The sequence below is a fragment of the Cupressus sempervirens genome, chromosome 3 (assembly GCF_028749045.1).
Source record: "Cupressus sempervirens isolate cs-2001-9-10 chromosome 3, ASM2874904v1, whole genome shotgun sequence".
Taxonomy (NCBI): Eukaryota; Viridiplantae; Streptophyta; class Pinopsida; order Cupressales; family Cupressaceae; genus Cupressus; species Cupressus sempervirens.
The window spans coordinates 323,009,432-323,081,520 of NC_143120.1; positions in this window are offsets into that span (position 1 = coordinate 323,009,432).

Sequence of the window (72,089 nt, forward strand, 5' to 3'; positions counted from 1 at the left end):
GTTGTTATAATCTTCTTATTCAAAGATTGATAACTGGCTTTCTTATAATTTAAAAGAATATGATCCTTTGATTTTGTTTGGAGAAGTTGAATTAATGATAAGGAAGAGTTATTCAATTAGTAACATTGATCTTAGCAAAATAAAGCGAATGATTTTATTAAGTGTCGATTGATTTAATGAGTAAATATTTATCCTTCAATTATTCTTAGAATGTGATTTTAAATAATGGAAGGATAATGTTATTGAGGGAACAAACGGGTTGACTTGTAGGTCAAATGATTAATCTTATATACTTGAAGTATACTTGCAAATAGAAACTGAAACCTCCATACTCAATTCAACTATGCAATTTTAGCAAACTCAAACATGTGCTTGCATTGTGTTTTCTCTATGCTTCTTGTTTTGGGTTTTTGGATTGACTAGTGTTGACCAGTTATAGGATGTCTACCAGAGGCTTAGGAGTTATGATTATGATGTCATGATGATGTCTTGAATTCGATCTTTATAACCCAACCATGGTAATGTGATGGCATGCTCTATGAGATGTTTGTATTTACTGATTGTTATTGCTTATCAGTCTTCTTGAGTGAACCTGAGTTATATGTATTTGAGACACTTAACTTAACCATTTTTGAGTCATTGATCAGTTATCCTTGGATTACTTTCCAGTCACCATGATGGGACTGAAATGTTGATTTATTTCTTGATGATGTCATTTTGTGACATGTTTTGACTCAACCATTTTGGAGTCTTCGATCAGTATGATTTTGAGATATATTTTGATTATTGAGAACCAATGGATAATTTTGATTATTAGTGATACCTTTAGTTTCCAATAGAGAACTGTTGTGGTCATGATTATCTATGGATGCTTTTCATGTGCTCATGGAGATTTAATGCTCTTATTATGGATTATTCTTTTGGATTTTTTTAGTCACTTGTATAGGACTATGGTGATTTTGATATTTATGATTCCATGAGCTTAGGGTAGGTTATCTACTTGTAGTGTCGAAAGTGGCTTGCAATGGGGACCGAGGCCCTAAGTGGCTACCAGGGTAACTCATTGTAAGTTGTTTTAATAAGTGAAAATATTTACACTAAATGAGGATTAAATGAACCTAATAAGATAATTGTAGGTTCTCGCCCATGCCTCAAGTGCTAATACAGACTAGGATGGGAGTAGAGAGAATGCTTGGTTTCGACCTTGCATTCCGTATTATGCCTCATCAGTATGAGAGGATACTAGTGGCCGCACAGGGATCACTAGGGGGCCGAGGTCTATTGAGAGACTACCAAGGTAACTCTAGCATGATCTGTGTGATGACACTTTTTCGCTTGCATAGTAGGTTTCCTAGATGTCTTTGTGTGCCTCTGGGATTAGATGTCGATTTGTGATTGGAACTTTTGAGTTAGTAAACTTTTAGGATTCCTAGACTTAGAGAGTATTTATGCTATGTGATTCTGATAACCTGTTTGGGACTTGATATTATCTCCTCAGCACAGTGGGAGTGGACCATTTAGGTTCTACGCAGTCGGGTGGTAGTGCTTTTTCACTCTTAGCATTTGAGATCCGTCTGAGACATCGTGGCTACTGCATTCTTTGTTGGCATCTATCTTCATGGATTATGATGGTGGAAATGTATCCTCACATTGATGATTTGCATATGTTAGATGATGTTATCTTATGCTTTACTTTGCATGTTAGATTACTTTCGGCATATGATGTAGTATGATTTAAGAGTGACATTTCTACTATGTTAATATCGATGATCTCTTCGGTGACTTGGGATGTTATGCACGAAGGGATGGCTAGGATCCACGATGGTCCAATGATGCTATTTATGGTTGGGAGGAACCGTGCACTTAGTTAATTATGTTTGATGATTTATGGTTATGATGATGTATCATTTATATTTTGTGGTTTCATTTATGTTATTGCATCATGGATTAGAGTTAGTATGATGATGTAGTTTATTTACACGAATATATATTCTTTTAAGCCTTTCATACCTTGTGGCATGTGTAGTGGATGATTGAGCATTTGGAAATGTAATTTATGAACATTGGACTTTCATTATTATTTTATGTGGATGTAGTATTAGATGGAAACATAATTAGTTATGTTAGATGTGATTCAACGTTAAGGGATCCTTGAAGAATGTAACCTGTTATGTATGTATGTTTATGTCTACTTTTAGTTGAATGTTTGTTATTGCTTTTACTACTATGTTATGAATGGTTTTACTTTCATGTTTTACAAAAAAAAATGCTACCAAACTTAGTGAAATTTTAGGATAATTCTTTGGATCCTTTGGTGGGGCGTTACAATTGACCAACACTGATGATCTTCAAAAGGTAAAATGAAATTGATTTTGAAAATAAGTCTGATGTTTATCTATGACCTTTCCATCTACAAATTCAATTAATCAAATCATTGCCTTATCCATTGGGATTTAAAGTCCATTCAATTCCTAGATCTGATTGATTGCATTACAATCAATATTATCAATAGCCTTCACTGAAATCTCATACTTAGCAATATCCTTCCTATTACCATGGAAACCCTATCAACATCGGTAAAGCATTTACTTAATTCATTGAATTAACAACAATAATGAATTGACATACAATTTGATTTAAATGCATTCAATTGAACAAGCTTTTGCTTCTTCAACTTCAAAATAACCAGATAATAAAATGGAGATAAGATTCAAAAAGAACATAAGTGGGGATAGTCCATCTTTGTATTATTTTCCTTTGAAAATTGTATACAATTGTACAGAACTCAAAATGACTCAAGACATAAAAACTAAATCATCTTAGCTTGACGTATTCTCATAAAATTTGCAAAGAAAACATATCACAAAGTATTCACATCAAGACATTGGACTGAATAGACTTTAAAGATAGACTTAATAGTAGCTAAAAGTGGTACAACTATTTGGACCCTTTCTCTAGCCCTGGAATCTCACTTATATAGTGTGAGATGCAACAAGCTTCAAGCATAGAGAACTGACAGCTATCCTTTTGACAAAAGATATTTACATTTGTAGTTGTCACAAAAAGACAAAAATGTGTGTAACAGAAAAATTTATATCAAAATATTCTTTATGTGGGCCAATTTATTTGTTATACTTCCAAAACTAAAAATTCCATGATTTATTCTTTGGTTAGTCTTACTCCTCGGAGTATGTGGCTATCAAGTTGGCCAATGATGTGTCTTGTTTTGGTACTTGGAAGTTAACCACAACTTGGGGGTTTTCATTGTCTTCATCATGAATTGTTAAGGTAACAGTTACTTCTGTGTCCTCCTCTACTCCATCATCTTCTACCACTTGTTTCAAAGACACAAACTCATCTTTCCACATGTTGAAAATAGTGCCATCATGCTAATCAAAATTTGAGATTTCCTGTTGCACTTTAATTACAAAATTTCCAACTTTTTCTATTTCAACAAAATTTAAGGGCACTATGAAAAAGGTCAAATTTCTCTACTATATACTTGGAAAAAACAAATTGTTATTCTCTTTTGAATAAAAATTTGTTTCTCATCAAAGTCCTTCAAATTACTAAGTATATCAAAAATCTTCTCTATTTGATGGCAAGGTAATTGGATGACAGAAATACACATAACAGTAATATCATCATTTCATTCACTCCATTTTTGCACAATTGGCTTCAATTTGTCTTCATCCCTCTTTATTTCATCCCATATGTCTTAAATTCTTGCCAACTGGTCATAAAATGTTGACCACTCAATTCTATCTACCAAGTACAAAATTGTTTGCATAAGCTTCTCTTCATATTGATTATTCGATTCAATCTGCAATTCGTATAACTTGGTTTTTTCTTCTTCAAAATCTTCAGCAATATAGAACTCAGGCCTCTATGGGGTATCTGGTAACTCAATAATGGGGGCAGATTTAAATAGCTCAACTGGGGGTGAGGATAGGAAATTCTTGGCCTACTGGATTCTCCTGCTTTCCTCTTTCCAAGTTGTTTGTCCATCTGATATATTTGATTTTCCAATAATTGCATCTATTTTCCTCTCTCCTCATATGCGTTAAGTATTTCTTCAAACTTGGTATTGAGTTCTAAGAATCTACTTTGTTCTTTTCTTGCCACCACATCCCCAAACTCTAACATTTCTTTAGCCATTCTTGTAACCTATTGACTACCCACTTCATCAACCCTGTATATTGTAAGAGAACCAGTGTGTTCTACACTTGAACTTTCTTGCATTCTAGTTTTATTTCTTTTTTCAATTGACCATATGACCAGGACTTGATGATCATTACTAAATTTAATACCCCTATATGCTTGTAATATCTCTTCCTCTATTTTATACTGCACATCTTTTTCTTTTCTAATAGAATAAAAAATCGTAGCATTATCTATGTCCCACTCAAGCAAAACCAAGACTCCTGACTCCCTAACTAATTGTCTTCTAGCCTTAGGTGTTAACTAGGAAAAATCCTCCAAAAATTTAGCCTTCACCTCTTCCTCAATGTCAGAGTCTAGTTTATTTGGCTGCTCTACCTTTATTTTCTTACATTTTTCCTCAAAATTTCCTATATTTTATCTCCACAAAAATTGTGCAAAAGCCCTGGATTTAACAAAATTCTCATCATCTATGAACTTCTGAGAGGCTTGAGGATTAATAAGATCTGTCTCTTTACCTTTGTAATCAGCAATAGTGAGGTCAAAGGAGGGCATAGGAGGCTCCTGAGGCACTCCTCTTTCCATATCAATAATAGTAACAATTATATACCCTTCCCCACCCATTTTTCTTAATTGTTCTCTTAAAGATGTTTCATCTTCTATATGGAGTGGGGTTTGAGTTGGTGAATACTCTTCCACACAAGAAGAGGATCCCTGTTCTTGTTTCTATCTTTTGGGTGCACTGGTGGCAAGTGGACTCTCTGGTTTTGGCCTTCTATGAGGGGGAACATGTTGTATATTTTGAACCACAATATATCTTGCCCTCCTCTATAATGTGTATTGACCTGAAGCAACTATCATTTGGCTATTTATCCTTTTCTCCACCTCTGTTGCTTTATCAGGATATGCTTTAAAATAGGTAGCCTTATTTTCATTCATAATTTGCATCATTACAACAAAATTATTCATTAATACATTCATTCTCACCCCCCAATACTTCTCATCTTTCAAGGGATTATAATCAGGGTCAAAAGCATTAATGAATTCTAAGAATTTACTGAAAACTATCCATTTTTCTTTTCTAACTTCCTGTTCCTGTAATGAAAATATATTTCTAATAACATCTTCAGGGAAGTATACATGTTGTGTAATAACCTTAGCTTTTTCCCTCTCCCTTATAAGGTCATAGAATCCTTCTACATCAATATACCTCGCATGGGATTCTACCATGTGATATCCATTCAAAAATAAACTAAAATTTCTCCATCCTTTTCTTACAAAGACAAAATCATGAGCTATAGTGACAACAGGAAAGAAAGTGTCTTTACCTTTGCTGATCATATCCCTTTCTTCAATGGTTCCAATATGCCAGAGCAATTTTGTAATTCCTATCTTCAAAGGTACATGGAAAGGTAAAACACGAGGTTTTCTTAAAAAACCATAAGCTCTAATCACAGTAGAGACATCATATGGGATTATATCCCCCCCAATTATGACTGACCAAAAGTCCCTTAGCATGGTCCTTAGGTCTAATTAATTCTAGCAAAGGTTGTGGAATTCTTAGACAATCCCCTCTCAGGAGAAATCTGAGCCTTGATGCAAAATATTTGTCAAATCTGACATAGCTAGCATCCCTGGCTTCGCAAGTCATATCAGCACTCCATAGCTAGACTAGTAGCTTCTCACCATCCTTTTCTAGTTCCATCTCCACTGCCTTAGAGAAAAAGGTAAATCCCTTATAGAGACATATGTGCATCAATGAGGAGTACCAACAAAAAGGTCTATTCACCTTACCTTGAGATATTTTGATAAGACCATTATGAATCTCTTCTGAAAGGAAGGTAGCAAAATCAAGAATGCTACTTATTCCAAACTGCAATGTTTGAGCTATAATAAGAACAATAGAACCTTAGATGTATTCCTCCTCATCCATCCCAAATATCTTGCAAAGAGTGAAACATAAAGCTTGGTCTCTAGGATTATAGTATTTTTCTTCAATGGCTCTAGGGTGCTTGGTGTAACCAAGGGTAGCGACCCAATCTTAGCAATATGCTATTGTAATGGCCCTACCCTTAGATATACTCTATGCACATCATATCTTTCTTGAAGATCATCCATATCAATAGTCTCATGAACTGCATGGTTAGGGTTGAGCTTAAAAACTTGACTGATCAATTTAGGAAAAACCCTAAAAAGATTGTCTCCAGCATAATTCTTCACAAATCTAGTGATATGGTCATTTTTTTGGCTATATCATATAATAGATCACTATCAAAGAAAACCCCAGGGACCACCAATTTACCAATATCAAATTCCCAAGCATTACTCAGAGGGGAGTCTAGGTTGCGCTCAACAAACCATTTTTTAAACAATTCTAACCCTCCTACAAAAACCTGGGCATATCTCAACCAATTCACTGTAATATCCTCCCCTGATTTGAACTTTGACTTGTAGAAATTTAACTTAAGGAATATTGTCAAACACTTTGTATGCAAACTCATAAAGCTGATTTCCTCAATAAATTGCTTTCCAATGAGTAGATTTATGAACAACTATGAAGTGACATTAAAATGCATAATACACATCATAACATTTTCACAAACACTTGGCACACATTCAACAGTATATGAAAAATCTGGAAACTCTTTCAATCTGCTGATAAAAGGGTGATTTTTAAATGTAGATGTGCACTTACAGCTGCCTTAAAGGCTGCAACAACTATTCAGACTTGTATTCAACAATTATTATGCAAAGTATCAAAATTTGACAGAAGAAACCTGGAATTAGTTGCCATAGTATTTTGCAGATGTAGTCGGCAGCCCTCCAAACTTCTAATCAGCCAAAAAAACAAGTAAACTTGATACCAACACTATTCATGCCGTACTATAGCAAAATACTATTCATGCCGACTGTAGCAAAATACTGTTCATGCGGCACTATAGCAATAACTAACTTCAGATCTGCACCTCAAACCCTTGTAAATTTCTTTATGCGAACGCCCCAAATGAAACCCAGTGTGTTTCCTGAAGTGAAAACACCCTTGATCCTCCTGACTGTGTCTTCCAACAGCGAAGAGAATTCTAGCAAAGAGGGATTCCGTCCTCCAAGCCCAATAATCAGATATCCAGCAACATAACATTAATCTTCATCCAAGCATACAAAAAAAAGCTCTTCCATTTCTTTTACAGTGTTCTCACAAGAGCTCAATCCTTCGTTTTCTCAATGTGGGATAAAACATAACTCCCTTTATGTACCTTATGTCTCCAATGTGTTATAAAAATAAAGGGAACTCTTTTAATTTAAATATTTCCCACAAACTATAGTCTATGCATTAATAAAGTTAAATATTTAAATTTAACTTTATAAAATGCCTTTATCAATGCATAACAAATCTTATCAATGATAAATAAGTTTTCTTGTTGATTTTAAACAATTACCATTGACATACCACTGTGACTGAATGTCCGGCCATGTCCAAGATGACTTACTATAAATAGTAAGTATGCCCAAAGTTGCCCCAGAACCCCTCAGAAAGACCTGCAACTGAAACTGTCTAGGCCAAATGGCCTTTAAGCCCCTTTAATGTCCTAGTTAGCCTACGGGACTGTGGGGAAATAGGCTAATGACAACATCATGCTATGAATGCTAGAAAGGGGACATTACAGTCCGCCCTTCCCAAAATTGCTTGTCCTCAAGCAATTTCAGCTCTGGATGCTGCAATATCTGCTCATTTTCCCAAGTAGCATCCTCGACAGGTAGGTTCCTCCACTTCACTAGATACTCCCTGATAGTCCTCCTGCGAAGCATCCTCTCCCTGGAGTCAAGTATGGCCTCAGGAACCAAGATAAGCTTTCCCTCATCATCAAGAGGTGGAAATACTACTGAAGGCACCAGATTGTGACCCAATGCCTTCTTAAGGCGTGACACATGGAACACATTATGTACTTTACTGTCTCCAGGCAACTCCAACTCATAAGCTACTTCGCCCACTCTCCTGATTACTTTGAACGGTCCATAGTAGCATGGTTTCAATTTCTCTGCTCCACTCTTCTTGAGAGAGGACTGTCTATATGGCTGTAACATGAGGTACACCATATCTCCCACCTCAAAAGACCTCTCAACCCTGTGCTGATCAGCATATTGCTTCTGCTGATTTTGTGCTTTTTGCAAATTTTCCTTCAAGGATCGCATAATGTCCTGGCACTCCTGCAAAGTATCCTTGGCCTTAGGCACCCTGCTGTCCCCAAATAACAAATCCAAAAAATTACGAGCATCATACTCGTACAGTGCCATAAAAGGGGACATTTGAATAGACATATGGAAAGAGGTATTATAGCAATACTCCCCTAGATGTAGCCACTTCACCCAAGACTTCTGCTCTCCTGCAATGTAGTTTCGAAGGTACCCCTCAACCCATTTGTTCACTATCTAGGTCTGCCCATCAGTTTGGGGGTGGTAGCTGGTACTCGGAGTGAGCTCTGTTCCACATAACCTGAACAACTCCTGCCAAAAGTGGCTCATAAATCTGTTGTCTCCATCACTGACTATGCTCCATGGTATCCCATGTAGTCTGAATACCTCTCAAAAAAATAGTTCTGCTGTTTGTGCTACTGAATATGTAGACAAAATTGCAAAGAAATGTGCAAATTTTGTCAATCTGTCTACCACAACAAAGATACAATCCCGACCCTGTGCCTTGGGGAGGCCTGTGATAAAATCCATGGAAATGCTATCCCACTTCTTCTTTGGTATGGGTAGGGGCTGTAGTAAACCACCTGAAAAAGAATGTTCCTGTTTGTTCTGCTGACACACAAGGCATTCCCTCACAAACTGAAGCACCTCTGATTTGAGTCCTTTCCAAGTGAAGCGCTCTCTCACCTGCCGATATGTCTTAAAGAATCCGAGATGTCCTGCCATTGGTGAATCATGAAATGCCCTCAAAATCTTCTGCTTCATAGCAGACCCGGGTACTAAATAAATCCTTTCCTTGTAGATGATCAGATCATTTACAACAGTGTATCAACTATCTTGAATAGCTCTCTCAATAATGCTAGATGCCCAACTATCCTTAGCATATTCTGCCAAGATCATCTCTCTCCAATCATCCATGACTATCCCAACAGCAAGCAAATGAGGCCTTCTAAATAAAGCATCTGCAACAATATTTTTCTTCCCTTTGACATAGGCTATGTTGAAATCATAGGCCTGTAATTTACTCACCCATTTCTGTTGCCTGTCATTAAGGTCCTTCTGTCCAAGGAAAATTTTCAAGCTATTATGATCTATTTTTACTGTGAACTAGCTTCCCACTAAGTACTGCCTGAACTTAGCTAGCTCGTGCATGATTGCTAGCATCTCTTTGTCATAGATGCTGTAGGTTATCTCCACACCTCATAATTTTCTACTCTCATATGCGATGGGATGTTTGTCTTGCATGAGAATAGCTCCTATGTCCTCTCCTGAGGCATCACACTGCAACTCAAAGGGCCTGGTGAAATCTGGAATGGCTAAAACAGGACATGTACTCATCAGCTCCTTAAACCTGTCAAAACAATCCTAAGCCCTCTCTGACCACTTGAAACTATCTTTCCATGTAAAATCTGTAAGTGGTGCTACTATCTGTGAAAATCCCTTCAAAAATTTTCGGTAGAACCCACAAAGCCTGAGAAATCCCTTGAGTTGTGAAGTGTTCTTCGGTGGTGGCCAATCCAGAATGGCCCTGATCTTGTCTGGATCAACCCGAACACTTCCTACACTAATAATATGCCCTAGATAGAGCAACTCTGTCATCCCAAACTCACATTTACTCATCTTGGCATATAATGACTCCCTCTCTAGAATACTGAACACTGTATCAATATGCTTCAAATGTTCCTCCCAAGTATGGCTGTATATCAGTATATCATCAAAAAATATCAACACAAACTTCCTCAACTGATCTCTGAACACTCTATTCATACAGGACTGGAAAGTGGCAGGGGCATTTGTCAACCCAAAGGGCATGACTAAGAACTCAAAATGTCCATAGTGGCATCTAAAAGCTGTCTTCTCCACATCCACCTCTCTAACCCGTATCTGATGGTAGCCGGATCTCAAATCAATCTTGGAGAAGTAGCATGCACCATGCAATTCATCAATAAGCTCATCGATGCGTGGGATAGGGTATCGGTTCTTGATTGTCTTCTTGTTTAGCTCCCTATAATCAATGCACATCCTCATTGTACCATCCTTCTTCTTCACCAATACTACTGAAGAAGCGAAAGGACTTTTGCTTGGCTTTATGTGCCCCATGTCAATCAACTCCTTAATTGCCTTTTCTATTTCATCCTTACATCTCTTCGGATGGCGGTAAGGTGTGATGATAACTGGCTTAGCCCCTTCCTCTAATTCAATAACATGCTCGATTCCCCTATCCGGGGGTCTCCCTAGAGGTATCTCACCAAACACCTTAGTATGTTTGGTTATTATTTTTTCTACATCAGGTGGATACTCTTGTTTATGCTACTCTGTCATCTCAGGCATTACTCTAAACTCTGATGCCCACTGCACTTGATCATGTCTAAAGAAACTCTACATCCGCTTGAGTGACACCACTCGAAGTCTCCCATCTGACAAACCTTTGAGCACTATCTTCTTACCATTTTCCTTAAACCTCATTTCCATTTTCTCAAGGTTAAATGTAAACTCTACTAGAGACTTCATCCAGTTCATCCCAAGCACCATATCCTGATCACCAATGTTGACCACAAAGAAATCTCCTGTCATGTCATAATCTCCCAAATGAAGCTGCAAGTTGGAGATTTTCTTGGTACATTCAATTTTGAAGCCATCGGCAACCATCACCTTAAATCCCCTATGCTCCTCTGTATGTAGCCCTCTGCGTGTCACAAACTTCTCATCAATGAAGTTATGTGTCGCCCTTGTATCAATGAGTGCTACAACTCTCTGTCCATCCAAGGTTCCCCTAACTCTGAAAGTGACGGCCTCCTGTATACTTGACAACTGAGCTATCATGCTATCACCGCGTGCTTCCTCCTGTGAAGAACTATCATCATCTCCATCTGATTCGGACGACTACTCTGAATCTCCATCTACTGACTCTTCGGCTGAAAAGTACTCCATCTTCTTAGCTTTTTCTTTCAATGGACACTTATGTGACAAATCCCAAGGCTCCCTGCAATGAAAACAAAGCTTCTTCTTCCTGAGATCATTAAGTGTCTCATTGTCCAACCTCTTACTTTCCTCCTTAGCTGGCTGAACCTCTTTATGAAAAGGTTTCCTGTCCTTATCTTTCCTTGAAGGGAAACTCTTTGCCTGGAATTTATTTTTTGAAGATGAAGAGGAATCCATGTCATGAGCTTTCTTAATGGCTTCCTACAAAGTGGGAGGGTTGAGAGCTTTAATCCACCCTCTCAACGGATGAGCTAACCCATCCATAAATAGAACTACTATCCTTCATTCAAATACATCTGTTACTAACACTGCAAGTTTCTGAAACTCTGAAATGTATGTTTCCAATGATCCCTACTGTTTAAGTTGAGCTAACTCCTTGAAATGGAGTTCTGGATCCTTCCTATCAAAACTTTCAATCAGCCTCTCTGTAAACTCCACATATGAGGTAATGTGTGCATGTCCCATAGTGACCATACCATGATGCCACCACTCATGTGCTAACCCATCCAGATGAATTGCTGCGTACTTAATAGCTTCTTCCTCAGGCATAGGGTTCAATCGAAAGTATGTGTCAAGCTTTTGAACCCAAGCTCTTGCTGTAGACTTTCCTGAGCCATCATAATATGGTAACTCAAGTCTCCCTACTTTCTTCCGTAGCTCATAGCTCTGGTTCCTATCATGTCCACGTGGCATATGTTTCATCCACACATCCATATACTCCCTAAAGGTAATTGTAGCAATAAAATCTAGCCCTCTGGTTTCCCAATCTCTCCTCAACTGGTCCTGTATATCAGTAATCTGGGGCTCTGGTACGAGCTACTCTGGAGCTCTAGGAGGAAATGTAGGAATCATGGGCCTTGAACTCACTGTCCTAGCTCGCTGGGGTGCATGACCGAAATTGTTCCCAACTTGTTCATCTCCATTATGTGTCCCATCCTGATCATTTCCATTCTAATTGTTACCATTCTGATTATTTCCTCCACCCATGTTAGCATTCAACCCCATTTGACGAGCCATCATCTGTATCATAAGATCCAATCTCTGATTCTGTTCCTGTGCCCTTTGTTCTGCTACTCGCTGACCCTGTACCAAGGTCTCTAATAACTGTAAGAATCTTTCCTCTCCAGGCTCTAGACTGGCATTCCCGCCTCCACCTAATCTTGTATTCTTGTCATCTCAGTCACCCATATTGCTATCTTGATCAAAGAATACCTCCGTTGTGTCTGTATGACTGGATTCTATACCCCCCTGTACGGATGAACTAGACTATTTGCTTTGCAGGTCTAAACTCCTACTTTGTCTTGCTCTAGTATTGCAAAAATTATAAGGCCCCTGTCGCATGCTCAAACATAAATGCTCTGATTTTAGTGTTTTAACATTTCATCAAACACTTTCCCCTCTATCTGCCAGTTCCAAATTTCCTATAAGACCTCCACAGGATGGCAGGACTTATAGCTCTGATACCACTGTAATATCCTCCCCTGATTTGAACTTTGACTTGTAGAAATTTAACTTAAGGAATATTGTCAAACACTTTGTATGCAAACTCATAAAGCTGATTTCCTCAATAAATTGCTTTCCAATGAGTAGATTTACGAACAACTATGAAGTGACATTAAAATGCATAATACACATCATAACATTTTCACAAACACTTGGCACACATTCAACAGTATATGAAAAATCTATAAACTCTTTCAATCTGCTGATAAAAGGGTGATTTTTAAATGTAGATGTGCACTTACAGCTGCCTTAAAGGCTGCAACAACTATTCAGACTTGTATTCAACAATTATTATGCAAAGTATCAAAATTTGACAGAAGAAACCTGGAATTAGTTGCCGTAGTATTTTGCAGATGTAGTCGGCAGCCCTCCAAACTTCTAATTAGCCAGAAAAACAAGTAAACTTGATACCAACACTGTTCACGCCGTACTGTAGCAAAATACTGTTCATGCCGACTGTAGCAAAATACTGTTCATGCGGCACTATAGCAATAACTAACTTCAGATCTGCACCTCAAACCCTTGTAAATTTCTTTATGCGAACGCCCCAAATGAAACCCAGTGTGTTTCCTGAAGTGAAAACACCCTTGATCCTCCTGACTGTGTCTTCCAACAGCGAAAAAAATGCTAGCAAAGAGGGATTCCATCCTCCAAGCCCGATAATCAGATATCCAGCAACATAACATTAATCTTCATCCAAGCATACAAAAAAAAGCTCTTCCATTTCTTTTATAGTGTTCTCACAAGAGCTCAATCCTTCGTTTTCTCAATGTGGGATAAAACATAACTCCCTTTATGTACCTTATGTCTCCAATGTGTTATAAAAATAAAGGGAACTCTTTTAATTTAAATATTTCCCACAAACTATAGTCTATGCATTAATAAAGTTAAATATTTAAATTTAACTTTATAAAATGGCTTTATCAATGCATAACAAATCTTATCAATGATAAATAAGTTTTCCTGTCGATTTTAAACAATTACCATCGACATACCACTATGACTGAATGTCCGGCCATGTCCAAGATGACTTACTATAAATAGTAAGTATGCCCAAAGTTGCCCCAGAACCCCTCAGAAAGACCTGCAACTGAAACTGTCTAGGCCAAATGGCCTCTAAGCCCCTTTAATGTCCTAGTTAGCCTACAGGACTGTGGGGAAATAGGCTAATGACAACATCATGCTATGAATGCTAGAAAGGGGACATTACATTCACTTTATCATAAAAACCCTCACCCACAACCAACTTAGGGTTTTTTGCAATAAACTCTCTGCCTGTTGTTATTTCATGTATAGACGATGGAAATTGTTCAAGGAAATTATCGTGAATAGACCTTTTAAGATAATCAGTGTGACCAGAGAATTCCTTTTGTGTAGGCATTTTTTGAAAAAATTAACTTCACACAATACTAATTCCTTGATTTTTAAAAGTTATAGACTACTTACTTGTTGAATTATCCTTCCTTTTCTCTATAAATTGTGTTGTAATTTGCTAAAGATTTTGCAAAAATTTGTGTCCTAGCTCTAAAAATCCTTGTGCTCTAAGAATTCTTTTCCATTATGTGCTTCAATAATGGTAAATTTACAAATTATACCAGGGCATTAAGATCGCACAAAGGAGTTATGAGCAATATTAATTTCCTTTAGCCATTAACTTTATGTCATGCTTTGAGTTTGAATTTGATTCATTAATCTCACAGCATCAAACAACTTCGTTTTAAAAGGAAAAACTATTTTAAAGCTTTGAATATCCTGGCCATGTGTCAAGCAGGCACTTGCCCACTTTTTTTTAAAGCTCGAGCATCTTGATAATGCGGGTAAGTGCCAATCGTCAATCTTCTTTAGATATATGGTCATGAAGATTCAAGCATATTGCAAATAAAAATTTTAATACTGAGATCCAATTGGCATTCCATTTCAACACCTTTTCCCAACCTAGCACAAGTCAACACATGTCAATCACAATTGGTCCCACCTTGCCACATGTTAGATTGGTGCTTCCCTACATTACTTAAAAGTCATGCAACTTCATATTGTGGGTAAGCACCAATCGTCGATCTTGTGTAGATCAACAATCACCAAAAGTTGCACCTTTGTAGCACCCAATCAGCTAAATTAACCAATAGAATATATCATTTCAAACCAACATTTTCTGACAATTGCCATGACAGAGACTTCATTATTACCTTTGAAAAGGGTGGATCCATGATGTCATTATCTACTACATGTCCTGTAGGTGTTTTCCTGCTTTGTTTAATTATTGATCACTTTCTCAAAGCGGTAAAGCGCTAATCGTTGATCTGCCATAGATCGACAATGGAAGAACCTTTACCTTTTGAACAATGTGGAACACCGATCATGACATCAACATGGACACGTGTTGTTGAGGTTCTTTCTTTCATTATTTAAAGATCTTCCAACTTCATCAAGCAGGTAAGCACAAACCTTTGTGTAGACACCTAAAAACCTTTAGAAAATAAAGTATTTTTATTTTCTGAAAAATTCCTGATGACATCATCATTAATTAATTAATTAATTAATTTTTATGCCATTAAATCCCTTTATCTTAATTAAAAATATTTAATTAAGGAATCCCTCCCAAAAATGTTTAAATCTTATTTAAACATTATTTCCTTATTTATTAATTATTTAATTAATAAATTGACCAAAAAAACCTTTAGAAAATAAAGTATTTTTATTTTCTGAAAAATTCTTGATGACATCATCATTAATTAATTAATTAATTAATTATTTTTTATGCCATTAAATCCCTTTATCTTAATTAAAAATATTTAATTAAGGAATCCCTCCCAAAAATGTTTAAATCTTATTTAAACATTATTTCCTTATTTATTAATTATTTAATTAATAAATTGACCAAAAAAACCTTTAGAAAATAAAGTATTTTTATTTTCTGAAAAATTCCCGACGACATCATCATTAATTAATTAATTAATTAATTAATTAATTTTTATGCCATTAAATCCCTTTATCTTAATTAAAAATATTTAATTAAGGAATCCCTCCCAAAAATGTTTAAATCTTATTTAAACATTATTTCCTTATTTATTAATTATTTAATTAATAAATTGACCAAAAAACCCAAAAATAAATAAAAAAAATTTATTTTTTGCCCAAAACTTGGCCAATTTCCTTAAGACCACTAACCTCTTCCAAAATCTTCTAATCCTTCTTTAATTTTAATTAAAGGCTAATCCCATCATTTCCTACCCCTAATCCTAACTCAAAATATTTAATCAAGATTAAATATTAATCCTCATGTTTATTAAAAATATTTTAATAAATATCTCCTCAAACCAAACCCTTGAAATAAATAAAACTTTATTTATTTCATAAAATCTTATCCTAAGAAGTTCTAGACTCTTCTAGAAAGTCTTCATCCTCATCCAAAGCCTAGACTCTTCTAGAAGATGTCTTTAACCCTAATCCTAATCCCCTCCTAACCTTGTCACATTCCCTAAACATGGGTTAAGACTTGCTAACTCAAGCCAAAGTTAACAAATATCTCCTCCTTCACCCACCCTCATTAATTGCAATCCACTTGCCATCCACTTGCCTAGTCCTAAGCCATCTCTAACCCTTCCTCTAATCATTTTTTCAACCCTAAGCAAGCTTAAAACCCCCCTAAACCCTCAAATTTGAATTTCATGGTATCTCTCACAAATATCTTCAACCACAAAACTTTATAAAACCCACAAAGTCATAAATGTTCTTACAAAGCACTTATGAAGGGTCTTTATGAAGATTTTATCTCTTGAGCCTCTTTTGTTGACTCATCCTTGCCCTTTCCTCCATCCTCTCACCTTGTGACATGTGTCACTCCCTGATTGGTTGTAAGGAAGCACAATCCATGTGCTCTCTTCTCATGCAATCTGAGCTCTCCATGAGCTTTTTCCCATCCTTGCATCTTAGCCTTCAATCCCTCAAGCCTCTTGCCTATAAATTGGATCCTTCCCCTTTGCAAAATAACACAATCCATGAAGTAAAGTTATAATGCTATTTTGAGAGCCAAATCCATACTAAAGCCATCTATCCACACCAAAAATCCACAATCATCCATTGAAGCCTTTGGAAGCATATCGAGCATACATCCTATCCATTTAGATAAAGCTACTCAACAAGAGAGCTTCTTATTGAGAGAGTCCATTAATGGCTCATATTCTCAATTAAGAGCTCATCTTAGTCTATCTTGAAGTTTATGAATTTTGTTTAGTTTGTAGAAGCTTTATTTAAATTTGGTTTCTATTAGCATACTAACATTGCTCATATACATTTTGGCACGCCTGGTGGGACCCCGCATGGGTCATCTTCATTAGCTTTTTTAGTCAAGTTTTGTATGTCATTTGCTGATTTTGGCTAATTTTTCTTGTTTTTGTGATTGGTAGGATTGTATAAATTGGTTTTGTAGGTCCACATGAGCATGAAGAAGACAAAGGAACTCATAGTATATCTCATAGTGTTTGCAAATTTTTCAAGCTTATAGGTGGACAAAAAACTTGGAATTCTTCTTCCTCTTCTTGTCTATATTTTTCTTATTCCATCTACTTCTTCTTCTTCTTCTTGTGGGAAATCTTGGCCATTTTTTTTTAAGGAAGCAAAATCATACACACTTCTTTTTAGTGCTTAAAATGAACCCCCAAATCATACTTAAATCCACTAAAAAATTAAAAATTTGCAAAAAAGAAAAAATCTTTTAACAAGTGAAACTAAACCAATCTAATCATTTGCATCCTTGCAACATCAAGGTTTTAGATGCATTCATGCAAAGTTAGGAACACTTCATTTTTGGAAATTTAAAAAGAACTTCAAGTTTCCATTTCAAAAGGTTCAAAATCAACACTAAGTGCACACAAAAATCTAAATCAAACTCAAAGCATCAATCAAGGATAAAATGAACCTCATTTGCAAATATTTTAAAGTTCTTTTAAAAATCTCATGAAAACTAAGAGTCCTAAATGGTTGCCAAAAATTGTCTTAAAAGCTTTGTTATTTGTTCCAAACAAATGTCTTGTTGCAAAATCTTGAATGTTTCTTAGGTTTTTCATGCATCAAAACAATCTAGGAATATCATTTTTGGGCTTAAAATATGCAAACTAGAACACAAAATCTTGAATGAAAACCAAAGTCCAAAGAGTCATTTTCACTTTTGAGTCCAAAACAATCTTGAATGATCTAAGGTTAAAACAAAGCACTTCAAAGTTCTTAAAACAACACACAAAATCTCAATCTTGAATGCTCAAAGGAAAAAACTTGAATGTTTAATCACTTGTCTTTGAATGCATGTTGCTAAAATCACTCTTGAGTGCCATGGATTAAAATCAAGTTTTTTTTTTTTATGAATACATGATTAAAACAACAAATCCAATCTTGAATGTCATAGATCAAATAATCATCTTTTGGGGCATAAAAAGAATCCACATTTTTGAAATCTTCTAAGTTATAAAAACTAATAAAGATGCTTTGAGTAAGTTTGTAGTTGGACTCACCCTCTTTAATCACCCATCAATTTAACCATTGGTTGCAATCTCAACGCCATCTATGGGGATGGGTCTACCTAAGAGGGTGTTAAGTGCTCCACGCAAATCAAACTCCACTCACTTGGGTCTTTAGTGGTTTTTCTAAGTTAGAAAATTCCTTGAATGCACATTAATCTCGCTCACACTTCATTTGGGCATAAAAATTGGACAAATCTTGACGTGGAGGGCCTCCGGGCGCGATCTTGGAAATCAAGTTTCACACATCTTTGTTTTGGGCTTAAAAAAAAAAACTCACACTCAATCTTGAATGCCTAAAAATCAATGAACATTGCATGGTTTGGATGCATTTTCAATGACACTCACATTTCTTATGTTAACGATCTTTTGACTTTCATTATGCTGACGATGCTGTCAAATTGGAATGAACATTGTATGCCATAATCACAAGTGTCTTCAATCATAGCTTACAAAATCTAAATCATCAATTGGAATAAACGCGTTTCTTTTAAAGCTCAAGATCATGTATGTGGTCTTGTTTTACACTTTTTAGGAGGTCTGGTTGTGGATTTCATCACCCCTTGGGACGACCTCAACTCTAGTGTTCCGACAGAGTATAAAAATTGGGAAGTGAATCCAAAGACACCTCTCTTGGAATCAAGATTTTGTCACTTGGGCTAAGCCTCAAGGAACTTTATACCCTTGAGAAGTGAAAGAGGAGAAGTGGGTTACCACTCCTCTCGGCTGTGTGACATCTTTTTGGTTTCATCTACGGATTTGGGCCTCGCGTACCTTGCATATATCGAGGACTCCCTAGCTATAAAAAATTTCATCCTTGTAGAAAGCTTCCTAGGATGTTGGTGTGTTTAACGTGCTTGCTCCAAAATTTTGTTTGCTTGTTTGTTCATAGCTTTTGAATGAATGTTTGCCAACTTTGGTCAAAATCCCAAAAAAGCAAAAATCTCCCAGCTCAAGGCATACTTAGCGTAGTCACTGCCTCATCAGAAAATCATCCAAGCTCCCCCTCTGCAACCGAATCTATCTAGTTCCTTGCTTTAGAACAATCCCAAATCTAAAGTCTCTCCAAATCATCCCCCCTAGCCAGCTAGCAACCCAATCCAAAATCACACCCAAGCCTTTAGAGAGTTGTTGTCATTCTGCTAGAATTTGCTATCTAATCAATCCGACCAATCCACCAGCCTCACCAAGGTTATCCCTTTGACAGAGCTTTGTCTAGGGTAATCTAGCTTTGTCACCTGTTATCCCTCATCACCTTGAGCTAAAGGTTGGGATCCATAAGTGGTCAATCTCATGTCATTCCCATAGGATCATTAGTCTATCCTTAAGTTGACACAATCTCCACCAATCCAGCGCATAGGAAAGCAAAACTCTCACTTTTTGACAGCATGCCCTTGAAGTCTTCCATCCACAGGAAAGCCAAAAATCTCCAGCCAATCCTCCTTAGGTCTGTCATACAGCTTTGACTCTCCCTAGGAAATCCTTCATCAGCCAATCCAAAATTTGAGCTTAATCCAAATCCAACCATGAGCTTCTGTGTTCATCCATATGCAAGACCCCATCCCCATCTGACTCATCATCAAAACATGAAATCCCAAACCTATCATGATGTGTTCGGTCGTATTGTCCTTGCTCCTGCCACCTCCTATTCCAATGATGACAAAAATCTTGTTGACTATGACGGGTATATTAAAAGCCTTAGAGGCCTTCCACCAACCATCCCCCAAAATCCAAGAGTTATTCCAAACTATCTAGTCATGCCATCTGATATCCCAGCTTCTCCTCCATCACCCAATCAACCAAGCTTCCAATCTTCCACCCTCATCACGCCAGCTATTCCTATCAATCCACCACCTCCCCCTCCGACACATGAGTCTCCAAGGAATCTCCTAGAGGAAATACAAGAAAAGTCACATCCAATAGTTGATAAGCCATGTCATCTAATCCAACCATGTGAAGTAGTCAGTAATGAAGCTTCCCCATCTATAATATCACCTCCATCTCCCATAGCTACCATCCCCATACCATCCATCAAATTGCTTAAAATCCTTCCACTTTTCGCAAGCATCAAAATCCCACCACCTATCAAATCCCTCCAAATCCTATCCACATCACCTCCAAGAATTTCCCAAATCTCTCGTAATGACCCTTATGCATCCATCTTCTACTCACCCATCTCCACTACTGAATCTCCCATCTATCCATCCGCTGCCTTTGAAGAATCCATCCCTTCACCTCCTATCACACCATCCACTCCAAACCAATCCTATCAAGATCCTGCCCAAAAGCATGTTGACATCCCCCAAAGCATAAATGAAGATATCATCGTACCATGTCTTCCATCCATAGTGTAGTCACCATCTCCTCCATCTCCAAAACCTTGAGCCATATCTCCTCCACTACAAGATATCTTGTCATCCCACCAGCTACATCAAGATCCTATCCTTCCATCTCCCCCACTCCATGCTTCCATCTTACCACCTATCCAAGCTATTCCACCATCTATAATCTACCCTCTTGGTTCACTTACATTCATCCACGGTGGCCCTCCCTTAGCAAAAGAATTAAGAACAGTATCTCCCCATTGCAATACACCTAATAAATCACTTCTACCATTTTTTGCAAGCAAAAAGTTTCCTCAGCTTGTTTAAATGCTCAATCGATGGCATTATCAAGGTCAAGGTTTAGGACCACAAGAGCAAGGAGTCAGAGAGCCTATTATTGCACAAAAAAATCTAGGATTTCATGGTCTTGGATATGTATCCAAAGGCTCACCATCTAAAGGTGTTGGTACACCACACCCCCAAACAAAGCCTATCTCCAAGCCCACCATGCCAGCCTCCCATCACTCCTTCAAGAAATCTTATGTCATCCCCCCTCCACTATCTTTGCAACCCAAAACAACCTACCATATCCCCCCTTCATCCGCTGAATCCATTTTGGGTCCCTATGTCCCAAAATCTACCATCCTCCATCCTCTTATTAGCCATCATAAAAATCCTATTCCATCCATTTCTATGCAAGATCAACAAAGGCACATATCAGGGCACATCATCCATCATCATCCCCCTACATGCTCTTTCATATCCTCTCCATCTCACAAAGCTTCTCCTAACCATCTTCCCAAAGCTTACCACAGCAATGTGAATGCCAACTTCAAAATGCATAAAGCTAAAAATCCACATCTTAGGAAATCATATGTCTATTCTAAAAGACATACTCCAAAAAGGCAAAATCCAATCAAAGAATGCAAAACAATGCAAAAGCCTATGAAAAGAAAATCCAAAACCATGTGGATCCCCAAGAAAAAGTTGAAACCCAATGCATAATGGCATCCACCATTGCTAATCCCCCATCTAGTGACTCATGTCCCCATCTCCTAACTCCATCTTGGGTGCCTATATCCCCAAGCACGCTTCCACAAATCCTCCATCACGCCCGCATCTACCATCTATCCCCCATATGCTCTTTTCACACCCGTTCCAACATGTGCCAATGTTGCTCTTGCAAGCATCCCCATCTCATGCTCCTTTCCAGCATTTTCATCCCTCCATCTCCTACCATCAATCCCATCTAATCTGATCTATTGCATAAATCACACATCCGGTGTACCAACATCTAGCAACAAAATTGAACATTCCAACAGCCAGTGAAAAATCCCAAAATAGCCAAAATAGCTGAAGAAAGCCAAAATCATTCCAGCTAAGTCCAAAGTCAAAAAGTCAAAAAAAAAAAGTAAAGAAAAATAAAGTGTCCACTGGTGAAAACTTGGCAATTCAAGCGCCTTGGACAAGTATCATGATGAAAACTTGGCAAACAAGCGTCATGCGTAATCCCGCCATCCCTAGCTTAGCCTATCACCCTCATGCTTTTGGTCATCTCTTGACATCCAACTCCATCTTCCAATCTATCCACCTATCCTACACCCTCCATCTTCCATCTCACACCATCCACTTATCTTATGCAGCTTCAGCCAATCATCTCAGCTATCATCCATCTCCCTAGCCCCTTCAGCTTTTTCCATCCTAGCTCCAATCCTATCACATCCATCATAAGACCTCCTTCCGCATGTTATCTTCTGATTGGGGGCACTATATTCCTTGGAGATCTTGTCTTGTCCATCCTCCCTTGTCACTGGTATCTAGCTCTAGGCTATCCTCATGCAAACCCAATGTCATCTCTTTATATCCATCATAATCCTAGCTATCTACCATCCTATCCAGCCATCTCATCCTGCTCCTCTAGCTATCCTTGGTCACAAAATCTCTCATCATCATTGGATGCATCCTGCCAAATCCATATCTTTTGCTATCACCCCATCCTTAGCTTTCGCATCTTGCACAACATCGAACCATCCTGCTATCCTATCATCCTGAGCTTTAGCCCACTTGTAAATATCTTGGTCTATCAGCTTGTACATCCTCTTTAGCTTAGTACCATTGTATCTATCCAGCTTTTGTGTCAGTTCCTCCTTGATCAACATCTTGCACACACCGCACAGCTTGGTTAGCTATTCCAATGCATCCTTTAGCTAGATCTCCTGTCACCAAAGTGTTATCCTTCTTAGTTCAACTTGCCAAACGCACCACTCATCCTGATCCACCAACTTAGGTGCTCTCCGATAGGTCCTTGCAGGATATAGCTTTCCTCATGTCTGATCTTGGTCCGTTAGTACCTCGTCCTACCCATCTCGTTGGCAAACGACTCTCTTTTGGATTTTCACTTTCTTTTGATTTGGAATCTTCCCTTTTGGGTCTTGAAGTATCTTTTCCAAACAATCTTTTTGTTCCCTCCTCAAAGTTACCATGATCTTCCATATCATGGTATACTGCAAATGGGGCAATCTGGGCGTAAGGTCTTGATCAAGTCTTTTGTTTGTTTTTCTATTCTGCTTGTGGGTTACCCAGTGTCAGTTCTACTCTGATTCTTTCGAGATTCATGTGTGATGCTGGGGCAATCCTTGCGTGTTTGTTTTGAGTCAGTCCGTCAGTCCTCTGGAGAGTTGGTGAAAAGGCCTTGATGTTCTTGGTAACCTTGGAAATTAACCAATAGTCCTATAGCAAATCTAGTGCTCAACTACATGGTGGTACTTCTCTTTGAAGTATCCCCCCGCTCAAAAAGCTTCAATGGTTTTCCTTCATCTCCATTATCCCCCATCCATATCCAACATCCATCTCTCCTACCCCAGCTTATGCATCAGTATCTCTTTGAATCACTCCTCACCTTTAGCTTTAGGGATCCACAATCCTAGTCTTAAGGATCCACTAATCCAAATCAATCCACCAAGCCTCATCTTTCGAGATCTACAATCCTAGTCCTAGGGATCTCCGAAACCCATCTTTTGCCAATATGACTCTTTGAAATCCTGTTGCATCAGCTTTTTTAATCCCCTCATCCATCTCCCCATCCTGGATTCCTTTTATAGCGCTCCACTCCTTCATCCTCTGCAATCCCTGAGATCTTAAGCTTGCTTCCTCTTGTGCCTCTGATTCTCCCTTTATCATTCTCCCGTAGTGAGAGTTTGAGCTAACCAAACCTCTTCTCTTAAGCAAATCTAAGTCTTCTTGCTCATCTCAAATTCTTGTACTTTTCAAGAAGTTGTTGAGCCTCGCTTTCTCTCCCCACCGCCTTCTTGAGGGGGCATCTCACAGTCCATTCTCTCCTCTTCTGCTCTAGCCTTGGGCATCTTATTTTCTTATCTTTGATGCCCTGCCACTTGCGGCATCACATCAAAGAGGGGCAAAATGTAGACACCTAAAAACCTTTAAAAAATAAAGTATTTTTATTTTCTGAAAAATTCCTGATGACATCATCATTAATTAATTAATTTTTATGCCATTAAATCCCTTTATCTTAATTAAAAATATTTAATTAAGGAATCCCTCCCAAAAATGTTTAAATCTTATTTAAACATTATTTCCTTATTTATTAATTATTTAATTAATAAATTGACCAAAAAAACCTTTAGAAAATAAAGTATTTTTATTTTCTGAAAAATTCCTGATGACATCACCATTTATTAATTAATTAATTAATTATTTTTTATGCCATTAAATCCCTTTATCTTAATTAAAAATATTTAATTAAGGAATCCCTCCCAAAAATGTTTAAATCTTATTTAAACATTATTTCCTTATTTATTAATTATTTAATTAATAAATTGACCAAAAGAACTTTTAGAAAATAAAGTATTTTTATTTTCTGAAAAATTTTTGATGACATCATCATTAATTAATTAATTAATTAATTAATTAATTAATTAATTTTTATGCCATTAAATCCCTTTATCTTAATTAAAAATATTTAATTAAGGAATCCCTCCCAAAAATGTTTAAATCTTATTTAAACATTATTTCCTTATTTATTAATTATTTAATTAATAAATTGACCAAAAAACCCAAAATAAATAAAAAAATTTATTTTTTGCCCAAAACTTGGCCAATTTCCTTAAGACCACTAACCTCTTCCAAAATCTTCTAATCCTTCTTTAATTTTAATTAAAGGCTAATCCCATCATTTCCTACCCCTAATCCCAACTCAAAATATTTAATCATGATTAAATATTAATCCTCATGTTTATTAAAAATATTTTAATAAATATCTCCTCAAACCAAACCCTTGAAATAAATAAAACTTTATTTATTTCATAAAATCTTATCCTAGGAAGTTCTAGACTCTTCTAGAAAGTCTTCATCCTCATCCAAAGCCTAGACTCTTCTAGAAGATGTCTTTAACCCTAATCCTAATCTCCTCCTAACCTTGTCACATTCCCTAAACATGGGTTAAGACTTGCTAACTCAAGCCAAAGTTAACAAATATCTCCTCCTTCACCCACCCTCATTAATTGCAATCCACTTGACATCCACTTGCCTAGTCCTAAGCCATCTCTAACCCTTCCTCTAATCATTTTTTCAACCCTAAGCAAGCTTAAAACCCCCCTAAACCCTCAAATTCGAATTTCATGGTATCTCTCACAAATATCTTCAACCACAAAACTTTATAAAACCCACAAAGTCATAAATGTTCTTACAAAGCACTTATGAAGGGTCTTTATGAAGATTTTATCTCTTGAGCCTCCTTTGTTGACTCATCCTTGCCCTTTCCTCCATCCTCTCACCCTGTGACATGTGTCACTCCCTGATTGGTTGTAAGGAAGCACAATCCATGTGCTCTCTTCTCATGCAATCTGAGCTCTCCATGAGCTTTTTCCCATCCTTGCATCTTAGCCCTCAATCCCTCAAGCCTCTTGCCTATAAATTGGATCCTTCCCCTTTGCAAAATAACACAATCCATGAAGTAAAGTTATAATGTTATTTTGAGAGCCAAATCCATACTAAAGCCATCTATCCACACCAAAAATCCACAATCATCCATTGAAGCCTTTGGAAGCATATCGAGCATACATCCTATCCATTTAGATAAAGCTACTCAACAAGAGAGCTTCTTATTGAGAGAGTCCATTAATGGCTCATATTCTCAATTAAGAGCTCATCTTAGTCTATCTTGAAGTTTATGAATTTTGTTTAGTTTGTAGAAGCTTTATTTAAATTTGGTTTCTATTAGCATACTAACATTGCTCATATACACTTTGTTCTTGAGAAGGTCAAAGGTGGATAAGAAGCATACATGCGAGCTATATGTGACATCTCACTTGTCGTCATTCTAAATAGGTGTCAACACAACACTTCCAAGCTTTGTTTAATTTTTTAGCAACTCCATCAAGTGGTAAAGTGCCACTATTGATCTTGGAAAGATCAATTGTGCACTATGACTAAAAGCATAACAACCCACTAGGAACGAGCCCACTAATGAGATCACAGGAAAATGGATCTTGTTAGAGCATTACGATGCAAACAAGATCTAGCATCAAAAAATGCTACATGTCTTAACAACGCTTCCTTGCATTACTTAAAGAACTTGTAACTTCTAAAAGCAAGTAAGTGCCATATATAGATCTCATCAAGATTGATGGCTGACCAAATTTTTTTTACCTAAAGCTTAAAAAGTTTCACATTAATGCTTAGGAGACATGACCATGGTTAAAGTAGGCTCGAAAAATAAGAGGTCTAATCGCAGAAAATAAAAAAATAAAGTGATCTTTATAAAAGAGAAAACTTTAGGGTAAAAATATATCCTGCTTTATTTTCAAATTGAAAACCTCTTTGAAAACTAGGGCATAATACAAGGGTTTTATTTTATCTTTTCAAGAATTTTGAAATAGGGTTTTGACTAAGAACTACCACTTTTTTTTAAATGACCCTAAGTTTTTAAAATGGGGTACAACATATGGCTACAACAAAAAACTAGGCCAACAGTTGGCACATATGACTGTCACAAGAATAAAGACATTGAAGACACATTTAGCATGAAAATTGAAAAATTTGGGTTTCTTTTTTGAAGTTCTCAAAAGCCACTAGTGACATCTAGAATCAAGTTACAAACTTGATACAAGTTCAAAAATTGCTTGCTGATAAAGAAATGCCTTTGTCATTTCTTTCTTTTGTCAAGGCTATTTGTTGTAGTTCCACAACACACACCCCATTTTTTATTTCAAAAATGGGAACCCCCTTTTTTTGGTTCACAGAATCTCATTACTCATAATAGGGCTACTTCCAAGGTGCCTCAAGGAGTGGAAATTTTGTAGTTTAGGTTTAAGATTCTACTCAGTTAGCATCATTTTTAACCCCTAGCACTAGTATACTGATGTTTATCTTTTGTGAAGGTCATCATGGCATCCTCATCATCCATAGCATAAAACATTACCATGGTATTACATGTGCATATTCAATACAGGCACCTTGGGATTTCAGATAGAAGAAGTAGGAGTTCAAATCTATTAAAATGTTGGACTATAAAGTGGGCATAAATCATCAAAAATAGTAGGAATAAGCATAGAAGAGTTCTCCTATACCTTGTCTGAGAAAATATCAAAAACCATTTTCAAAATTGGGAATTTTGATTTTTGGGTGAATTAAGCACCTTGTGCTCTTCCCTGATGGGTGCATATGTGCATTGCAATTTTGAATATACATAAGCACAAGATGCGTAAGTGAGTAAAGTGTATAGGTGCACAAATGGGCCTAATTCATTGAAAATATTAGAAATAAGTACATAATAGTGGTCTAAAACACCATTTGAGTAAAACCTAGAAACTATTTTCAAAACTAAGAACTTTGATTTTTGGGTGAATTTGGCACGTTGTGCACTTCCTTGAAGGTGTGTAGGTGCACAATTTGAAGATTTGGTAAATTAATTATCTCTAAAGATGAACACATACACATATATAAAATATCAAGAATCCCTCAAGGTCCTCAACATTACAATGGCTTCCTCATCTTCTACAACATCTATGATCACACTCAAACCCATGACTTTCAAGTTCCAAGGAATGCCCAAGAAGTCATACTTCATGATTTCCACAGGGAAGTGAGGTCAAAGTATGAAGCTTTAGACTTTTTATCTCCTCAATAAATCACTCTCCTCATCCAAAAATTCAAAGGGGAACATCCACACATCATTTGGGTTGAAGGTCAACATGACCCAGATGATGAAAATTGAAAATTGTGGAGTTAGAAAAAATTTCACTCTTGGAAAATTGTGGAGTTAGGAAAATTCTCACTCTTAGAAAATTGTGGAGTTCAAAAAATTCTCACTCTTGGAAAATTGTGGAGTTCAAAAAAAATCTCACTTTAGAAAATTGTGGAGTTGGAAAAATTTTGTCAATTTTGGAAAATTGTGGACTTACAAAAAAAATCTGTCAATTTTGGTCCTATCACCCAAAGGTGCACTTTTCATAAGGTGCACCAAATCAAGAGATGCCTTGACAATTTTGAAGATGAAGTAGTGCATTGACAATTAATTGTCAATTGTTATTTTTAAGCATTCCATGTTCTGGAAACACATTTTGATGGCAATTCAACTTCTAGAAACACCAAGAAAAGGTCAAGCTTGCATTTTTAGAAGTCCTAGTGATTCCCAAATCATCTCATGGCTTCTTTCTTCTTATCCCCTTCTTCTTTTATTGTTTTAAGTCATATAAAGGCTCATGCGCCCATTAATTGATATAAAAAAGGGTGGATACCTACATAGCACCATTTAGAGAGTCAGGTTATAAATAATTATATTTATTTCATTAGTTTTTTAAAATAAGTTTGCATTAGAAGATCTCTCACTCCTAACACAAAAAAAGGAGAGGGTTTCTAATAAATACATGGATGTAATATGTAGTCTAAGCCGATATTTTGATGCAATAATAAATGCTATTGGTGCTCTCATTTTAAGTGTACTAGATGTTATCAGAGTGTGTTATTTTTGAGAATTCACGTTCATGAATGATAATGAAGCTAATGGTTTGATCGAATTGTTATAATTGTACAATATTTTAATTCTAGTATGTGTCTTATGTTAACAAATTCTATTGTTGTGATCAATTGGAGAAAGGATCATTGTTGTTATAACATAGCATTTTATCTCATGTGTGTGCACATTCCATGGTTGTACAAATTGATGATTCATGAAATATCTTTCAATTTTCTTTAGACTTCCCATCGACGACTACATTAGTGGAGATGAGGAAGTGTTGCCCCTAATTTCATTGGTTTCCTACCAAGTCCTTTTGATAATTTAATTCACAGACGTGTTTTTTCTTAGGCTTATGTCCGTTAGGAATTTCTCTTTCTAGTAATTTTCTTTAAATCTCTCATTAATCTATCTTTGTTATTTTATTTTCAAATGTGTGGTTAAAATAAGATTTCATATAGTTACATTGATAAGAAATTACATTCATCATAAAACATAAATTACAAAATATAATGGTTTTCTGGTTACATTTCAACAAAGTTGTGCTTAATTGATAGATACCAACAAAGGCCTCCTTGTTGTTGATGTATAGCAGCAGTTGAAGTAATGTTGTCTACTAAAATTTATTGATATATATATATATATATATATATATATATATATATATATGACTAGTAGAAAAAATATATACATATATATAGATATAGATGTGTGTGTGTGTGTGTATTCAAAACATTCACAAAATGAACTTAGTATGTATTGGGCTTTTGTCTTGAAGATTATCGGGGCTTTATATCTACCACCGATCACAATACAACTTGTTATGTACCACTGATATGCATTGGTTAATAATCAGTTATGATTAGTAGTTTTTAAGTCATGCCTATGTAGAGGCATGATCCTACATGACCTTTGGTCAAATAGAGTCATGTCTCTATGGAGACGTAACTCTTGGCACTTATATATATATATATATATATGGCAAGTAAATCATTGAGACTAACATCACTCTACAATATACAAGTCCCAACGATCTACTTTCTATTCTTTGTAGGTTAAATACATTTAATTTTGGTGATCCTTCATTGAAGCAATAAATAGAAGATCAATATACATTGAATCTCATTCAAAGACAACGATCCACATCTCTATTTCTATAGTATGAGATAACAAGTAAGAATATCTATTATTGTTTAGTTATGATATAATAGTTTTATCTATTAGAGATCCTTAAAATTAATACTTGTGAATATTTACATTTATCTTTGATTGAGATACCCAGTAGGTTTTAAAACAACCATTTATAACCTTGGAGTTGGTCATTGATCAACTTTTTAAGAGAGAGATTTGTGAGAATTTCTATCGTTAGAATCATACAAAATGACTGTTCAACAAGATACAAGGGAGCAAAAATAGCTATGGGTCAGTTTGTAATTGACAATTGTATATGATTAGTGGTAGTACTACATTATGCATGTATAATGTAAATTGCCAATTGTACAATTTTTACTAGTAAACTGTAGGACTAACCTCTAGGGAAAAAAATTCCAACTGGTTACTGCTCTAGGTAGTAGGTTGTCCATCTATCCTAATTCCTAATTCCTATAACAATTAACAAAATTGAAATTAAAATTAAGTTGAAAATTTATAAAGATTGACAAGTATCAAAATGTTTATATTACTATCACTTACTAAGTAATTAGTACTATGATTGAGTAGATGACCCAAGGAGGTTTTCTAGAGCATTCCATTCTGCATCATTTGGAAGATCTATTTTTTGTAGATTGTACATAAATAGTTGTGACCTCGTCAACTATGCAAACTTCAAAGAGATATTTTTATTTGAATTAAGAAATTTATCTATAGCTACATTCAATTTTGAAAACAATTTGATGTAACTTGCAATTCATTTTGGAGTGGTTTCCTCAGGACAATTGCCTAGATCAGAGGTCATGATGCTCTGCAACTCTTTCATGTAATCTTCTCTTCCATATAATTTTCCTTTTGAGTCAAATGGATTTGGTAATCCAACATTTAGCATGTGGAGTATGTTGTGATTCATCTTCATCAAGTCTCTGGAAGTAGATTTAATAACTTCATCTACTTCCATTAATTTCTCATTATTTTGCATTACAGTTAAGGCCATTATAGAGGTATTACAACAATTGTGTCATGATGTTTTGCAACTCTTTCATGTAATCTTCTCTTGCAAATAATTTTTCTTTTGAGTCATATGGATTTGGTAATCCAACATTTAACATGTGGAGTTTGTTGTGATTCATCTTCATCAAGTCTCTAGAAGTAGATTTTATATCTTCATCTACTTCCATTAATTAATCATTATTTTGCATGACAGTTAAGGCCATTATAGAGGTATTACAATAGTTTATGCAAAATTTGTTTCACAGGTTTTTTCTATAGAACTGGGGAAGATCTTTTTTTACGCTCAATTGTTTTTACATTTTCAAATTCATATATAATATTGCTATTTGATTCAAGTCATTCAAACAAGTTATCATTATTCTGCATTTCTCCTAATTTTCTTATTTGATATGCTTGATTGTGTTTCTTAATGTATCCTTGACATGATGGTCTTTGAAAGATGTAGTTATATATTTTGTCAATTGCATTCTCCATGTTTTCTTTCATTTCACACATTTCCATTTCACTCTTTTTTCTTATTTCCTTTACTTTCCCTTGCCAATTAGTTGCTCTCTTCCTCTCATCCTTTAATTCCTTCTTCAAATCTTGAATGTCTTTGCAGTAGTCACCTCTTTTTCCTTCTCATCCTCCAATTCCTTTTTCACATCAATAATTTTCTTTGGAGTTGACACCTCTTTTTTCCTTTCATTCTCCAATTCCTTCTTCAAATCAAGGATTGTGTTTGCAGTAGACTCCTATTTCTTCACATTCTCCAATTCCTTCTTCAAATCAATGATTGTCTTTTCTGTAGACTCCTCTTTTTTCTTCACATTCTTCAAATCATGGATTGTGTTTGGACTAGATCCCTCTTTCTTTGCATTCTTCAATTCCTTCTTCAAATGAAGGATTGTCTTTGAATTAGTCTCCTCTTTTTTCTTCTTATTGTCCAATTCCTTCTTCAAATTTTGGATTGTGTTTGCAATAGACTCCTCTTTTTTCTTCTCATTTTCCAATTCCTTATTCAAATTTTAGATTGTCCTTGCAACAGACTCCTCTTTTTTCCTTTCATTCTCTAATTCCTTCTACAAATTACTGATTGTATTTGTAATAGAGTAGTACTTGTTCCTTTCATTCTCCAATTCAATCTTCACATTATTATTTTCCTTGACAACAGAGTCCTGGCCATTTTTCAATTTATTTTTTACCTGTGCACTATTCTCTACAGACTTGAAAAACTGTGCACTAGAGGATTTTTTTCCTATCATCCAATTCTTTAGTTATTTTTTCCAGTTGTTCATTCATCTTTTCTTGCTACAAAATTGCCTCTATAGAAGAAGAACTATGTATCTTGTATTGCAATAAAATATTTTCTGCTACTTTCTCCTTGGCCTTCACATTTTCTAGGTCTTCATGTAACTTTTATATTTGTTTTGCAAGCTTTATGTTCTCCCATTCTGCTTTCAAAAGTGTAGAGTAGATCATTGTGTTGGTCTCTTTTGATATATTGATTTTGTCAATATTTTTCACCTTTGATAAATCTATTTGGAGACTGCTAACTTGTACATCATTAGGATTTATTTGATTTCCTGGTGGATTTTTATATCTATCTAGGGGCATAATAGCCATGATGTTCATCATTTCCATATTTGGGTCATACGTTGGAAATAAATTACTAGTAGTAGATGCATGATGGTCAACAATTAGATCACATTTCAATGTTTTCATTATTTGCCTTTTTCATCGGTTTGTCTAGTCTAATTTTGTTGCAAAGTCACTTAAACAAAAATTTGGGTTTGCTAACACAATTGAATATTTGAAAGGTGAATTATCACTTGTATTCATGTATGCTCATCCAACACTAGTTACTCAATGTACAATTGTATTTTGAGGATTTCCAACAACTTGAAGACGACCCATTCTAAATCCTAGTGTTTTAGGACTATTTAGAGGGTTTTGTCTAGAAGCTAATGGTGCATACATTGTTGTCATTATGATTGTCATAACTTTTTTCTTTTTTGCACTTGGTTCACCTATGCCACTGTCACTGCTACTTGGATCAACTTCAACTAGATTTTAAAATTTAAAAAATATTGTATTAGGATGACCTTCATAAGTATAATTTATTTCCCTTTCTAGATGAATCATCTTCAATCTCATTGGAGACTCCCATGACTAGTTTACTTCCATTTTGTGGTGGATCTAGTACTACAATTGGATTACAAAGGCCTTCATCACTTGGACCAAGGGGCCATATACCTGCATAACCCATGTTTTGAATCATAGCTTCCCCTTTAGTATATATTTGTTTAATAAACATGTCACTCATTTAAATTTTAGCAATATTTCTTCCAGTCTCAGTTGACCCGAGATCCAGAGTATCTTTGTCAGAGTCAGAGGCATTGTGTCTTTGAGTATCATTGACATTATCACTACCTAATTGATATACTATAAATGGATGCTTTTTATTCTATTAATCGCTAAAAAATTTATCCTCCTCAATTTCCCCAAAGGGTGTTGAGGTCTCTGGCTCACCTAGATTTTTTCTCATTTTCCAAACATCAGTCATTTTGGTTTGACACCAATAGTCAGATTTGCATGTCTCTTTAATTTCTTTCAGCATAGATTTTTTAGAAGGTTCAACAACTTTCTTGTAGAAATTAAAGTATGTTATAGGCTTTGATTTGTGTGACTCTAATATGTACAATGTCATAATTTGGGATGACAATTCTTGCATTCAAATATTATTCTTTGTTGCATGCTTCTCCATCTCTTTCTTAACCTCATCCCACAAATCCATATATTTTTTACTTTTCTACCAATGACATCTCCTAATGTTTATATTTCCTTGTAGAGTTCTCATTGGCAATAAGTCTTTCTTTTATTATGTTGAGTGGATCATAATTATAGTGATTGACAAGATCAAAGCTTTAAAAAATCACCAATTCATTTTCCACATTCAAAGCCTTTCTCTCAAATGTGAGCCCTCCAATTGTGAAAGGCAAGGAAGGAAATATCATTTTCTTTTGTTGTCCATTGAATAGCTAATCTGTGCTCTCCATCTGGCATACATATTCCAATGCAAAAACCATCTATGTCATATGCATAGAAAGTTTGCACAGTTCAATCACAGAACCATAAAATCTTAACATAGTATAGTCTTCCATGAAGAACCAATTAACCAATTAAATTTGACTTCCTAGTTGGATGCAATCTTTACAAGACATAGGTAATCTAGGCATCAGAGTGCCTACAATTTTATGGTAAGTAGGTGCCAAAAAGAAGTCTACAAAATTATCGTAGTTATTATTGCTACCACTCATCCTCATCTTATGTGTCCACTCATATATTGGACTTGGAGTATATGATTTATTTTGGGTTCTCTCATCAAACTTATAGACCTCAATATCAATCTTGTTGTTCTCAATCTCAAATTATGAGTGATACTTTGCTTAAGGAAGGTAGCACAAGTAACTTGTGAACCTTAATGTCTGGCACATACCTTATTTAATCAATTGCATTTGTCCTTGCATAGATTCAAAAATGTGCTAAAAAATGTGTATCTTACTTCTATCTTGCAAACAGAGTCACTTTAGAAATGGATATTATAAATCATTTAAGAACACTAACACCCACATCCTTGTTACTGTCCAATCCCGAACAAAATGCTAACAATGAAATAGTATTATGGACCCATGACACAAAAATATCATATTTATAAGGATGATTATGATCTATGTCCAGTGTAATAGTAATAATAGTATTATTAGTAGATGAGTCTAATCTTATTAAACCCTTAATATCAGAATCTTGAAAAACTCTTTCCTATTTTTCATAAGCCTACGCTAGTATATCCAACTCAATGTGCTTGTTAAAGCTATCTACTCTGAACCCTAGATCTAATAGAGTGAAAAATTCACTCTTAGTCATGGATTGTCATGTCCCCTTTTCAAATAATTAAAAAAGAAAATCTTTGCTAAGGCAGGCAGGCCCAAGAAAGTGAAGTTTCGAAAAAAGGGGGTTAATCTTTGGAAACCGTTGGACTAATAAATGAAAATTATTATTAAAATAAGTTTCATTAACCTCTCTTGGACGTGAGTTACATTTATGCCCTCTTTTAAGGGGTTTGGAGGCATTTTGGGCTCATTCCAGAACTTGATTTTGCTCATTCTTTGTTATTCTTCAGAGGCTGCCAAACTTGTGGAGAAGGAGACCCAAGAACGGGAGTTTTCAGGTTTCCAGGGAGACCCAAGAATGGGAGTTTGCAGGTTTCTAGGAAGGCTAAGGATGGGAGTTTGAAGCCATTCCATGTGCATGCTCATACAGAGTTTGCCTTTGTGCTGAACAGTGCAGATTTGTGAGTTTTCGGGTGTGTTTTTGTATGAGTTTGGTGTTTACAGTTGAGTATTTCATATCAGTTTGGGTTGCTGCTGTATATCAGACTTTTAAATGTTAAAATAGAGCTGAATATATATATTGGGATGTGATTAAACTTTTTAGATAGATTATTAGTGTTTTTGTGGTGTTTCCGAGCATATTTTGTGCTATTTCGGGAGCCCGATGAGCATAGTTTGGGTCCTACATTTTCGAGCTGTTGTGTAAAGGCTATAAGGATCTGGAAATGTCCATTTGTAGGATGTTATGGTGCTGAAAGTTCTGTAAAAATTTTCATTTTCAGATTTATTAATAATTTGTGAAGTTGTGAAGCTTTTAGCACTATTTTCAGCATACCCGATTTGGGGTTTCTTGAGGAATTTGGTGGATCTTTGAGATATTAGTTGTTTGATTTTAAAGATCTGATTTGAGGCTTGAAATACCATGAAAAATCAGAAAAGGGACTTTTCAATGGTATCAGAGCCATGATCTTGCCAACCTGAGGGTTTGTAGAAGTTTGCAGGTCAGTTTTGACAACTACCCAGATCTTGCATTTCAGTTTTGAGAACTACCCAAATCTTGCATGTCATAATTTATGATTGCATGTTGCTTCTAATCAGCTGCATGTCAAAATTTATGGTTGCATTCTACTTCTAATCATTTTCATGTTAGTTCTTGGTGAATTTGGTGGTTGTAGAAGTTTGCATGTCAGTTTTGACAACTACCCAGATCTTGCATGTCAGTTTTGACAACTACCCAGATCTTGCATGTCAATTTTGACAACTACCCAGATCTTGCATGTCATAATTTGGTGGTTCCATGTTGCTTCTAATCAGTTGCATGTCCAAATCTATGGTTGCATGCTACTTCTAATCATTTGCATGTTAGTTCTTGGTGTTTGAAGAAGTTATATCCTATTGGGGTTACACTCTACTTTATCCAGAATGGACAGGTATAGTACAGAGTCTCAGAGGACACGATCTTGGACAATTGATAACCAGAGTCAAAATAGTAGAAAGGATGGTTATTTAGAAATTCGAGATAAACTTATGAAAATAAGCCATGACATGTCTGAATAGTTGGTTGAGCACCACCGTATAATGAGTGACATGTTATCTGACCCAACTAAGGTGGATAAGTTGACTGGATTTCTATTTGGCATATTTTCTCACAGGACAGATGACACAATTCCCAAGAACTTGCATGAGGAGTTTGAGAAACTAGCTGATAGCCAGGTAGAGGTCTCAGATTCTACTCTGCCATAGGAGCTGGTGGGAAAGGATATTACACAGATTGATAGTAATGGTCAACTTGATACTCAAATTGAGACAATTGTTTACAGGTCGTCAAAGGGTGATGCCACAGGTATTCAGGATGGTATAGTTACAACAGGCAGTGACTACAGTGTAGTGGGTTCAGATGATGATTATGAGGATGTTGTTGTGCAGGATGGTGAGATACCTGGTAGAGATGAGCAGACATTGAGCATTCATGACTTTTCTGAGAAAGAGTACCAGACACAGTTAGATGCTTCATCACATGAGGTTGAGGCTGGTAGTACTTCGCATGATTTGTCTAGCCAGCTGAAGGTGAACAAAGATAGTAGTGTGACTTCATTATCTCATCATGACAGGTATGTGGAGTTAGTTGGTATTGGTCATATTACTCAGGTGAGGAGTTTTCTTGAGTTACCAGTTGATTCTAGTTTACGGATATGGACTCGAGATTGTTATATTGGCATTTGGGATTTAGTTGACTAGAGATCTTTAACACTTTTTGGTAGCAGTGTTTGTTTGGGTGCTATCATGGATTTGATTAGCATATTACATGGTGTTGTCTTTTCTTGTGCCAATATCTTGTCTGATGTTGGTATTAGTTTTTATACACCAATGTTGGGCTTTGTTCATATATCCAGTCGGCCATACTTGCTGGAATGTGTTGATGATATTTCATATTTGGCAGTATGTATAGATGAGTCCCAGGATCATATTGGCATTGATGACATCCAGAAGGATGCAATGGGCAGTTTTGAAGACTTAGTTTCCTTGGGTATAGAGGAGTTGGACATCAATGCTAATGTTTTTGATACTCCGTATGTTGATATGAGCTTTAGATTTGATTCACAGGATATGGATGGTAATACTCTAGAGACTAGTAACTTTGAGGACACTCCTTCAGATAGTGCATCAGAGGAGGTTTGTAGGAGATAGTCAAGCCAGTGCCATCATGTGTCTAATCAGTTGAGAGTTAGTGACCAAGACATTGCTATCACTTGCCAACATTTCGATGCTGCTCGTCAGTTGTTAGCAGTTTATGGATGGGGTTCTCCTACTAGTGATGAGCAGGGAGGAAGTTATCTTTCCTTGATAGAGATCCACTCTTTATGGGAGGCTATTCAGATTTTGAGACAGAATTATATGCAGTTGGTAGCCGACAAAGATTATCTTATGGAGTGGGGCAGTACAACATATGATGCATTGTTGGCCAAGGAAGATGAGGTGAGTGATCTTACTGAGCAGCTTGAGGTGACTTCTGAGATTCTTGAGAGTACACAATTGGCTCTCAAGGAGTCACAGTTTCATTTGGCTAAGGTGACCATGGAGTTAGAGTGACTACAGTCTTTACCTGATTCTATACAATCACAAGCTATGGTGTTTGGTGATCTGAGGATGTCCATGGCCGAGATTGTTAGAGAGAGTGGAGATGGGGATGCATCCATCCTTGATACTAACATTGGCATATCAGGTTCATTCCCACTAGAGTCAGGTTCAATTGAGTTGGGTGCTGTAGCAGATTTTTGTGGTGTGCCTGGCATGGTGATGACCTCTAGTACTAATGGCACGAAGACTAGAGATGTTGTATCAAAGACCATGTGTGACGTTGGTGAGCTGATAGTTGGCATGGTTCCTACTAGTAATACTACTCCCTTCGCAATGTCTTCAGAGGTAGTAGTCAGTTCCAACTTGGTTAATGATCGATTGCAGTTAGTTACATCTGGATTGCAGTCTGAGCCACTGACTGAGATTGGTGCATTCTATCGGCATTACACTGTGAGGTATGCTCATCTATCTACCTTTGATGACCATGTTGATGAGATGATGATACAGAGATGTACTTTGGTTCCTAGTGCTTATCATCAGTTATGGGATAGTTTGATGCCTAGGGATGAGAGTTGTGATGGGCATGACATGGTGATAGGTCCTGCAATTGACAGGTTAATAATACATGACTTAGAGCAGGAGTTTTGGAGTGATGCTTTAGCAGGTGTTGTTATTGATTCTACTCCTTTGGCTATGACATCTCTTGACTTAGCTGGTGATCAGTCACAGTGGGTTGTATCACTTCTTCATGGTGAGCTGTTGACTGAGGTTGGTTTTTTTTATCAACAATATATTGCAGGGTATGTACATCAATTAGCATTTGATCCTTGTGCTGAGGAGTTGATGGCAGAAAAATTTGGTTTGGATTCCATTTCTTACTCTTTATCTTGTAATGTCTTTTCACCATCAGCAGTGTATGGGAGTTATGGTTATGAGATAGTGGCCGATGATTTGCAGAGTTGTGTTGACTGCAGGAGTTGTACAGTGTGTGGATTCTCCATACTTGGTACAGTTTCATTCGAGAGGGTTCACCATTGTTGCAGAGTTGGATTGTACATTCCATATAGGCCAGTGGGATGCGTTGATGGTATTTACTATGTTGGTAGTTTGATTTGTCCACTTTACTTGGGTTCTGATGTTCTAAGAGTTTGTGCCTCATGGGTTTTTGATTGTGGTAGTGGTGATTTCGGAGTTTGGTTGAGCTATAATTGTCAATTTGATTATGGATTCCTCTTGGTCATATTGCAGAGGATATTGCAGGAGCCTGTGTTAATTGGTAGTAGTATAGTTCATGACTACATTTGGGATCCAGGTGGATTGATTGGTTTATTTTTCAGCCATTTCTTGAGGACAAGCAATGATTGGGAGGGGAGGACTTGTCATGTCCCCTTTTCAAATAATTAAAAAAGAAAATCTTTGCTAAGGCAGGCAGGCCCAAGAAAGTGAAGTTTCGAAAAAAGGGGGTTAATCTTTGGAAACCGTTGGACTAATAAATGAAAATTATTATTAAAATAAGTTTCATTAACCTCTCTTGGACGTGAGTTACAGTTATGCCCTCTTTTAAGGGGTTTGGAGGCTTTTTGGGCTCACTCTAGAACTTGATTTTGCTCATTCTTTGTTATTCTTCAGAGGCTGCCAAACCTGTGGAGAAGGAGACCCAAGAACGGGAGTTTGCAGGTTTCCAGGGAGACCCAAGAATGGGAGTTTGTAGGTTTCTAGGAAGGCTAAGGATGGGAGTTTGAAGCTATTCCATGTGCATGCTCATACAGAGTTTGCCTTTGTGCTGAACAGTGCAGATTTGTGAGTTTTCGGGTGTGTTTTTGTATGAGTTTGGTGTTTACAGTTGAGTATTTCATATCATTTTGGGTTACTGCTGTATATCAGACTTTTAAATGTTAAAATAGAGTTGAATATATATATTGGGACGTGATTAAACTTCTGAGATAGATTATTAGTGTTTTTGTGGTGTTTTCGAGCATATTTTGTGCTATTTCGGGAGCCCGATGAGCATAGTTTTGGTCCTACTTTTTTGAGCTGTTGTGTAAAGGTTATATAGATCTGGAAATGTCCATTTGTAGGCTGTTATTCTGCTGAAAGTTCTGTAAAAATTTCCATTTTCAGATTTATTAATAATTTGTGAAGTTGTGAAGCTTTTAGCACTATTTTCAGCATACCCGATTTGGGGTTTCTTGAGGAATTTGGTGGATCTTTGGGATATTAGTTGTTTGATTTTAAAGATCTGATTTGAGGCTTGAAATACCATGAAAAATCAGAAAAGGGACATTTCATGGATACAAATTTCTCTTGAGTGTTTTGGTTTACAATTGTCTTTCTATCTTCATCATAATTTTGAGCTCATAACATTACAATTTCTAGGCAAGGGAATACTTCAGGTACTGGTAGATTTTCTAATTCGCTAACCAACGTAGTTAGTTTATTTGTATGTAAACCAATATTTTTGGTATATTTGAGATATTTTATCCCCTTATTGGATCTTTTGACTTATTAAACAATGAATGTCTAATTCCCATGATTCCCATATCTCCATGGATAACAAGATTAAAAAATATCATGATATTTATTGGTGAAACCTAGGGTTTTTAGCACAGTGCTCCTAAGTTTTATTATGTCTTTGTTTTGGCTTGCACTCATACTGGAGGTTTTTTATTTTATTTTTCCTATGCATGTTACTAGTATTACACAAAATTCAAGACCAATTTTGAAAATTGTAGACCTTAGATTTCTACTGCTAAAGCCTTAAAGTGCATTGCATAAAAAAATTTAAATACCTGAATTTGAGATTCGATTATTCAAATTTGAATTTGAGTTGCGTAGGTGCTAGACTAGTGCTAGTAGAGACTCAAATAATGGGTACTCTCTTGTGATCCCCAAGTTTCAATCTTGAGAACAAAAATTAGAATTCAATGAAAGCCCTACAATATTCGACTCTAAAAAACTTCATAGTGTAAAAACATTAAAAGAAAAAGTTTAAAAGTTAAAATGTAATTAATTAATAATTATTAATTGTTTAAAGTATGTTAGTCTATAAAATGCATGAAAGTAAAAAACTATTGAGTTACTAAAATTACTAATAGTAACAATAATGTACATAATAGTTGATTAAATAATACATTAGGCAACTATAGTTCTTTAAAAAATAATAATAATAATAATAAGAAAACTTAAAAATCAACGGCCTAATATTATTTTCGGTCTGATTTGGCGAATGTTATTGATGTTGGCTAGAATCATCAAGAATTATGATACATGTCATGATTTCAGATGACTCTAGCTAGCATCAATAACATTCTTCAAATCGGACCTGAAATTCATATTGGGTTGTTGATATTTATTTCAATCTACGGTGTGCACTGTAGAATAACAAAGACTAAGAGTACACTTACACTTGTCACTTAATTTTGGTCATGACATGTGCCCTAAATTAGGGAAGAATTTAGAAATGAACTTTATGGAATTGTGACACATGTCACATGTCACAATTCTGGATGAATCTAGGCAACAATGATAACATTCCCCAAATCAGACTCGAAAATTAAATTGGGTCGTTGATCTTTCTTTCATTCTATGGTGTGGAATAACAAAGACTAAGAGTACACTTACAGTTGTCAATGTCATTGCATGTCCTAATTTGGGAAGAAATAAACTTTAAGTTAAAACTTTGAAAATTAATTATTATGCCCAAAATGGAGCCACATCAATTTGATTCCTTTCATGATAAGTTACTAACACTATTAACATGCAATTTGCAAATTTAAGTGACATTGTGACAATAAATTAATAATTGAGCAATTGCCAATGAGAGAACACATGTCACAATTCCAGATGAATCGAGGAACAAGGGAAAACATTCCCCAAGTTGACCCAAAATTCATCAGGGGTCATCGATCTTTCTTTTAATCAACATTCAAATAGAAGAAAGATTATAGCTATCACAATGTCACATTGACTCTTGAGTAAATTTGGGACATGTGTCCTGATTTTAGAAAGAACTAGACTTTAATTTATAACTTTTAAAATCAATCTCGATATAGAGTCGCAATTGTTGGTCTATCTTTCATTCAACGATCCAAATCAATTCCTTAAACTTTTCGAATAATAAATATTAAATTGTCATATTGTTGCACAATGCATTAAATTATTTCTTAGATTTACTATATTAACTTGTAGTTAAATCACATAGTGCACACATTTAGTTAAAGCTTACAAAAGTTAAAACATAGTACATACAACTTATTCCTTGATAAATGATGATGGTATTCCAAATGAAAATAAAGTTATATAAATATACTGAATTTCACTACTTTAATACATTTTGTCAAAATGTCATGTCTGAACATTTTTTAAGCAATATTTTTATTTGAGGGTATAATAGAGTTTAAACAATTTTAATATGGGTTATAATAAAATTAAACATGAAAGAGAAATGAATATTTGATAATATAAAATTATAATTGCTTGATAATTATAATTTATAATAGTTATACAATTATAATTGCTGGGTAATGATAATTTAATTTAATAATTGTAGCATTTTTAGTTAATTAAAAATATTATTCAAAATATCATATAAAGATTTATGATGATATTTAAATAAATTTAGTTTGAAAATAGGAAGTAATGAACTTCAATTCATATTATATATAAACATATTTATATAAGTTATAATTTGAACTTTTTATTTTCAAATCATTATAATTTATACAATTTAAGTTGCATGATGCATCATAACTTTATCTTTAACAAACTATTTTTTACTTATTTAATATTATTTTACTAAATTACAATTAAATTATTAATTAAAATATTAGAACTATTAACTAGAATTATTTATAATTATTATTATATAATTAGAATTGTGTGGCACTAGTTTGGCCCTGCATTCATCTGTCATAACATAGTCAAAGACTAACATATTATAATTCATTTAAGAAATTCAAGATTCATCACTTTATAACAATTACTGTTTGAGTTGAAATTGAAACCAAATAATTTATTTATTTTTTTAAAATTGAATAATAATTCACACATTTATAGGAACAATGAATTGAGAAGCCAAAAACTATTGTTTTCATTGATTATATTTGAGATTGTACATATTTGTATCATAGATATTCAAAATAGCTAATTTAATCAACTTGATTTTACTATTTCTTAATTTATATTCAAGAGCAAGACCCGATCCAAAGTAATTAATAACTACTAATAGTTTTTATAAAAAAAGGATTTCTCAAAATAATTTTTTGCCCTAAGTGCACATGTTGATTAAACAAGGAACTAGGAAGTTGGACCCAGTTTCAAGGAATAGGGAACAGGAAATAGGGTTTGAAGCCTTCAATCAAAAAGGTCTTCAAGCCCCTCCACAAGGAATCTTTTGGAGATGATAATGTTGATGAACTCGTGCAACCGTGTGAAGTCAGTGTAGCTGACGTTGTCCAACAACAATCACTTCCATAAAAAATCCCTCCCAAGCCGCACCCACTTTTGATGGTGAGTCAATTGTCAGTCATTCATGCCCAACAAGAAGGGTTTCTTCTGTACAATGCTCCATATGCCTTGCTTCCAACACTTTCCTGCTACGTCTTCGATGCCAATGCCTAGTTACTGCTCGACCAATACAAGGACTTTGACGTCATCTTCTAAAAATATTTCCTTAAAAATGTTATGCAAAAGTATCAATGTCTAGTTGATCCCCTCCTAGGTTGAGAAGAGATGAAAGGAAGCAAGAGGTAATGTATGTGGATGCACAGTGCCTCTTCTCATTTCTTAAGAATTCATGGTCGAGGACCATGAACAAAGCATAGTGGAAAAAAGGCCCACTAGAATCTTCCTTCCAAACCATAGCGAGCACATCCTCAGATATCATGCCCAAAAAGGATTTTTGCAAATCCATTCTATTGAACCTCAACCTAATTGGTGTATCCATGATGAAACTAGAAAATAAGTTACAAACCTACAAATCTATACTAGGAACCTAAGAAATTCTACAAACTACCAGAATTGGGAACCAAAAATAGAATTGAGAATTTGATAGTGAAAGAGGAATTGAAGAGACTCTTTAATAGCAGTTGAATTAAATTTTTCATAATCTTTCATATCTTCAGTTTTTGTATTCCTATTAATTTTGCAAGTGTGGGAAATGTACATGCATTAATGTCAAAGTGTCTTCCAAGTTGGCTAGAAGTGGAATGTATTGATTTTAACTATCAATCCTGCATTTATGATTTTAATCTTGATATGACATTCACTACATTCAAATTAATGGTTGTCATGCAAAATTTGCCACATGCCACATTCTAGAGAATTTCATGCAACTCTAGGTCTTTTAATGAAACTGGCCTTGAAATGCATCATCTTTTGTTGATCTCTAATTAATCATGATTAATAAAAGTAATGTATCACTGGTACCAAAGTGGTAGTAGAAAAGTTGGTGACAGTATTAATAATGGACACTAGTCAGTACACTTGGCAACCATAAAGCCTTAAAGGTTGCTAGCTACTACACTTGGCAAATTGCTCTCTAATTAGCCAAAGATTTATATATTTATGTAGCCACCACCAAAGATTAGCCAAGACCATTATTATTTTTCCTCTCACATTAAAAACTCATTTTGGGTAAGAAATTTTTTGCCTATATTTATTTATGTGCCAACAAGGAGTAATTTAATTCACCATATTTAAAATAATTTTTGTTAGGGAAAGATAAAAATTTGCCAACGTATAATATTTTATTTCCCTATGTTGGATAAAAAATTGCCCTCGAGATGAAAATTTTCTCGCTCATATAATGTTGGATTTGCCAACATTTTACATATTTTTTCTAGGAGAGGTTTCTTGAAGTTATCCCTATACTTAATATATATATGCTTTGTCTTTGAATGTAATACTGGATTCTTTGACATAATCAATGTACTTGTGTTATCACAATGTATGATAACAAGCTCTATAAACTCAATTCCAATATCTTTTAACATTTATTTCATCCATATACTCTTATTACAACTATTTTTTGCTGCTACATATTCTTCTTCTATTATTCTCTATTAAATATAGTCATGTTTCTTGCTTATCCAAGAAACCAATCTTCCTCCCAAGAAAAATGCTCCACCACTAGTACTTTTTCTGTCATCTACACTTCTTGTCCAATCCACATCAGTGTATGCACATATACTAAAATCATTTGATCTATCTTACCATAATCCATAATCAGGTGTACCTTTCAAATATCTGAAAATTCTTTTTATTGTTGCATAATGTGTCTCTTTAGGATTTTCTTGAAATCTTGCCATAATTCCAACTACATTAGCTATATCAAGTCTAGTGTATGTCAAATATTGCAATCCACAAATCATATATCTTTAATTTTTATACTCAGCAGTATGGGATTCATCTTTTCTTGTGATATGAATATGCGATCTTTGTTTTGAACAATTTGCAATCCCAAGAAATACTTCATCTCACGAATCATCCTCACCTAAAACTCTTTCTTCATTTCTTTTGCAAATGTCTTACTTGCTTCATCATTTCCACCAAAAAGTATGTCATACACAAATACATCAACAATCACTATGCCATTGTCAATATTTTTCAAATATAAGCTACTATTGGCATTACCTTTTCCATATCCCAAACTTATTAGATACTTATCCAATCTCACATATTAGGCTCTAGTTTCTTGTTTCAATCCATACAATGCTTTCTAAATGCCCATTTAGTTCCAATATCATTCTTATCCTTAGGTCTAGGAACCAATTTCCATGTATTATTTTTCTCAATCTTGTCTAATTCTTCTTTCATAGCTTTAATCCAATAATCATCTTTACTAGCTTCATCTACATTTTTAGGTTTAAATTGAGAAAATAAGAATAGTTCTTCGTGTATCTTGTTTCTTGTGATAACTCCTTTGTCTTTTCTTCTAATGATCTATTCAACATGGTGATTCTTTATCAAGTTTATGTTAGGTGTCACTACGTCAACTCTGACTTGAGCTCTAGGCTCAGTTCTAGATTCTTCTCTTTGTTCTTCACTCTATAATTCTCTCTAAGTTTCATTTTTCAAATCAATGCCAATCTCATAAAATAATTCATATTGAAAATTCTCTCTGTTAGGCCTTGGTTTAGTCTCTTCATCATAATTATAATCAGGTATCCATTCCTAAATTCTAAACTTTTCATCAACTCTCACATTTGCATTCTCAACAATAGTCTTAGTTATCTTATTAAAACATCTGTGTGCCTTACTTTTCAATGAATATCCAAGAAACATACCTTCATCAATTCTTGAATCAAACTTTCCAATATCATCATCTCTCTTAATGTAATATTTACTTTCAAATATTCTAAAATATTTTACTGAGGGTGTATGTCCAAACCGAAGTTCATAACTTGTCTTACCAGTGCCTTGTCTAATTTGTACTCTATTCATAGTGTACATTGATGTATTCACCACTTCTCTCCAAAACATCTTATATACATTGCTCTCAAAAATCATTTATCTTTCTGCTTATATCACTATTATGTTCCTTCTTTATGCTATCTCATTTTGTTCAGGTTTTTTAGGGGGCTGAAAGTGTTCTCTTTATGCAATTATCTTCACAAAAATTGTTGAACACATTTGGAGTAAACTCTCCTCCTCTATTAGATTTCAAACATCTAATCTTCAAATCAAATTTATTCTCAACTCTACTCTTAAATATCTTGAATTTCTCAAAAGCTTCATATTTGTCTCTAAGAAATCATATCCATAACATTCTAATGAAATCATCAACAAGAATCATAAAATACTTTTCACCATATAATTCTCTTGTCTTTGTAGGAGCACTCAAATCTATATGCACAATCTCCAACTTCACTAATTTATTGAATTTCTTTCTTGGACATGAGCTTTTCTTCTATTTTACCATTACACATTCCTTGCACATCACATTAGTATGTTTCACAATCTTAGGAAAATCTCTTATTACAAATGTAGTACTAACCTTTACAATATTATTAAAATTGATATGCCAAAATCTCTTATGCCATAACCAACTATCATCTACCTTAGCTACTAAACATGGAATCTCAGTAGGATTCAACTGAAATGCATTACCTCTTGTATTTGTACTAGTACCAATTAATGAATCATCTTTTTCTTTGATAATGAAAGTCTTCTATGTAAATACAACTAATATCCCTTGTCCACTAGTTGTCCAACACTCAAATGATTACGTTTCAAACCATCCACAAAATAAATATCATTAGTGTTATTCTTTCCATCAAATTTAATAGATCATTTTCCACTTACATGGAAGTATGCAATGTTTCCAACTATAACAATACCTCCATCATAGCTATTGAATTCAATAAACTTATACATTATTCCAGTCATGTGATGGGAACAACCACTATCAATAACCCAATTAGATTTCTTTTTTTCAACTTTTGATACTAATGCTAAACTTCTCAACTTCTTATTTTTTAAGGCTTTCTTCCTCAATGGCAACAAATCCTATCTCATCATCCTCATCATCAATTTTACTCAAGAATTCTTCTAATCTAGCATTAAATTCCTCATCATTTGCAAAAAGGAAATCCTTAAGCATTCTTGATTTATAGGCTTCGTATACCTCTTTACTCTCTTAGAACATTTAGAAGAATAATGAAAAAGTTCATTACAAGGCCAACACTTAAAATTTTTGTTACCTTTAGGTTCTCTTTTCATAAGCAGGGCAAGACATTCTTCAATATTCTTGTCCTCTTCAACTTCTTTTCGGCTTCTACTAGTATAATCTTCACTTGTACTTGCACTTTTTAAAAACATAGGCTAAACAATTAATGTGTTGAAAGCAATTTCAACTCTAGGCAATTCTCCACTCTATCTCATCCACATCTCTATTGACTACAATCTTCCAAGAAGAGTATCTTTTGTAAAATTAGATGACAAGGGAACAACTTGTTCTATCATTTGTGTTATTTATTTATATGCAGGTGTCAAATTCTTCAATGTCTTCCATATGACTTCATCTTCATAATTTTCTCCTCCACAAGTCTTAATTCATGCAATAATTTCTAATATTCTACCAAAGTAACTTCTTATAGATTCATCTTCCATCATTTTAGCATCTTGATAAAAGCATATCCAATTCTATAATCTAACCTTCTGAGCATGATTATCACCTTCAAATGTACTTTATAGATGTTTCCAAATTTCATGAGCTAATCTCAAAGATTTTACCTGAGGAAATTCAATTTCAAGAAGAGCTAATAATCACACTTCTCTATCAAGCATATTGAACATGAATACAACTTTCTAAAATTCATCGCAAACTTCAAGCTTGTCTTCTTCAATCACATTCTTTTGACTTTTAGTAATCAACCAATAATCCAGACTCATGCATAGCAAATGTGTCTTCATATTTTCCTTCCAACTATCATAGTTGACTCCATTAAACTTTGGACTTTCTTTCCTAAAATGTGCCATAGATCTCTTTAAGTTGTTAATCTTTTCCTTCAAGAGCTTGATGCTCTGATACTAATTGTTAGAAAGTAAATTCCACCAAGATAACTAGGAGAGGGGTGTGAATAAATTATGTGATTAAAACAACTCTCAATATCCTTATTTATTCTTAAACATGCAAACAATAGATACAACAACCATAGAAGGATAACCATACATAATAACACTAGATATTTTAACTAGCGAAACCCTTGATCAAAGGGAAAACCTTGAAGGAGATGATACCCATTGTAGAAGTTGATGAAAGCCAATTTCATAGCTCGCCAAGATCACCTGCATGCAAATAACCTATCGAAGGGAAAAAAGAAGAAGGAAGAGGTGGAGCTTGGAAAAAATAAATAGACTGAGAGAGAAGATATCGCAAAAAAAGAAAAATGTATTTTTATACAATATGCTTTAAAAATGAGTTATGAAATACAATGAGAGAGCCTGAATATAAAGGTGTCAAGGAGACTTCTAGAACAAGCTAGAAGATGCTAGGAGATAAGAATGCCAACTAAGCATGTGTCCACAAAAGGTGGGATATCGTTGAATAAGATGAGGAGATAAGTATGACTTTAAATAGGAACAAACTCCCATGTTGTCAACAAATCTTAGACTACAACTAATAAATAAATGCATTAACTTAAGTAAACTTAAGTAAAAGTGTAAATAATAATAATTTACTCTAACATCCCCCCTTAAGTGCAACTTAGGGAAATGCACTTAAGCTTACAATAGTTAAGATGAAGTGCAAAATGGGTCCCAAAAACTAGGCCATGTTAGGTACCCATGTACAATGCAAAGAAATGCAACCTCTGAAAATGGGAAAAGAGAGAAAACCACATGGGAAAAACCATCCCCCAAAAAGAGGTAAGAAAATCTAGTGAAGGACTAAAGAAGCCTCCAACTAGAGGAATGTCCCAAAAAATAGGAACAAAAAGAAGATCATGAAGAGCATCACTAAAGCATGAAGTAGCCGCAAACTCTATAAAAAAGAAACTACTGATTTGAAGAACCTCCATAGAAAATAGAAGGCACAAATCGAGAGTGTCTATATGGTAGATGATCCATCTCACCAAAATTCATAGGTAGCCAGCCACTGCAATCGCCTAGTATATAGGATCAACCACTGAATACATAGTTCACACTATTGAACCATTGAACCAAGGAAGCATTAGGAACAATAGAATAACTCCCCCCCCCTTAATGTAGACAGGGTGAGATGATAGGCAACTGAGAAAGTGTGCCAAAATCTTCTACAAAAAGAACCAAGAATAGCGAGAGAGAGGAAGAGGTACAAACATCTATAAAGGCAGGTGTCACTGACACATCATGGGGATAATGTCATGGAAGGGACACTCACTTGACAAAGGAAGAGGGCACAAAAATGGCAACAACTAAACTGCCCATGGTGCTTTATAAAATAGTGCTAGTACAACTATCTCAAAACAACATTCATAAACCCAAAATGCAAGATGCTTATAAATGATATCAATAATGGTGAGAAAAGGAAAAAATTGATACAAAAGATAGTACAACCCAAAACAAAAAATCCCATCTGATGAAAATGATCCTCAGACCTAGAACACCCAAGATATCCACCATAGAGCAAAAATTCCAAAAACATGATAGAAGGAACATGGGGTAGAATCTGAAGGAAATGACAACATTTATAAAAAGTTGACAAAACTAACTTTCCAAAAATATAATGTTTTCAAAAAACGGAGATGAGATGCACAAGACATGCTTGCTAGAGTGAAAAATACAACTTCATACTTTGACTACAAAAATAGGAAAAAAAACTACATCAAAACCTAGAAATACCTACACCAATGTTTTTGTCTCAGAACCAACTTTCTGGTGCTTCTTTCGAATCAGGAAAATACCTTTGTATGCTCAAGTTATGGCCAAAAAATTGCGAGTAGGTCAAAAAAGGGACTTGGAGTGCTTACAGGGGTGCTGATGTAGGGATGACATCATGTTGATGTCAAAAAATCATGGGCCTAAAATTGATGGTCATGGGGCCATCGTAGCAAAAAAAGTGCCACATGGCAGTTGCTGATGTGTCTAGGTGACATGGCAGGGGCTACATTGAAAATGCCAACTTGGTACCTATGCCATGTGGCACCGATAGAGCTTGCCAATTATGCATTGAGATCCAACTATGTAGGACACATTTTGGCAACTAAAACAAGCAGAGGTTGGCCGCAGGTTGACGAAGGCAAGGAGGTGGAACCCAACGGAGGTGGCAGGAAAGGGAGGCACCACCGAGGTGGGTGGTGGGCTAGCCGAGTGGTGGTGGCTACCCGACAGTTATGCTGTCGGCAGCAGTGGCACATGGGCTACACACTGGTGGCCTCATAGTGGTGTGGCAGCAGCCTGCCCAATTTTTTTCTACAAAAGAAAATCGTACAGTTCGTACAACCGCCCAAGGGAGTAAAAAAATTTGCCTCCCAGATCAATTGTGTCCAAAATGGACAAATTTTATATGAATCCTAACTATAAGGGGCCTTCTAAACTCAATGGAAATGTCCATTTAGGCCCAGAGTGCTCCAAAAAAATGCTCTTCCCCTAGATTGAAGAAAAAAATCACAAACAAACTAGGGTTTATGTCTCCAAATTGCAGCTTCAAAAATCCTTCAGCCAAGAAGTAGCAAAGAGGCTCTGATACCATGTAGAAATTGATGAAAGACAACTTCATAGCTCACTAAGATCACCTGCATGCAAATAACTTGATGAAGGGAAACCAAAGAAGGAAGAGGTGGAGCTTGGAAAAACTAAATGGAATGAGAGAGAAGATATTGCAAAGAAAGAAAAATGTATTTCTATATAATATGCCTTGAAAATGAGTTATAAAATACAATGAGAGAGCCCAAATATAAAGGCCTCAAGGAGACTTCTCGAACAAGCAGAAGATGCTAGGAGATAATAATGAAAACTAAGTATACATCCACAAAAGGTGAGATATCCTTGAACAAGGTGAGGAGATAAGTATGACTTTAAATAGGAACAAACTCCTATGTTGTCAACAACTCCTGGACTACAACTAATAAATAAATGCATTAACATAAGTAAACTTAAGTAAAAGCATAAATAATGATTATTTACTCTAACACCCACAAGAAGATGTACTAATATAAATGTTCCTTGTCAAAGGGTGGACCCAATTATGAGTCAATGTAATACAATCATTACATATGAGTCCCTATTAGGAGAATATGAATCCCTATTAGGAGTTGTGCCAACCTTGTTAGGAGTTGATAGGAAGACAGAAGGATCCACTTTCCAAACAACTTTAGTATGATCCTCGCTGAATAATACAATTGTATATCAACACTGTCCAACAACTTCTTTTCCAAATAGAGTTCCTTGTAAGCTCATTGTGCCTCAACTACACCAAAAACTTCTCTGATCCAAAAGATATTCACATGTAAGTTTGCACAATACAATATCTCACTGATTACACAATATCCACATTAGATGATTTCAATCGAGGAAATCATATTTCCTTTATACCTAGTCCTAGTTTAATTTAATGAGTTGACCTTAAGGCTTTCTCAATTTACAATAATAAAATAGGACCAACTTAAGATATTACATTTACACATTATATTATAATATTATATCATTTTATAATTACAAATGATCTGTTGGCTCACAATCTTCGTAACTCTTTACTTGTTTCTCATCTAAGTGTGTGTGATTAACCACAACATCTCCAATATGTCATGTACCTTTGTCCAAGTCCTCTTGACCAGATTTCATCTTTTTTAGGAGATACAATCCAAACAATAGTACCCACCTTCTAGAAACTTTATCTGAAAGCCACCTTCACTAAATATATCATAACTGTGTCCAGTCTTCATATCTGTATGCACTCTTAACTGTAGCATTTAGACATACTCTAGAACATTCTCCCAAGTGTGCATAGGTTGATCCTCAATCCTCAAATAGTGTAAAGCCAAAATCTGTTTGTTTCTTTTCCAGTCTTCACAGAATAACCAATATGTTAACATCAATTACAAACTATGTCATGAATCTAACACACAACCTTTGAATCATCACCAACATTGCTAGGATACTCCCCCATAAGAATACCATTAGCATTCATGCTAACAATCATATGATAGGCCTTAAAGTGATGAACATTATGTATTCATGATGATGAGGTGTTCATATTAGAATATGATGTTATTTATAGCTATGATTTACTTATGGTACTTACCACATACTTTCATGTGTATCACGTGTGTATTTTGTCTACATTTCTATTTAACATGCTTGATGTGGTTAAGAGAGGGAGTTGTAGTCACCTATTAGTTGGGATCTCCATAATGCACTACTCCTCATCATTGTATGTTTATCTTAGATATATGTACATGTGCATGCTCATCTTTTATGTAGGTTGTAGTTACCAAGCATCAACTTCCCAGAATTGCTAGGATGAGCATGTCCTATCACAATAACTCAATGATTAGAATGAGGGATAATGTTGAGGTCCAATCCTAGCCAAAGCTTAATTATCGTCTTGGGAAGGACATGTATTTGATTGTCTACCCTTTTTAAACCTGTGAGTTATCTTTGTATGTGTTGTTTGATTTTGACTTTGGTTGGTTTATCTCATATTACTTTTATGTGGACTTGGCTATGTGATTTACTAGGTAAATGATTTAATTATGATTCTTGGATTAATCATAGACTATTAGAATTATTAAATAATATTTGATTAAAATGAATTATTAAAATATAAGGATAGTTAACTAATTAGAAATTAATTACATGTGTGCCTTAATTTAAAAGTATAATTCAAAAAATTAGATAAAGAGAAATTAAAATATTAAATATTTAATACTAATTTATTGTAATAATTTAATTAGTAATGATAAAATTAGAGTTACTTTTAAAAAGTGACTTTTAAAAAGTGAATTTTAATTATTATTAATTAAAATAATACATCACACTTTTAAAAGTACTTGTACAAATAAATAAAGTAGAGAAAAAGAAAATAAAAGAATAATAATAAAAGTCATTTAAGTGTGCACGTAAGGATTAAATAATATAAGTAATTATTATTTAATATCCTTTTAGAAAACTAGAGAACACAAACCCTAAATATGATTAGGACTCTTTATTAGAGACTTTTTTTGTTATTTTATCACACACAAGTTTTGGAAGAGCAATTTGAGAATTGAAGTTAAATAATTGTTGAAATATTACGAGTATTTAGAAAATTATTTGGCAAATTTGTCTACCTCGTTTTATGGAATGATATCTCTCAAATAACTTTGGTTTATATTTGAAAAATGCATTTCTAAGCAATGGTAGAAAAGTCAACATCAAACTTTAAAGGAAAATCATTATTATTAGTTCTAGGTTTGAAAGATAATTATTTGAAAACTTGCAAAAAAAATCCTCACAAAGATTCATCAAACAAAACTTATATTTGTCTCATATTTAAATTGAATTTATTGATTGAAAATCTTTTTCAAAGGAAAATATATTCAAGATAGAAAACTAAGCATATTATGCTTGCAGGTTTCAAAAGATCTTAGGCATGTGAAATTAACAATTGCATTATTTTTTAATATAGTTTAATTTTTATATTTATTTAAAATGTATTAATTATTAATTTTAGAAAATAAAAAAATGATTATTTATTTATTTCAAAAATAAAATAAATAAATACTACTTTTTTTTAATAAAAGGATTCTAATATTAATGTTGTTTTAAAATTCTCATTATGATATAACTTATTATATATATATATATATATATATATATATATATATATATATATATTTATATATATATTTTAAGAGGGGTAAACGCTTTGACCTGGAGCTATGAACCAGTGAGGCCACAAACGGGGGACCTCATCCCCATAAAATTTGAACCTTGATGGCAAGGATAACAACATAACAACTTAACCATCACAACATGCCACTATTGGCATATATATATATATATATATATATATATATATATATATATATATATATATATATATATATATATATATATATATATATATATATATATATATATATATATATATATATATATATATATATATATATATATATATATATATATATATATATATATGGGGGACCTCATCCCCATCAGATTTGAACCTTGATGGCAAGGATAAAAACATAACAACTTAACCATCACAACATGCCACTATTGGCATATATATATTTTAAGAAAAGTTATAGTGGAGTTCACTACATAATCATCTAGTTGTGAATATTTAATACTATGAGAAAAATTATAAATAATTTAATTATAATTATAATTTGATGTTTGAGTTATTTGTAGTTACATTATGAATTAAAGGGAGAATACATATCAATATTAGACTTAAATAGAAGTCACATTAATATTTTAGAAATAGAATTGATATTAAAATTTAGTCTAACAATGTGTGTGTGCGCGTACACGCATGTGTTGTTAATTAAGTCATTTATAATGTAGGATCATTTAAATTAATATTACATGATATTTTATATACACAAAGAGATTTGACATTTAAATATTTATTCATTTAAATAAATATATTAGTCTAACAATTTATATAAACATGCCTATTCTCACTTTATTACTAACTAGCAGTCGCATGCTTTTGTGCATGCAACAATGTGCTAATAGGAAATTAGATTGCTTTCAAATTTATGGATTTGATTGTGTATAGTTTTTTTACATCAATGTTTCAAATCATACTACATGATCCATCATTGGGATGCTAGAGAGAAAAGAACATAAAAAAGTACAAAGCAGATCCACCAAATTTTAAAGGAGGGGGGATATGGGAGGAGAGAGAATCGATGCGACACAACCCCAAACACAAAAAAATAATAAACCCAGTGAGGGATACAAAAGAAAAAGTAGAAAAGTCAAACATACTAACAAATTAAGAAAGCTTGAGAGTCATTATAAAAGTAAAGAGAAAGAAAAAGGATAAAAAATAAATCAAAAGAAAGATGATAGCACTCTAAGAGCACAATGAAGAAATAAAAGAGTTAAAAATAAATAAAAAAGACGAAATGAGAAAAGCCAAAGAAGCCAAAAAGTATTATAATAATAACAAGTAAAAAATGATGAAACATATATACATATGTGTCATTTATAGTACCATATAGTACCATATATATACATATCTGACACATATGTATTGTATATAAGTAATATATATATATATATATATACACACTTATGTATAAAAGCATATATACGTTCATATGTGTGTATATGTATATATATACATATACATATATAACGAGGAGGAGCAAACTGTGAAAATATCTATAATATTTATGTACATATATGTGACGTGGGTGAGTGTATATATCTATATCTATATATATTCATATAGATATTCTCTCTCTCTCTCTCTCTCTCTCTCTCTCTCTCTCTCTCTCTCGATATGTGTGTGTGTGTGTGTGTGTGTGTGTGTGTGTGTGTGTGTGTGTACACACACACACACATTCATATATATATATATATATATATATATATGAATGTGTGTATATATATATATGTGTGTGTCTATGTGTATGTATATATATATGTAAAAATATAAACATATATGTATATATATGCACCCGTATATATATCCAAATATGTACATATATATCTATATGTATATACACGTACACATATATAAAAAGAAGACGAGAGTAATATGTAAAAGAGTGAACATGAATATAGATATATATACACATGTATATATACATGTCTACATGTATGTATGTATAAACATATATACATATATACATGTATATACATACATATACACATGTATATACATGTATATACATACATATATACATGTATACACACACACACACACACACACACACACACACACACACACACACACACACGTGTGTGTGTGTGTAAAGGAAAAAGAAGGTCACTTAAAACAAGAGAAAACACAAATAGAACAACCAAGAAAATAGTCAGCACACATGAACAACAAGAGACCTCTAAGTGTGGAAAAATAGAAAAAGAAAGAGAAAAATAAAATATAAAAAAATACAAATATATAAATATACATATTTATATGAATAAATAAATAAAAATTGAAAAGGATAAACCCTATGTGTTTGTGTGTGTATATATAGATATATCCATACATACATACATACATACATACATACATATATATGGAAGACAACGTGCTCATAAGGCCAAAGAATAAAGAGAGGAGTAAAGGTGGGAGAAGTACGAGGGAAGGGAGAGGCGAACAGGGAAAGGGGCAACACAAAAGAGACAAGACTAGGAAGGAGAGTCATGAGGGGGGGCGGGGGGGGGGGTTGCATAGGGAGGATAACAACAATTGCCAAGACATGCTTAAGCTCCATCCTTCATCACAATTGAGGTTAGTGGGGTTATCGTTGATGACAATGGCTTCCTTAAGCTTTCTTTTGGCAAAGTCGTCTTCCCTATACACAATTTGCATATTCTCTAAGAAAATATGATGCTTAGTAGAGGAAGAATGCTCAGCTAAAGAAAACTTAAGGACCTGCTCGTGCTTGATGTCGACATCATGCGCTTTAATATTGGTGTTGAAGGATTGACCAATTTTACCTATGTATGGGGTACGACAAGAGCACATGACCTTATAGACCCTAGAGTCTGAAAAGGTATCTTTGGGGTCTTTAATGGGGGGAACACAATCTCTAAGAGTGGATGTGGGCTTGAAGGCAACTCGAATGCCTTCTTTGCCCAAATCTTAGCGATCTTGTTGGAAATGCCTGTGACATAAAGAATCGAAATGAAAGGGGAAGACTCGAGGATAGAGGGAGGAGGAAAAGAGAAAGAAAGAAATAAGGATTTGGCCAAGTGGAAAGTTGTGGAGATTTTCTTGTCTGAGTATTCATTCCACTTGAAGACTTGGAAAAGATGTGAGAACTCTTATTCCAAGTTGTCTTTGTCACAAATCCTAAAAGCTCTTAAGGCTAGGCTTTTTAGGATCCCGACCTTTTGATGAGGGTCGTGGTGAGAGGCAACACATGGAGATAAAGGTCAGTATGGTTAGATTTATGAAAAACTCGACGACGAAGGGTGCCATCGGGTTTTTTTAGGATTAAGACATCAAAGAAAGGTAAGTAGTTATCAGATTCCATCTCCTTGGTGAAGGAGATGCTAGGAACTAAATTGTTGATTTGGGCATGAAACTCTTCCAACTTGTCAAGGCCATGAGACCAACATACATTAGATTTTCAAAAATATCAAATTATCATTAGTAGTGTAAATAATAGAACCTAAAAAATCACATATAATTATCCAAATAACAACTAATATAGAAGCAATGTATAATAGTATTCAAATTATTTATGTACTTTAGTGTGTGGGAGATATTTGTGTACAAAAATACGTATTTACATGTAAATAGGATGAAATATTTAAATCTAAAAATCTAAATTAAGATAGATTTTGATACAAGTTGATATACATGTGTATGTGTATGTGCATGCATATGTATACATGCATATAGGTACATACCTATCTTTTTTTATTATGGTTATTGAGGTTGTATCTTTCTTAAATATTTCATATGTTACATCATTATTGAATATCCAAGGTCCTATTACAAACCACAAGTTGTAGAACATTTTAAACATATTTTTTATAGAATAGTTGCAATACATTTATATATATATGAAAGATTGAAAGATTTAGTTACACAGCATAACTATCTAAATATGCATCCTAGAATATTGGCTCACAATAGGGCAATGTTTCCTAGAAACTCACTTCTATAATTCCCAAATGTAATAGCTACTCCTATTGTAATCAATTAATATAAATGATTTAAAAAATTAATAAACTCATGTGTATATTTTTAAAAAGTGAAAATAATGATAAAAGATATTTAAAAAAATTGGATCTAATTGATTGAAATAAAAAATATTAATAACTAATTAAGCATAGGTATTACAATAGTATAGCCTATAACCGATACAATAAGAAGTAATTTCAAATGAGTGATATTGTTATTGCTCAAAGTTGAAAAGTGATAAAATATTTTTTACTCAAACTGTAATGCCCCGCCAAGGGATCCAAAGAATTTTACTAAGTTTGCCAAATAATTTTTTTTTTTTAAACATGAAAGATAAAACCATTCATAACATTTGCGAAAGCAATAGCAACAATTCAAATGAAAATAAACATAACATATATACATAACATGCTACATCCTTTAAAGATCCCTTAACGTTGTATCACATCTAAATTAACTATTCATCTAACATCCCATCCTTATGAAATAACAATGATACATCCAATGTACTTAAACAATATACAAGTGTCCTTTTGTAATTATATTTTAGTTTAGCTCAATCATCCACTGTACATATCACAGGGTATGAAAAGCTTAAAAGAATAAACATCCAAGTAAATAAAGTACATCATCATCATCTAATATTAATCCATGATGCAATAACATAAATGAAATCACATATCATACATGATACATCATCACAAAAGATAACCATATATCACAAACATAAATAAACTAAGTGCACGGTTCCTCCCAACCATAAATAGCATCATTAGACCATCGTGGATCCTAGCCATCCCTCCGTGCGTAACATTCCAAAGCACCGAAGAGATCATCGGTATTAACATAGTAGGAATGTCACCCCTAAAACATCCTACTAACATGCAAAGTAAAGCATAATAAATCATCAACTAACATATGCAAAGTAAAGCAAATCATCAATATAAGAAACATACCAGTAAATACATCCATCATAAGGTATATTATCTATCATAATGCTCCAAGAACATAATGAAGAATAAATACCAACCAAGGATACTCCAGCCACGGTGTCTCGGACAGATCTCAAATGATAAGAGTGAAAATACACTACCACCCGACTGCGTGGAATCTAAGCACGGTCCACTCCCACCGTGCTGAGGAGATAATCTCAAGTCCCAAATAGGATATCAATTCATGAAGCACAAATCTGCATAAGTCCAAGAATCCTAAAAGTATACTAACTCAAAGGTTCCATCACACAAAATCGACATCTAATTCTCACAGGCACACAATGACATGTAGGAAACCTACTCTGCAAGCGAGAAAGTGTCATCACAATTATCATGTACAATTTACCCTGGCAATTAGCTAAACTCCACGGGTCCATACTGATCTAATGCGGCCACTAGTATCCTCTCATACTGACGAGACATACTACGGAATGCACGGTCACAACCATGCATTCTCACTACTCCCATCCTAGCCTGTACAAGCACTCAAGGCATGGGTGAGAATATCAAAACAATTATCTTTCTAGGTTCATTTAATCCCCATTTAGTGTGTAAATGTTATCACTTATTAACCAAACTTACAATGAGTTACCCTGGCAGCCACTTAGGGCCCCGACCCCCATTGCAAGCCACTTCCCAACACTACAAGTAGATTACCTACCCTAAGCTCATGGAATCATAAATCTCAAAATCATAAAAGATAATCCATAATAAAATCATCAAATATGCATAAAAGCATCAAATATCCATAATAAGAATCATCAAATCTCCATGAGCATTTGAAAAAGCATCCATAGAAAATCATGACCACAACAGTTCTCTATTGGCAATTGAAGGCATCACTGATAATCATAAGTATCAATTGGTTCTCAATAACCAAAATATATCTCAAGATAAATGGTTCTCAACAAGCAACCGAGAATATCTCAAAATCATACTGATCGAAGACTCCAAAATGGTTGAGTCAAACATGTCACAACATGACATCATCAAGAAATAAACCCATATTTTAGTCCCATCATTGTGACTAGAAAATAATCCAAAGATAACTGATCGATGACTCAAAAATTATTAGCTCAAGTGTCTCATACACATACCTCTCAGCTTCACACATGAAGACTGATGAACAATAACAATCAGTAAATACAAACATTTCATAGAGCATACAATCACATTACCATGGTTGGGCTTATAAAGATCGAGACCAAATAAGATCAACATGCCATCATATCTCATAACCCCCGAGCCTTTGGTAACAACCTAAGACTGGTCAACACTAGTCAACCCAAAACTCAAAACAAAAAGCATATAGAATATACGATGCAAACACATGTTTTGGTTTACTAAATTCACATAGTTGAATAATGTGTAGGGGTTTTCAATTTTCTGTTTGCAAGTATACTTTCAAGTGTATAAAGTTATCATTTGACCTACAAGTCAACCCATTTGTTCCCCGATAGCATTATCCTTCCATTATTAAAAATTACATTCTAAGAATAACATAAGGATAAATATTCACTAAACTGATCATCATTGACCTTTAATTAAATTACTTTCTTTATTTAACTAAGATCCATATTCTAATTGATTAACCTTTCAGCTTTTTTAAGATCATTATTCGTTATATTATAAGAGGACCAATTATCATTCTTCGAATAAGAGATTATAACTTTATTAAAATGATCAATTACATCAATCAATTAACATAGGTCCATATTCTAATAGTCCTCAATTAAATATTACTAAGTCTTCACCATTAAATATCTAAGGTCATCATTCAAGTCATAAGAATAAGACCTATCAACTTGATATCAATATTTCTACAATCTTATTAAAAGAATTATATCAATTAAATCTTCATTACTTAACTTAATTGTTAATTAAATCTAATTAACTCTCATTGATTGATTTAATTAATAATTACATAATCATAGCAACGTTCCAATTAATATCAGTTGACTAATAACTAACTAAAATTCTGTAGGATCAAAGTCAACTATAATTCAATACTCAAATTATCATATTAAGAATTCAATAATAATAATCTTGTTAATAATTAATAACAAGCTATATTTAAAATCTTATTAATAATTCTATACTAACCAAATTCATCACTCTTCAACAAAGTTTCCATTTATATTTTAATAATAACAAGTTATAATAAATTTCCAATACCAAGTATTATTATCTCAAATAAGTTTCTCCTATGTACGATAATTCAATTAATTAATACTCCAAATTATTAACCAATTCAATTTGATTAATATCTTTTACAGTACTTCAATCATTAACTAATCTCCTCCAGATTAACTCTGATCGTATTAATTGATAACTATTTAAACTATTTACACTATTATTTATTAATAGTTTGTTAGTCCCAACAAACATTAATAAATAATAAACTCATCAAAACTATTATTAATCGATCTAGAGAACTTTACATAAGCTTCATTAGTTAACTCTTAATACCATTAAGGTATATCAATAATTTAGTTAATAATATATAATGTATTAATAACACCATAGTAATTCAAATTATAACAATATTATAATAGTGATTTCATATCAATTAAATCTTAATCCATTATCATTAAAGTCTCTTCATTTAAAAACGTAATATTAAATTACGATCTCTAAATTATTTAATATATATTAAATAGTATTTAATATACATTACAAAAAGTCCACTATATAAACTATATTAAAAATCTCTTTTCTTTTAATTTTCTCTCATTTAAAAATTTATTTACTTAGAATGACTAATAATTAATTACACTTCTTCTACTATTAACTAATCTTAATTAAATTTGATTTAATTAGATTAGATAATAAACCATATAAAACTAATGCATATTAATAAGATTCTACTAAGGGAAGATTGCAATAATATCTTTAATTCATTCCATGCTTTGATATATATTATTTTTGTGAAGTTTAAGCATAAATAACTCTTGGTTATGGGAAATGGAGAAATATCTGTCCTTGAATAAAACAGTTTTAGTACGACGGCCATATCTCCTTAATGAACTGTTGGATCGGGCTGAAATTTAAATATGTTGGAGAGGGCCAGGTTGCGTCAATTCTGACTGGAGTGATTGAATAAATTCGATCACGATAAAAAGTTATGAATGACTGAGTTCGGGTCTATCCAAGGGGCAGCGACAGGGCAATCTGTGATGAATTAAGAATTTTTTCTTAAAATGTAATTGTTCTCTAAATTTACCCATTCATCCATCTAATAGGTTTGTCCATACACATCTGAAAATATAATTTGATAGAAAGATTACATCTAATCATACGAATTTTCAACTTAAAATTTCTATTTTAATTTTAAATCTTGTCTATCTAATTTCACAATATAAATTCGAACCCAAACTCGATTAAGATCTAATTATTTCTCCTTAATTGGATCTAGGATTTTTCTATTATTTTCTTCTCATCCAAATAAAATATCTAGATTCCAATTTCAAATACAGAGAGTATTCAGACACATAAAACAGATATGATGAAGACAGGAAGAGAAAGAGTGCAAGGGAATATGAGAATATCACGAGTGCACCTAGACACTGATGCTAATTTTCCATGCCTCAGAAGTCCATAAAAAATCTTTTCCTTCTTCATCATTCACAATTCTTCCAATAATCCAAGCCAATCGAATCCTCCAAGTGATTAGAAGTGCTAGAAAGAGCATAGAAGCAAGTAGAAAATATATGAGCATATGAATCTTCTCCCATGCATGTAAGTTTTGAAGTTTCTTTTTTTTTTTTTAGCTTGTAGCTTGAGGCTTTCATTAAGCTTGTAGCTTCCATTAAACTTTTCATTTAAGCTTCTATGAATGTCTGAATATCAAGAGCTCTCAAGAAACTTTTGGAATGCTTTTTGAAACCGCTGAAAGGTGTCACCAACTAAGCATGGGTCTTTTCCAAATTTTTTTTGATGAGTCATAGAATTGTAGATACCTTGTGCTTAATTGATGCACTAACCCCTGTGTTGTTCACACATGTTAATTCTCATGCAAACTTATAACTCCAATTTACTTTTTAAATAATTTTTATTTAAATTTTATAACTTTCATTTTAATTTTTATAGCTTTTATTATTATTTTATTTATTACTTTGTTATTATTTTATAATTATTATTTTATTTATTACTTTATTATTATTTTATAATTATTATTAATTTTAATTTCTAGTTTTCTTTTATTTAATTCCTTTTTCTCAATAATTCACATTTAATTAATTACAATCAAAATATCAAAGATCATGATATTTTATTAATTCTCAAATAAATAATTTATTAATTAAATCTATTTATTAAGACTTAATTAATGAAAAATTTACCATAGACCTCCAAGATAAAATATGAAAACCCATCATAGAACAAATCATACAAAATAAATTTAAAGGGTTAAAAATCACGAAATATGTCATCCGACACATTCGGTGGGTATTCAACTTAGATACTTGTCCTAATTTTCCAATTAGGACAAATGACTCAAAGGGTTGGGATTTGGACTTGAGAATTTATCTCCCCTCTCTTATCATTGAGATAATGTGATAGGGTACGCTCATCCTGACAATTCAGGGAAGTCGATACTCGGTACCTGCAACCTACATAAAAACCATGCATGTACAAACACAATATATACTAAACTAAACAGACAATGGTAGGAAGTGGTGCATCGTGTAGATCCCGACTAGCAAGTGACTACGACCCCCTTCTTTAACCACATCAGACATGCCATACAAAAGCAAACACGCACACCATACACATGCAAGTATGGGGTAAGTATCCATAAGAAAGCACATATGATAATAAATCATCTTACTAATCATCATTAATAATTGAAAGCAATGTAATAATCATCATCAATAATTGTGAACACTAAAAATAATCATCATACATACATGAAATGTAGAGTCTAAGTAATCTCATCACATAATAAACTGAATCCATAGCACAATATCTGACAATATCAAAAGAATGCTACTAACCAACAATATAAAACTAGTTCTAAAAGAGTTCAGCAACGATAACAAAATGTGAACCAGGGGCAGGCACTACATCCACCCTCCCTGGGATTAGGCTTACTCCTGGAAGCCTACAGGAATGAAAAACTAAAATACTCACTATGTGGATCCCATTGAACCCTTTCCCTCTATAGGGAAACATGTTTCCACTAAGGGTATTACAACACCCTTAGAGCAATATGATTCTGGTTTAATGGTAAACCGAAAACCATATCGATCCAACATTCATTCTTTTAACAACTACTAAAATAGATCCCTTAATTCATTCTAAACAAGAGCAACTTAATGATTGCAAAGATAAACAGAAGTTTACTACCTTACAACATAGATAAAAGATACATGTTTTGTAGCTAAAATGAGTTTCAATTTTTAGTTTTGCCTTCATTTAGATTTTCAGTAAAAATTTTAGTTTTGAAAGCTAAGTGTTGAAATATAAAAAAATATGCAAGTAACAGTTTTAAGTTCTGTTTCAGTTCACCTAATTTCAAGTTTTCAATTTGAAAAAGATACACATGATAGTTTTAAGTTTTTATTTTATTCAACTAGTTAATAACTAGTAGCATTTCAATATACCCAAAGCTCCCAATGTTGAAACTCGGGCTCTGATACCAAATGTAATGCCTCGCCAAGGGATCTAAATTTTTTTACTAAGTTTGCCAAACAATTTTTTTTTTTAAAACATGAAAGATAAAACCATTCATAACATTTGCGGAAGCAATAGCAATAATTCAAATGAAAATAAACATAAGATATATACATAACAGGCTACATTCTTTAAAGATCCATTAACGTTGTATCATATCTAAATTAACTATTCATCTAACATCCCATCTTTATGAAATAACAATGATACATCCAATGTACTTAAACAATATACAAGTGTCCTTTTGTAATTATATTTTAGTTTAGCTCAATCATCCACTGTACATATCACAAGGTATGAAAAGCTTAAAAGAATAAACATCCAAGTAAATAAAGTACATCATCATCATCTAATATGAATTCATGATGCAATAACATAAATGAAACCACATATCATACATGATACATCATCACAAAAGATATAAACATCCATCACAAAAGATAACCATATATCACAAACATAAATAAACTAAGTACACGGTTCCTTCCAACCGTAAATAGCATCATTAGACCATCGTGGATCTTAGCCATCCCTCCATGCGTAACATTTCAAAGCACCGAAGAGATTATCGGTATTAACATAGTAGGAATGTCACCCCTAAAACATCCTACTAACATGCAAAGTAAAGCATAATAAATCATCAACTAACATATGCAAAGTAAAACAAATCATCAATATAAGAAACATACTAGTAAATACATCCATCATAAGGTATATTATCTATCATAATGCTCCAAGAACATAATGAAGAATAAATACCAACCAAAGATACTCCAGCCACGGTGTCTCAGACAGATCTCAAATAATAAGAGTGAAAATACACTACCACCCGATCGCGTGGAACCTAAGTGGTCCACTCCCACCGTGCTGAGGAGATAATCTCAAGTCCCAAACAGGATATCAATTCACGAAAAACAAATCTCCACAAGTCCAGGAATCCTAAAAGTATACTAACTCAAAGGTTCCATCACACAAAACTGACATCTAATTCCCAGAGGCACACAATGACATGTAGGAAACCTACTCTGAAAGCGAGATAAGTGTCATCACAATTATCACGTACAAGTTACCCTGGCAGTTAGCTAAACTCCATGGATCCATACTGATCTCATGCGGCCACTAGTATCCTCTCATATTGACGAGGCATACTACGGAATGCATGGTCGCAACTATGCGTTCTCACTACTCCCATCCTAGCCTGTACAAGCACTCAAAGCATGGGCGAGAACATCAAAACAATTATCTTTTTAGGTTCATTTAATCTCCATTTAGTGTGTAAATGTTATCACTTATTAACCAAACTTACAATGAGTTACCCTCGCAGCTACTTAAGACCCCGACCCCCATTGCAAGCCACTTCCCGACACTACAAGTAGATTACCTACCCTAAGCTCATGGAATCATAAATCTCAAAATCATAAAAGATAATCCATAATAAAATCATCAAATATGCATAAAAGCATCAAATATCCATAATAAAAATCATCAAATCTCCATGAGTATCTGAAAAAACATCCATAGAAAATCATGACAACAACAGTTCTCTATTGGAAACTGAAGGCATCACTGATAATCATAAGTATCAATTGGTTCTCAATAACCAAAATATATCTCAAGATAAATGGTTCTCAACAAGCAACCAAGAATATCTCAAAATCATACTGATCGAAGACTCCAAAATGGTTGAGTCAAACATGTCACAACATGACATTATCAAGAAATAAACTCATATTTCAGTCCCATCATGGCGACTAGAAAATAATCCAAGGATAACTGATTGATGACTCAAAAATGATTAGCTCAAGTGTCTCATACACATACCTCTTAGTTTTACATATGAAGACTGATGAACAATAACAATCAGTAAATACAAACATTTCATAGAGCATACGATCACATTACCATGGTTGGGCTTATAAAGATCGAGACCAAATAAGATCAACATGCCATCATATCTCATAACCCCCGAGCCTCTGGTAACAACCTAGGACTGGTCAACACTAGTCAACCCAAAACCCAAAACAAGAAGCATATAGAATACACGATGCAAACACATGTTTTGGTTTACTAAATTCACATAGTTGAATAATGTGTAGGGGTTTTCAGTTTCATGTTTGCAAGTATACTTTCAAGTGTATAAAGTTATCATTTGACCTACAAGTCAACCCATTTGTTCCCCGATAGCATTATCCTTCCATTATTAAAAATTATATTCTAAGAATAACATAAGGATAAATATTCACTAAACTGATCATCATTGACTTTTAATTAAATTGCTTTCTTTATTTAACTAAGATCTATATTCTAATTGATTAACCTTTCAGCTTTTTTAGGATCATTATTCATTATATTATAAGAGGATCAATTATCATTCTTCGAATAAGAGATTATAACTTTATTAAAATGATCAATTACATCAATCAATTAACATAGGTCCATATTCTAATAGTCCTCAATTAAATATTACTAAGTCTTCACCATTAAATATCTAAGGTCATCATTCAAGTCATAAGAATAAGACCTATCAACTTGATATCAATATTTCTACAATCTTATTAAAAGAATTATATCAATTAAATCTTCATTACTTAACTTAATTATTAATTAAATCTAATTAACTCTCATTGATTGATTTAATTAATAATTACATAATCATAGCAACGTTCCAATTAATATCAGTTGACTAATAAGTAACTAAAATTCTCTAGGATAAAAGTCAACTATAATTCAATACTCAAATGATCATATTAAGAATTCAATAATAATAATCTTGTTAATAATTAATAACAAGCTATATTGGAAATCTTATTAATAATTCTATACTAACCAAATTCATCACTCTTCAACAAAGTTTCCATTTATATTTTAATAATAACAAGTTATAATAAATCCTCAATACCAAGTATTATTATCTCAAATAAGTTTTCCCTATGTATGATAATTCAATTAATTAATACTCCAAATTATTAACCAATTCAATTTGATTAATATCGTTTACAGTACTTCAATCATTAACTAATCTCTTCCAGATTAACTCTGATCGTATTAATTGATAACTATTTAAAGTATTTATTATTTATTAATAGTTTGTTAGTCCCAACAAACATTAATAAATAATAAACTCATCAAAACTATTATTAATCAATCTAGAGAACTTTACATAAGCTTCATTAGTTAACTCTTAATACCATTAAGGTATATCAATAATTTAGTTAATAATATATAACGTATTAATAACATCATAGTAATTCAAATTATAACAATGTTATAATAGTGACTTCATGTCAATTAAATCTTAATCCATTACCATTAAAGTCTCTTCATTTAAAAATCTATTTACTTAGATTGACTAATAATTAATTACACTTCTTCTACTATTAACTAATCTTAATTAAATTTGATTTAATTAGATTAGATAATAAACCATATAAAACTAATGAATATTAATAAGATTCTACTAAGGGAAGATTGAAATAATATCTTTAATTCATTACATGCTTTGATATATATTATTTTTGTGAAGTTTAAGCATAAAGAACTTTTAGTTATGGAAAATGGAGAAATATCTGTCCTTGAATAAATCAGTCTCAGTACGACGGCCATATCTCCCTAATGAACTGTCGGATCGGGCTGAAATTTAACTATGTTGGAGAGGGCCAAGTTGCGCCAATTTTGATCGGAGCGATCGAATAAATTCTATCACGATAAAAAGTTATGAATGACTGAGTTCGAGTCTATCCAAGGGGCAGCGAAAGGACAATCTGTGATGAATTAAGAATTTTTTCTTAAAATGTAATTGTTCTCTAAATTTACCCATTCATCCATCTGATAGGTGTGTCCATACGCATTTGAAAATATAATTTGATAGAAAGATTACATCTAATCATACGAATTTTCAACTTAGAATTTCTATTTTAATTTCAAATCTTGTCTATCTAATTTCACAATATAAATTTGAACCCAAACCCGATTAAGATCTAATTATTTCTCCTTAATTGGATTTAGGATTTTTCTATTGTTTTCTTCTCATCCAAATAAAATATCTAGATTCCAATTTCAAATACAGAGAGTATTCAGACACATAAAATAGATATGATGGAGACAGGAAAAGAAAGAGTGCAAGAGAATATGAGAATATCACGAGTGCACCTAGACACTGATGCTAATTTGACATGCCTCAGAAGTCCATAGAAAATCTCTTCCTTCTTCATCATTCGCAATTCTTCCAATAATCCAAGCCGATCGAATCCTCCAAGTGATTAGAAGTGCTAGAAGGAGCATAGAAGCAAGTAGAAAATATATGAGCATATGAATCTTCTCCCATGCATGTAAGCTTTGAAGTTTCTATTTTTTTTTTTAGCTTGTAGCTCGAGGCTTCCATTAAGCTTGTAGCTTCCATTAAGCTTTTTATTTAAGCTTCTATGAATGTCTGAATATCAAGAGCTCTCAAGAAACCTTTGGAATGCTTTTTGAAACCGTTGAAAGGTGTCACCAACTAAGCATGGGCCTTTTCCAATTTTTTTTTGAGTCATAGAATTGTAGACACCTTGTGCTTAATTGATGCACTAACCCCCGTGTTGTTCACACATGTTAATTCTCATGCAAACTTATAACTCGAATTTACTTTTTAAATAATTTCTATTTAAATTTTATAACTTTCATTTTAATTTTTATAACTTTTATTATTATTATTTTATTTATTACTTTATTATTATTTTATAATTATTATTAATTTTAATTTTTAGTTTTCTTTTATTTAATTATAGCACAATATCTATAGCACAATATCTGATAATCTCAAAAGAATGCTACTAACCAACAACATAAAACTAGTTCTAAAAAAGTTCAGCAACGATAACAAAATGTGAACCAGGGGCAAACACTACACAAACTGATAAGTAGGAGATGATTTCCATAGCTAGTCAAATTGTGATGTGAATATCAGGATTTAACTGTGTGATTTTTGAGTCAAACTCGATGACCCATGTTTCATGAGTAGTGATTCAACATGAATCCATCTCTCATGAGAATAAATGGAACACTTAGCACTCATTGGATCTAGGTGATGCTCACAGGGGTGAAGCACCGGGACTTCCCGGGAGGTCACCCATCCCAGTACTACTCCAGCCTGAGCGCGCTTAACTACGGAGTTTCCTCCACAGTTAAACCCAAAGCTTGCAACCCCATTTGCAAATGGGGTTGCAAGCTTTGGGTTTAACTGTGGAGGAAACTCCGTAGTTAAGCGCGCTCAGGCTGGAGTAGTACTGGGATGGGTGACCTCCCGGGAAGTCCCGGTGCTTCACCCCTGTGAGCATCACCTAGATCCAATGAGTGCTAAGTGTTCCATTTATTCTCATGAGAGATGGATTCATGTTGAATCACTACTCATGAAACATGGGTCATCGAGTTTGACTCAAAAATCACACAGTTAAATCCTGATATTCACATCACAACTACACAAACTCTTAGAATTTACTAAAATTATATAAAAAAGAATTAAAATAATCTTTCAATATTAAAAATAATAAAAAATAACTAAATATTTAAATTCTAAAATATTAATATTTATTATTTTATTTAACTTTCTAAAGTAATTTATTTTATATATAGAAATTGTATAGTAAAAGATAGATTTTTGTAGAGAAAAAATATCTTTAGCAATTTTTATAGAGATTCTATTAGTTAATCTAGCTAGAGAATGAATACAATTTACTTAAGGTTGTGAAATTTATTATGAGTTGTAAAAATATATTCAAAATAAATAAAAATAATCTTTCATTATTTTAGTACCAACTCATTATTTTATTTTATTTATTAAATAATTTACTATTTTAATAATAAAATTATGTAAAATATTATATTTAATTTTTTATTTATCTAAACATTACCTCATAATATTAAATGTAAATAAAATAACATCCAAATTTCAATATTTAACAAAGGTAATTAATTTTAAATTTTAAATTTTTTAAATTGTATCTAAATGCAACAAGTAAATAATATCTAATTTCTTTATTAAAAGATTATGGTTTGAATAAAATGAAGCAACTAAATAAAAAAATATGCAATTCAAAATAAAAAAGCGCTTAAACTATTTAGTTTACAAGAAAAATAAATACAATAAATCTAATACAAAGGGCTTCCAAGTTCGAATAAGAAGGGGGCACACAAGTTGATGAATGTCTGATAAATACATAAGATAGATCTCTAAATGATGACATAGAGTCAAAATAATGAGCATTAACTCACTAAAATACAAATGTTAGATGACAAAAAAAGTACTAGAGTTGGAATAAGAAGGGGGCACATAACTTGATGAATGTTTGATAAATACATAAAATAGATCTGTAAATGATGGCTTGGAGTGAAAATAATGAGCATTAAATCACTAAAATAGAAATGTTAGATGACGAAAAATAATAACTAAACAACACCAATATAAGGAAAATATTTCAAAATACTAACAAGAAAATGTGAAGCTTAGAGATCCCAATATGAACTAAACTAGCAGTTGCATGCTTTTTTGCTTGCAACAATAAGCCGATAGAGACTATATTTAATATATATTCTTTAAAATATAATCTTGTAAATAAATTAAATTATTAATAATTTCTAATTTAAATTTAAAAATATTTAATATACAATTACTAATATATTTTAAATATTTAAATATATAGATATAATTAGACAACTTAAATACTATTAAATTATTCCAGAATTAAAATTGGAAAAAATTAATTTGGTCTTCGTGTATGATTTTGTAAAATATAAAATAAATATGGCTCATAGTAGTTTTGGACAAAACGTTTAATTCTTTACACTAATTGGTCAAATTAATAGACTAAACTCAATAGATATATTTCAAGATTGGTAATGACAGACTTATATGTCTTCAATTGTCTATTGTCAACGTTATTTGGTTGGTTAGAATGAAAGGTGTTATTGTACGAAATTTTATGTATCTCAATTTTTTGAATAGATTTTGATGGTTTCTTATGGGTGTCTTTATAAAATAGTTCTTAATATATAATTTTAAATTTTTTTTATTGAAAGTAATCATATATTTTGAATTGCTTAATTGTTATTTTTTAACACAAAAAATTATAAGATAATATACTATCCATAAATTGAAAAATATTGCTAATTTTTCTCTAAAAATAAAGATTCTTAGCACACTAAATAAATAAGTGCCACATGGTGGCTAGTACTTGTCGTTAATTAATAGTAGAGTAAAATTACAAAATTATACTTGTTTTAAATGATAGAGTTGTAATTTTATTTAGAATAGTAAATTACATAAATAGAGAACAATAGGTATGAATTATGGACAATCACTATGTGTCTTGTTAGAATAACACAATAAAAATAATAAATTTAT